Source organism: Panicum virgatum, chromosome 6N (assembly GCF_016808335.1).
Source record: "Panicum virgatum strain AP13 chromosome 6N, P.virgatum_v5, whole genome shotgun sequence".
Classification (NCBI taxonomy): Eukaryota; Viridiplantae; Streptophyta; class Magnoliopsida; order Poales; family Poaceae; genus Panicum; species Panicum virgatum.
Genome location: NC_053150.1, coordinates 7,533,838 through 7,601,179, shown reverse-complemented (window position 1 = coordinate 7,601,179; position 67,342 = coordinate 7,533,838). Strand labels below are relative to the sequence as shown.

Below are 67,342 nucleotides of genomic sequence, written 5' to 3'. Positions count from 1 at the left end.
GATCAGTAAGGCCTCGGAATAAGGTTCCTTCGACGGTGAAGAGCCCCCGAAGGGAATATTCCGTCACGGTTTGCAGACGGCGTGGAGTCGTAGGTCGTGCGCACGGGTCTTCTGCTGGTCGTGGGCGATGTGGCCCGGTACGTGCGGTGCAATGCGGGCACGCCTTTTCAGGAGGCTGCCTCGAGTAGGCGAAGAGGCGTGGGCTGTGGCTGACGGATGGAACAGTGCTACAGTTGCGCCGCGCCCGTTGGTTAACGTGCCGTAATTATTGCCAAGTGCGCGTGTGGGAGACTCCGCGGTCGTTGGGCCCAGCCGTCAGCGACAGCAAAATCTACCGCATTCAAAGCGGTGGATTCGGGCTGTGGCGGCAAATCCGCCCGTCTTGATGGATAAAAACAGGGAAGGGGGATTGTTTGGGCTCACCTGGCCACTTTGCCTTCGTCTCCCATGCCTTCTTCGCCGCCCCTGCATCCTGAGCCCATAGCCGAGAGCGAGAGGAGGAAGAAGGAGAGAGCGAGAGCGCACCTTAGCCACCGTAGAGCTTGCCTTCCCGCATCCCTCAGCGGTTCGAAGCGATGTCGGATGTCCTGGAACCATTGTCGTGGGGGAAGTCCACTGCCACCGCGGCGGTTTTGGAGCAGCTGGTCGCCGATAGGCTGCTGCCGGTGAACATCAACTCGGAGCGGCCGGCCGGAGGAGACCAAACCGAATCCCCCCGAGGGCTACGTCGTGAGCCTCGTGCGACTCCACGAGCGGGGATTCGGCGTCCCCGTCGGCAGATTCATGCGGGCGCTATGCGAGTACTATGGGGTGGAGCTGCACAACTTCGGCCCCAATTCCATCTCGCAGGCGGCGGTCTTCGTCGCTGTCTGCGAGGGGTATCTGGGGATCGAGCCGCACTGGGATCTATGGATCCATTTGTTCCGCGGCGAGCTCTTCATCGAGAACGTGCAGGGCCAGCCAAAGAGGTTCGCCCACACCGGCGGTCTGATGCTCCACTTGCGCCCAACCCAGAGGAATTTGTACATCCTCAACAAGATGACGACGAACAACGCCGGGTGGACCCGAGGGCGGTTTTACCTGCGCAACTTCGGCAACCGGCTCCTGGCATTCACCAACAAGGTGCTCCGAGAGAGGCCGGAGAAGTGGGACTGGGGGGTATCACCCCCACCGCATCAGGCCAGGTTCGAGGTGCTCACCAATGCGTTGTGACATCTGGCGAGGAGGGGGTTGACGGCGGCAGCCGTCATTGCGAACTTTCACCGGCAGAGGGAGATTCCTCTCACGGAGAGGAGCCTGCCGATTTTCGACCTCACCCCCGAGGCCTCGAGCGCGGGCTCGAGGATGTCGTACGTGCTGCTCCCCCATGACATCGCTACCCGGAGGGCGAAGAACGCAGTGGCGGAGTTCCCCAACAACCCGAACGATCTCTGGGAGATCAAGATGTGCCCCGAGACGGGGTACCTTTCTGTGGTAAGTTCCAGTTTCAATTCGTTGCCGATTTGTGCTTCTCCTCTCCCCACTCCTTGATTTTGACTTGGTTACGTTTCGAAGAGGGTGAGCCGCAGAGGCTACACCTCGAGGCCTCCGGTCCCGGAGGAACACGAAGTCAACTGCCTGCACGCAGAGGCGGTGAAGAAGCAGAAGGACGCGGCGGAGGCGGCCGCCGCCAGGAAGAGGAAGAGGAAGGAAAAGCACGATAAGGCGTGCAAAATTGCACACGCGGAGGGAAAGCCGCGGCCCGCCACGCCCGAGTCCACCGAGGAGGAGGAGGGCTCCTCGGATGCTGAGATCAACTTCTCAGACAACGACGAGCCGGCGACTGGCGCAGGTTCCCCACCGGCTTATCGAGGGGCTGGCAACGAGGATGTGCCCGTGACGCTGGGTGAGGCGAGGCTCACGTCGGGGTCGTTGGTGGATCCGCCCCTCATAGGGGCGGGGCGGAGGTCGCCCACGCCAGAGGCGGGACGAAGGTCTCCACGCTGGCAGCGGGCGGGAGATCGTCTACACCCGTGACAGGACAGAGGTCGTCTCCCGTGTCGACGGGTGGCGGCGGGTCCGCAGCGAGTGCGGAGACGCCCACGCAGACAGCTTCGAGGCTCCAGGCCAATCCGAGGATGACGCCCTCGGGTCAGTCGACGAGAGGCGTCAGTGTGCCACGGGCCCGAAGGAGCGGCTCGGGCAAGCATAGCATGAGCGCCCGGTCAGGGTAAGTGATTTTGATTTTATTCTTCGTGTTCGTTTAATCGACCCCCCCAATCCTGCTGACTTCAGCGCTTCTTCCCCGATTACCAGCTCCGGGGCCATCGCCAGGGATGCAGCCCAGCTTGCGCCGACCATGGCCCTCAAGACCGGGGCGCGCGCCACGCCGCACATGGCACCGCAGCCCCTACCCGTCGTGGACATTGTGGCGGAGGCCGCGAAGCTCCAGGAGGCGATGGATCGAGGGGCCCAGAAGGCCCAACAGGTTCGAGCGCCGGAGAATAGGGACGATGCCGGCCAGGGCGGCGCTGTAACGGCCGCTCAGGCTGACGCCGAGGGGGAGGTCGACCGGGGCGGCGCAAATGACGCCACCCAGCCGGACGTCGAAGTCGAGGCCGGTCGGAGCGACGCGGATAGCGCCGCCCGCCCGATCGCAGGAGAAGGAGCTAGTGGGGATGCCTCGGAGTGCCCCGGCAGCCAAATAGAGGTGGAGACCCTCGTCCTCGAGCCCCCGAGGGCTGGGGTCGAGGGCGTCACGGAGGAGGAGTCGGCGCCAAGGACGCCAGCAGTGGAGGAAACCTGCGTCCTGGAGCCTGCGGGGGCCCAGGACGACGGTGTTGTTGCAGCGGTGACGGCGCAAATCGTGCCGGAGAACGTGGTGCCGGTGGTGCAGCTGCCGGAGAGCAGCGAGGAGTTCGGGGACTTGAGGGAAATTGACCCTGCTGTTGTGGCCAGCGTCGCCGACCGGATTGCCGAGTTCACGTCGGCCTCCGAGGAGGTACTCAACGCGGGGACGTCCGAGGGACCTCGTCACGGGGCGATCATCCAGTCCGGGGTCCCCTTGGAGTTTCTCCGCGATGAGCAGGAGGAGGAAGCCGTCTGGAAGGCGCAGTTCGAGGCCGGCTCTCAGATTCTGGGCCACCTCGACCGCGCCTTAGAGCTCCATAGAATGATGAATTTCCAGATCAGCCAGGTAGGTGGCTCTCTCCTCGGAATCATTTGTATTTGGCCTTGATTTTGTGTGTTTCATTCACGCTCTTCCACTTGCAGCGGCTGAGGGACATTTCGCGCAAAAAGTGCGACGAGCTGACCCGGCTGTACTCCCAAATGCGCTGGCTTGGGCAGCACAATGCCGACTTGGTGCTCAAGAACATCGACGCCAACACCAAGATGACAGATCTGGGGGCACGTCAGCAGGTGCTCGAGGAAGAGCTGGCGCGGATCGCCGGCGAGTACGACGTCGAGAGGGCCGCGGCGGAGCAGAAGGCTCAGGAGGCCGAGGCGCAGACTGCCGAGCTGCAGCGTGTTAGGACGGCGCTCGAGCAGAAGGAGGCCGAGCTCCAAGGCAAGGAGGCCAAGCTCCTGTGCGAGAAGGCGACCGTCGCCACGCTCTCCGGGACCCTCGAGCAAAAGGGCAAAGCCCTCGAGGAAAAGGAGGTGGCCATCCGGAACGCAGAGGCCGCCCTCAAGAAGAAGGAGGACTTCTTGTCCTCGCTCGAAGAGGTCGCCCGAGTCCAGCAGGAGGAAGCGCAGAAGAATATCGTGGGTGAGTGCTCGAGATGTCGCTGTTGTTGGATTCTAATTTATCGCAGCTTATCTTGGTTCCTTTAATCAGAGCTGAGGCAGAGAATGGCGGATGAGACTGCGGCGAAGGAGGTGGTCAACACCGCGCTCATGGCGGCGCAGGCTGAATACACTGACCTAGAGCGGACCACTGTGAGCGTGTGCCAGGAGCTCGAGGGGGAGGGCGCCGTGTCTGATAGCTCGGTGATCAGCCGCCTGCGAGCGCTAGGTGGCCGGATCGCCGAGCACGCCAAGAGCACCTTCCGCCTTGGTGTCCTGCGAGCCCTCGCCGTGGCCTCGACGCACTACATCATGGACCTCCAGAGAGTGTCGTCGGGGTACGTGGTCCCCAACGATGCCAGCCCGGACAATGCGTCGGCCATCATGGACGATACCGACGCCACCGTCGAGGGGTTCGCCACCGTCCTGGCCGCGAAGCTGGAAGCTGACATCCCCCCATAGCCGAATTCGAAGCTGTAGAAGACCCGCAAGGGGGGATGATAACCTGTAGGTAGTCTGGGCCTCGGAGCACATGTAATAAGTTAGTACTTTATCGTAATAGTACTTGTGGATGTAAGAAATTGGTTGTTGTAAATCGACAGTGTGACCCATCGAGGCCTTGTGCGTTCGAGCCCTCGTTTTCTTTAGTCCATTTCCGTGTTCTCGTATGCGACTTTGGTAAACTTCTGTGAGGAATTTCGCATTCATAAGCGACTTAGGCATGAGGTGGTGAGGGGGTGCCGTATCCCGGAGGCGTAGGCGGCCCCACGGCTCGATCGGCCCCGTACCGTAGTTGCTCATACCTCGCGTCCATTTTTTCCAAGTATACGAGAAACTTAGATACGAAAATTTTTCAAAAAAACGTTGGCGATTTTTTGGGGACGTTCAGGGGTTCCCCCCATAGTAGCCCCTGAGGGAGGCTTGGCTTTTCCGAGGGTAAAGCCAGGCGTACCTCAGTGTTTGTGCGCCTCCGAGCCCCCGAGGGTCCATATAGTTCCCAAAAAAATAAACAAGTAAAGTATACTCCTTTATTGTTTCGGGAAATCGTAAATGCGAGTACAAACGATGTACAAACAGCTTGGAACTCTAAGGATAGAAGCGACGTAGATGCTGTATGTTCCCAGCATTGGTGAGGGCTTTGCCGTTTTCGTTCGCCATCTTGTATGTGCCGGGCTTGAGCACCTCAGCGATGATGTAAGGGCCTTCCAATGGTGGTGAGAACTTGTGGCGGCCCCTGTTGTCCTGTCGAAGCCTTAGCACCAAGTCCCCTTTGTTGAGGTCTCGGAGCCGAACTCTCTGCGCTTCACGGCGGGCAAGTGCTCGAGCCACGTTCGTGTGGCGTCAGCAAGGTGAAGGGGAAGGTTGCAGATGAGGACCGCGTCGTCCGTCGCACCGCCCAGCTGGCATGCTAGGCGGTAGTCGTTGAGCCAGACTGCGGGATCGGTCTCGCCCGAGCATTTGACGAGGGTGGTGGGCTGTCGAAAGCGTGGGGGAAAAGGAGCTGTATGAATCTCCCGGCTGAACACACGGGTGCCCGGAGGCTCCGGTGACTCGCCCCTGTCATGTTTGGGGTTGAAACATCCACCCCGTCGAGGGGTGTACTTCCTGCCATTGATGATGTTGCTGGCGTCACCGTTGCCTCATGTCCGCGTGTGTCGTGGAGGCGCTCCCTTGCAGGAGTCTTTCCGATGCGGTCGTGCACCGAGGGTGCCTTCGCACCGTGCGCTGCGGCTGCCTTTCCCTTCCCTCCTGGTGGAGTGGGCACCGAAACCTTGTGGTCCTACCGTGCAGTCCCACCGGGCTGCTTCGGGACTATCGAGCGCATGCGAGATGCAGAGCTCTCAGCCTGCTGCACAGCAGCTTGCTCGATGAGCGCCTGTGCCCCACGGCGCAGGTTGCGACCCGAAGTCGTCGACGGCTCAGGCATTGCTTGGAGTAGGTAGGCCGCAGCGACGAGTTTTTCGCTGGCCGTTTTCAGTTCCAGAGGTTTGTCGACGTTGTCATCAGTTAGGATCCGCTCCCGGGCAACGCGTGCCGCCGCCTGGGCATGTGTGCCACGCGCGGTGCGCTGCTGCTCGAGTGTAGTGCGCGGCTCTTATGTCTGCCGATGCTGCTCGTCGAGCTTGGCTTGAAGCTCCTTGAGATGCGCCAGCTGTGCCTGCCGCGCCGCCGAGCTTGACGAAGAAGAAGGGGTCGCGGCCGGCACCACTGGTTGGTTTGCCTGCGCGTCTGCCCCGCCGTTCCCGTCACTGCCCGGAGCATTGTCGTTCGCGAGCTCGGCCATGAAGCAGTCCCGAGTGGAATCGTAATCCCCCTAACTGGAGTCCTCGGAGCAGGTGAGGCAGTAAGCCGCCGCGAGCTGGAACGAGCGGAAAGCGTCGGGGTCGCGGACCCCAGAGTAGTCCTCGGCCTCCTCGGCCGTGAAGTTGTCCATGAAGAAGCTGATGTCGTCGGCGATTGAGCTCAACGTCTCGGGGTAGGAGTCTTCAGGGGATGATGCGATGAGGTTGCGGATCGACAGGAGGTGATGACCCGGCAGATCCTCATACTCGGCGAAGTTGGTGCTAGACGAAGAGGCGTAGGTGGCAACGTTGCGCATCCTGAAGGGAAAGGGCGACGGCGCAGTCGCGCCCCCTGGGAGGCACTGGGGCTGCAGTTGATGATTGTGCCGACGTAGATGACGCCGAGGCACGTGATGTCGAAGCGGTGGCAACGTCGGCCGCGACACTGAGCTGCGACATGGCAACCTCAACCCACGTGGGGGAGCTGAGGCGTGCCGCCTGGCGCCGCTCCATGCGTGCTTGTCGCGAGTGCTGGCCCGAGCGCCTGTTGCGCCGGGTTGGTAAAGTCGGAGTGTCAGGGTTGCGTCTGGGCGAGAGGAGCTCCATGAGGAAACCGTTGCCGGTAGCTCTGAACTCAAGACTCCTGAACCAAATCACGTATCCCGCTGGGAGCGGATCCGAGGCGCCCATAGGGAATGGGTTGGATCTGCTCGCCATCCCTGGAGATCAAATGGGAACAAAAGAGAAATGTCACGCAGCTTCCCCTACCTGGCGTGCCAACTATCGGTGTCCTGACCCGGCGGTCTGCACCCAACCAGTGATGATGCTGCGTGTTCCTCGTCCCAGATGTTGATGCAAGAGACAACGCAGTAACGCACGGGTTTATCCTGGTTCCGACCGTGGGGCCGTACGTCCAGCAAAGGGGCGTGCGAGAGCACTGTATTGTCTTGCACCGGGGGTGCCTGTAGTAGGGGGTACAAGCGAGGCGAGAAAGGGAGGGAAGCTCCCAAGTCTCTGCTAGAGGGGGAGTTGATTGAGGCGAGTGCCAATATCGAGGCTCAAAAGAGCATATGTGCTCTGTGAGTAGTGCTAAGCGTTGTGTTCTACCGAATGGGCCGACCCCCTTAAGGGAAAGCCCACCTCCTCCTTTTATAGACACAAGGAGGGACGGTGTACATGCACAGGGGATCGTGGAAGTCGTTGTCTTCTCCCCGAATCACGGGGGTGCAGTGGTCGAGCACTGCGGGAAGTACACTGTGGGGTATGGCGCCAGGCGTGGCAGTCGTCCTGGGCATCGTCTTTGGTCTTGCGGAGATCACGCTGGCGTCCTGGCGGCTCCAGCGCGCGGCGTGGTCGTTGCTGTGGGGGGGGGTACCGTCCTCCAGGCGTGGCGTGTCGGCGTTCCGAGGGTCCTACAGGCCAGGGTCTTGTCCTAGTCGAGGCCGGAGCCGCTTTCGAGGATCATGCCCATGCCGTTCGAGGGCTCCGCGGAAGGGAAAGTATGAAGGAGGTATGGGGAGTTGACAGTATAGTAGCCGGAGCAGTGCCGAGCACGTCTTGCACTGCGTCGTAGGTTCCCACAGTGTCGTCACAGCGTCCGGAATGGCGGAGCAGTGACCGGAGTTGGCGGACGAGACTCCGGTCCCAGCTACTGTGGGGAATGGCGGCCTGACGCTGTCTGACCCGGGCGCTGTGGAGGAGTGGTTGGCATTAATACCTCCGTACGGCGGGCGGGTGAGTGGAAGGGCCGTTTGTCCCTTCCATCGAGGGGTGGCCTCGAGTGAGGCGGAGACGTTCTGCTTTCTCGAGGGCAGGCTCGCTACACTCGAGCGAGGCAGAGACAATCCAGTACCAAGCTTTCCTGAATCTCTAAAGATTTGGCACAAGCTGTGTACTCGATAGAAAGAAAATCTTATAAACACTAAGTAGATCTACTAGTCAAGTGCATATTAAATGCCAAAGACTAACCTTTTTTAGATTGGGAAAGCTTCCTCAGCTTCCCCTCAAGAGCAGTCTTCTCAGACGAGAGTGTTTTAACCCTCTCTTTGAGAGCATTTATCTCTATCTCATCTGGAGACTGGACACTCATTCGTCCCAGTGCTTCCTGCAAAATAAAAAGATCAAAATACTACTCGATCTACTCCAAAAGTACTCGAAGTATTCGACTACTTACTTCTAGCAGCTTGACAGCTAGCTCCACATTCTCTCTTGGCAAATTGCTTCCCAATGTGACCTGGGAAACACTCGCCACCACCTCTGTAACAGCCCTCTTGGGCACTTCTTCAATTTTTCCTATAGTACTCCCTGTGACTTGGGAATCTAAAGGAAGAGCATGCTACTTAAATTACAATAAGGGCAAATAAAATGATACTTTTCCTACAAGGCACTACAAGCTTACCTGCAGGGGTCTCCGCAGGCTGTTTATAATCGCCTCCCTCAGGAAGCTTCTCGTCTTCTCCTTCTTTCGGAAGCTTGCCGCTTCCACCACCTTCCGGGGTCTCCTCGTTGGCCCTCTCAGAATGGGGTAAAGGAGAATCCAGAAGCATGGACTCGACCATAGCCTCCGCATCACGAGCACTCATATCGGGAGTACTCGGGGGGCTTCCCCAGCTCCAGCTGAGAAGCCGAGTGGCTCTCAGCCCACACGTCCTCTCCCAGAACCGCATCTCTACAAAGACAAAGTAGTTACAAACTACTAGATTCAAAACAAATCCTACATAAACAAGTTCTAAAGAACTTACGCAGGAGCTCTTATGAGGGCAAACCCCTTGACGCCAAATTTGCGGGCAGGCTTCGTGATCACGGCCAGCTTACCCGCATCGACGGTCTTATTTATATCGGAACTACTCGCTGAAGGAGTAGCCCCGATCCCACTTGATGGGTCCACTGTGGTGGAGGGGACAATTTGTACCACCGCAGTATCATCCCCAGATGATAAGGTCCGTGGCATCTTAGCCGCCGGACTTAGAAAAGCAAAAACACAAATCAAAACTTGCAAATCGACAACTAGAAAGTACTCGATTGCAAATATAACTAGCTATTCACCAGTCGCTAGTAGTTTTGGAGGAGCTTCTACGCTTCCTAGCCACTGACCGAGTACTCCTCAGGCGCTTGGTCTAGGCATCAGCACTTGGAGTGGGGCTGTGCTCCCCATCCGCACTTCGAGTGCATAGTAGCTGGAGCAGTGCCGAGCATGTCTTGCACTGCGTCGCAGGTTCCCACAGTGTCGTCACAGCGTCCGGAATGGCGGAGCAGTGACCGGAGTTGGTGGACGAGACTCCGGTCCCAGCCACTGCGGGGAATGGCGGCCTGATGCCATCTGACCCGGGCGCTGTGGAGGAGTGGTTGGCATTAATGCCTCCGTACGGCGGGCGGGTGAGTGGAAGGGCCGTTTGTCCCTTCCGTCGAGGGGTGGCCTCGAGCGAGGCGGAGACGTTCTGCTTTCTCGAGGGCAGGCTCGCCACCCTCGAGCGAGGCAGAGACGATCTGCCTCCCAGAGGGTGGGCTCGCTACCCTCGAGCGAGGCAGAGGCGCGGGGCGCGGTCGAGAGCTTCGGCGGGGAGCCCTCGAGCGAGGCGGAGATCACCCCGCGGGTCCGAGAGGGGTGCGGATGGGCCGCACTGCGTACGTGGGCCACGTGTTGGGCTTCTTTGAGTCCTTTCCTTTCTTCCAGATTGGAAGGAGGCTGTAGGCCTTCGAGGGCCCGGTTGCCCAGCATGTGTTTGCATTTTTATTGCGATTTTAGTCCCCTGATTAGGGTGCCCCTAATCATGGTACCCGACACCACGGATCTCGACGAGAAAAGAGTTCTACCCGAACTCGACTCAGGCAACCCAGGAAACGTGACAACTCAAAACCGAACTCTTGGTTTGGTCGAGTTCGACCCAAATTCTGACTCCGAAAAGCCTTACTTTTCAAAAACTCTTGGAAAATACCTGACTCGTCTGAAGACAATCAAGCGCCCCAAGATCAAAAGCTCAGAACTACTCGCTGGAGTAGATCGAGTTTCACGATCAATCGAGGCCTGCATTAAACTTGCAGAAACTGCTCTCAGTCCATCTGCACTATAGCAGAACCCTAATGCACCAAACCCGCCGCAGAAGAGGTCGGGCGACATGCTCTCAGGGATCGATCGGGTAAGTTCAAAGCTTGCTAACTGCATTAAGGTAGCTGAAAGCACTCTGCAAAACAAAGAGCAGAAATCAGGAGGAGGAATCTGCGGGAGAGCTGGTGAGACAAACCCCCGGCTTGTTCGGATGGGACCGTCTATCTCCAGGATACCTCAGAGCCCTTCACCGAAACCTGCTCACACTCGAACTCCGAAACCAGTCGAGTCCAAGTTCGATCAGGACTTTGACCGCTTCATGAACAGTCTCGAGAACTTTGAACCATTTGACGATCTTGAAGAGTGGTCAGACAATGTCGAGCTATTCATGGATGCCATGGCCAAACCAACCGAGCATGCCGACGCTCTTTGGGAACTGGCCAAGCTTAAAAAAGGAAAAGCCAAGGCCCCAGAACAATCCAGCGACTCAATCTATGACAAACCCTGGATTAAGGAGCCTGAAGGGCTAACTCCTACTCAATCATGGCTACAATGGATGAACGAGAACACTCTCCGTATAGAGATAGGCATACCGCTCCTCGCTCACCCAAAGCATACATACTCAAAAATCGGTGGGCTAACCGACTCCGAATCCGAGTACTCCTCCGACCCGGAGGAACAACTGGACGACCTAATCCAGTATAGTAAACAAGTCGAGTCCAACTCGGCTAAGAACCTCAAGTCCGATCAAGACTCCCTCCCTAACCTGATTATATATGCAACGCCGCAAGGACGGACAGTGCACCTCAGGAAGGCACAAGATCCCAGCACTTCTACCTCACAGCTAGCGGATCTGCCTTACCAACAGAGCACTCCTTTAGACCCGTCCTCAAGCAAATAAGATCAAGAAATTCAAGACCTCTGTCATGAAATCCTCATGGTTCGTATCGCAGAAGAACCTGAGGGTGATCCCACGGAGCATCTCAACCTCGATGACTACAATTCTGATGATTTCAACGAGTACCTTTCCGACAGCATGGAAACTACTCCTCCTACAATCACAGAAGCCCAAGCTACCACCAATAAGGATCCACCTGCTCCTCCTCTTCCTCCAGCGGTGACCGTCACCGTCCAAATGGACGAGCAGAATCCAGCAGAAGACCTCTACGAACATCGTCGCCAGCTCAACTAGAAGAGGGCGTTCAGGCATCAGCGCCTCGCTAACACCCTACAAGAACAGCAAGGCGACAACTACAACTACTCCAACTGCGACCTCCGCAGTGTGATCAACGTTGGGCGTGATGCGGGCAACATCATCATCTCAAGGAGAAAGGAACGGGAGGAAGTCGAGGCATACAACCCTTCTTCCAACTACTGCATTCCGCCAAGAGCTTCCGCTCCCTTCAAGAAGCACAAGCCGGCAACCATCAGTACCCGCCCTCAGGGTAAACCACGCACCCAGCATCAAGGTGAATCGTCTCAGAGCGGAAATAGGAACAACAAAGTACTGTTACGCAAGTGCTTTATCCACCCAAAGAGCTCTCACACAATCTTCCAGTGTGACTCACTCCGCAAGGCCCTTGGGGCACCTCCCCTGAAGGAGACACCACCAATAAATCTAGTCGACCTCTGCATCGACTAGTTCTACCTTGAATTTAGTCGACCATCATATCGATTAAGTTCCTTCTTCGAATAAATTTTATCCAGTCATGTAAACCATTGCTCATGTCTAATGAGCAAGGGGTAGGTCTTAAGAGTCAGAGTTTGTCACTTAACAGCTATCGTAATTTCGACAAATCCAAACAAAGTTGATTTTTCATATATTGACTACTTGGCTCTCGCTCACACGACCAGTACCCCATCTCGAAAGCCTTGCTCAGCTCGAGCAGCTATCGAGCGGTTTTTATGGTTCATACTTGAGTGCTTTTTGGGCATTTACGTCTTGGGCAACCCGACGGGGTTCGACCTAACAGTTCTGTCCTAAAAGACACTCTAGTCCTCTGGTAGGACACCCTATTCACCCTGCCCGAGTAGGTTTTGGATACTCTTTTAGCACCTTCATCTTGGGCAACCCGACGGGGTTAGTACCTAACAGACTTGCCCTAAGAGTTAATCCAGTCCTTGGTTAAAAGGACACCCTATTCGCCTCGCTCGAGTAGGTTTTGGATATCTTTCTGACATTTATGTCTTGGGCAACCCGATGGGGTTTGTACCTAATAGTTCTGTCTTAAAGATTACTCTAGTTCCTAGTTAAAGGGACACCTTACTCGCCTCGCTCGAGTAAGTTTTGGATATCTTTCTAACATTTACGTCTTGGGCAACCCGACAGGGTTTGTACCTAACAGTTCTGTCTTAAAGATTACTCCATTTCCTAGTTAAAGGGACACCTTACTCGCCTCGCTCGAGTAAGTTTTGGATATCCTTTCGACATTTACGTCTTGGGCAACCCAACAGGGTTCGTATCTAACAGTTCTGTCTTAAGGATTACTCTAGTCCTTGATTAAAGGACACCCTACACGCTGGCTCGAGTAGGTCTCGGATACTCTTTCGGCACCTTCGTCTTGGACAACTCGACGGGGTTAGTACCTAACAGACTTACCTAAGAGTTACTCCAGTCCTCAGGTAGGACACCTTACTCGCTTTGCTCGAGTAAGTTTGGGATGTTTTTAGAATATTCACATCTTGGTTAACTCGACGGAGTTCAATCCTAACAGTCCTATTCCATAAACCAATCCAGTCCATTAAAGGACATACTACTCGATACGATCGAGTAGTTTGGGCCATTTTCGTAAACAGCTGCATACTATCTGGGTAACCAAATAAGGTCTATCCTAAATGGTCAACTACGAAAATCTCTTAAGGAGCACGGGTAGGTTCATGATACTCTAAAATAAGATGACACAAGTTTCCCGCTTGCTTAGCTTACTATGGGAATCTCCGCTATGGAGTCTTTTTGCCTCGAGTACTTGACGGGTACTACTCGCTTGCTTGAGATACAAAAAGAACTCTTGTTTTCCCTTAGTACTCTGAGTAGTTGTCGAGAGTTGACTGTCCTCTTATCTATCAAGAAACCCCTTATACCTCCTAGATACTCTAAATGAGATCTCCCCCCGATTTGGACAACAAAGTCCATAATAGCTACGCGCTAATAAAACATTTCCTTTGAAAAAGAAACTCATACTAAGCTACGGCTTTGAACACCCCCATAGTGCTATTCCCACTTGGTTAATCTCGAGGGATTCAATCCTAACTGGTTAGCACCATGGTTTCGGAACCATACAGATTCGATTCTATTCGAGAATGCTTCCCGAGACACTTACGGATACAAGGCATCGTATCTACTGTTATAACTGAGTGGGCGCAATGCCGCCTACACTCAGGATCCTCGAGTGCAGCTACTCGACACAACAAAGGATTCCATAATCCTACCTCCAAGTACTTAACATTACACAAATATCCAACATTTGTTCAAAGTACTTCTGGCTCACATGCCAATTCAATTACAAGACAAGCTTAAGGAGACTCTGCCCTACTTAAGGCTTCTACAATCTGATCAGCCACCCCGGAGGTTTCCGCCAAATACTCACGGAACTGATCTTCCGTACAGTCAGCGTTGGCACCTTGTCCAAGGGCATCCAGACGAGTGGTTGGCCAATAAGACTTCACCAGCCCAAGCACGTGACCTACGTACTAACGGGTGATGTCGGAGACAAACCTATCGAAGGCTCCAGGAACCCTGCGAAGCCTCCCAGCCAGCGTGAGCGATCCGTCTCCATCTTCTTGTGGGATATCCATGGCCTCCGCCACCTCTAGGGCGGCATCTCTGACTTCTCTCAGCTCCACGAGTTCTCGCTGCATCGAGTCTCGAGACTCTGACAAAGTCTTGAGTTGTTGCAGCACCGTCGCTGCCTCACGGTCAGAGTCCTCCTTGATCTTCTTAAGCCTCTCTATTTCATCTGCGTTGCAGCACATAAGAATCTTTCAATCCAGTACCAAGCTTTCCTGAATCTCTAAAGATTTGGCACAAGCTGTGTACTCGATAGAAAGAAAATCTTATAAACACTAAGCAGATCTACTAGTCAAGTGCATATTAAATGCCAAAGACTAACCTTTTTTTAGATTGGGAAAGCTTCCTCAGCTTCCCCTCAAGAGCAGTCTTCTCAGACGAGAGTGTTTTAACCCTCTCTTTGAGAGCATTTATCTCTATCTCATCTGGAGACTGGACACTCATTCGTCCTAGTGCTTCCTGCAAAATAAAAAGATCAGAATACTACTCGATCTACTCCAAAAGTACTCGAAGTATTCGACTACTTACTTCTAGCAGCTTGACAGCTAGCTCCACATTCTCTCTTGGCAAATTGCTTCCCAATGTGACCTGGGAAGCACTCGCCACCACCTCTATAACAGCCCTCTTGGGCACTTCTTCAATTTTTCCTATAGTACTCCCTGTGACTTGGGAATCTAAAGGAAGAACATGCTACTTAAATTACAATAAGGGCAAATAAAATGATACTTTTCCTACAAGGCACTACAAGCTTACCTGCAAGGGTCTCCGCAGGCTGTTTATAATCGCCTCCCTCAGGAAGCTTCTCGTCTTCTCCTTCTTTCGGAAGCTTGCCGCTTCCACCACCTTCCGGGGTCTCCTCGTTGGCCCTCTCAGGATGGGGTAAAGGAGAATCCAGAAGCATGGACTCGACTCCCTCAGGAAGCTTCTCGTCTTCTCCTTCTTTCGGAAGCTTACCTGCTAGATTGGCCCGAGGCCATGACAGAGTACAAACTTGTTATTCCCATTAAGAGAATAAAGATATTCGTATTCAGGGAGATAAGCTACAAAAGTATGGAGGCAGATTACAATAATCACCTCGTAAGTCCTCTTGTAGCATCTTGCAGAGAAATTTCTCTTTCTCCCTAAACACTTTGTGGCAAGATCAAGCTTTCCCGCCAGAGATGTCAGTTCTTGGGCACCTAGAAACAGGCAACCCCAAGGATGTGACACAACAAGACTCAACCCAGCGACCCCAAAACTGCCTCATTGGAAGATGCAAAGACATGATGTCCAGTATGGATCCGACAAGGGCATTAGGGATGCAGGAGGAGGCAGTGGAGACTTCTCTTGTTACTCGCAAGTTCTCTTCTAGCATCTTTTGTTGGAAGGAACTACACAAATCTCAAGAGGGCGAGAGCAAGAACACCAAGAAAAAGTCATAGTCGCTTCACTTTGGTGCTTCTGGCAAATGCCTCTCCCCTGACTTTTATAGCCACAAAGGGGCTTACTGAGGAGAACCCGTGAACCAACAGTGCACATTTCACGGATGCATTCATGGCAGCATTCACGGACGCAGTCAAAGTTGTAATAATGCAGATTCTCCAAACAGTAACGTCCAAACGTGAGGACTGGATGAAGAGCCGTACATCCCGGGTTTTATTCTTGAAGTTATTTCAGGTGCAATTAGTGTGGCGGATCCAATGGTATCATTTTTCTGGGATTTTACCCGAAAAAGAGGTCTTTTCGGATTCCGGATCTGATGAATCCTGCAAATAATCTGAAGGATAAAATCTGATGCCACAACTTAAATCCTTAATTCCAAATCTACGCTCGGGGGCTACTCGCTGCAAGAGGGATTTTGATTTAAGGCTCGGGGCTGCTGGATATAGGCATCAGAGATTTATTTTTTAAATTTTTTGGAAAATAGAGAAGGAAAAAGACTGAAGTGACTCTCAACCTGATTCTGCGATTCAACCTAAGGCTCGGGGGCTACTCCATATGGAGCGCGAGTACTTCGCGCACCATATATGATCAAGATTTCGGGGCTTGAGCACCTCACAGCCTCGAAGCAAACGGAAGTACTTGAAGGACTACTCGACGTATTTGAAGGAAGGACCAGAAGCAACCAGGAGGAGGTTCTTATTACTTGAAGAACTCAAAGACGCCCTGCCAAGTACTCGACGCCTACAGAACTCGGCTACGAAGAGCTTGGGGGCTTGTCAGACCCGGGGCAGCGGGACTGGTTATAGACATAGAATGTTCTAGAGTAAGGGATAGCTCATGAATGTACCTTACCTCTTTTGTAACTACTCGAATAGGCGTAGAACTAGCTGCATTACAAAGGAAACTACCTGATTGTATTGTAGTAGGACTCCAACTGTACTCGGCTAGAACTTTCCATGTAACCCTGCCCCTCGGATATATAAGGGCGGGCAGGGACCCCCTCCAAATAATCATCAACACCTAAGGCAATACAAACCACACAGGACGTAAGGTATTACGCAAACTCGCGGCCCGAACCTGTCTAAATCTTTGTGTTCCTTGTACCATCGAGTTCTAGAGCAGTCGATCCCTACCTACAAACCCTACTACTAAGGGTATCCCTGAGCAGGCTTGGCGGTAAACACCGACAGGAGCATGCGCGCCCTTGCCGGCGTGTGCTCGCCCTGCATCCTCGCCGCTCCGCGCCGCCCCTCGCGGCTCCGAGCTCACCCAGCGCGCATTCGGGAGGGAGGGAGCCGCGGAGGGAGGGCACCGCCGTGGGAGGCCGCCGCTGAGAGGAGGCCGCCGGGGGTGCGGCGTATAGAGGATAGATGGGTGCAGGGAAACTGAATATGAAGTAGGGAATCTCGATGACCAGGCACTAATATTCTCTTTAGAGGATGAATATAGAGGAACACGAGTCCCCGACCCCCCCCCCCCCCCGACTCGGCCGCCACCTGCCCACCCCGACTCGGCGACTCCCACTCCCACTCGTCTGCCACCCGCCACCCCAGACGGCCAGACCGAGTCCCGCTCCGGCGCTCCCACCCATCTGCCGCCGCCCCGCCGCCCCAATCCCTCCCTCCCTCGGTCCCTCCTAGTGGACCGACCCGGCGACCCCCACCGACCTGGCGCCGTGCGGCCATCCCAGGTCTCCCAGCCACCGGCCCGCCGCCCGCCAGGAGCAAGACTGAAGCAGCCCTATCCCGCAGCCGCCGCCCGCGGAGTCGAGGGGAGTCATGCAAGAAGCCAGAGAGAGAAAGAGTCATGCTAGCAAGTAGCAAACCACAAGGAGCAACGTGTTAGCGCCTGCCACCGGAGATCACGCCTTGGACAGCAGCGAAAAGCGCAGCCGCGGCTCGTTTGCCTTGCGCTACGAAGCCGCCACTGCCGGGGCATAGAAGGGGTGAATTGATCCGGTTGAACAAATGGTTATCATGATTTTGATCCGTCGCACCGGCACCATTTTACTGGATGGATTAGGGGTCCATTAGATTCACCTTTATGGAGCGGTTCACCTTTATGGAGCGGTTCGATGAACCACCGGGTTGATCCGACCAATGCCCATCTTTACTATTTGTGTCGAGCTAAATGTTTTGAGTGGTTACATATGTTGTTCCCGATTTGAGTTACCAATTTTCGATCGTAATCGATATGTTCCCGACCGATATGTTCCGTTCCCGACATCCCGTAATACCGTTTCCGTTTTCACGTCTGCTTTTTCCGTTCATGTTCCCGAAAGGAAAAAATTATGAACAGTAATGGTTAGGGGATTTTCTCGATCGTTTTCAATCGTTTTCAACCCTAAGTACAGTCACATTAGAAAAATCACTGTCGGTGGAGAGAAAAAAAGGAGACAATGTAGAGCAGGCAGCTGGCGAGACGCCAGTTGAAGCAGGTGGATGCACGCGCATGCAATTTCTATTGGCTACGCTGTTGCTGCCCTCCCTGCTGATTCGCTGCATGTGATACGCCACTCATTGCTCTATGAAATACTCTTCATGGTGGCATTTATTCAGCCGGTAGTGGACTAAACCATAAGAGCAAGAGCAATGAATGCCCCGACAGTCGGGCGAAAAGAAAAACAGCCTGACATGCATATAATGCTGCTGCTGCTGCCACGAGCAGTGCAGCGGCAACGGCGAATGGGCAGCGAGCGGCGCAGCACTGCAGCAAATAGGAGCCTCCCCGCGTGCGCATCCACCGACTCTTCGTGCCTATAATACTTGTTCTTAGGCGTTGCAGTGGGCTACTCATTACTGCACATCTGTGTAAGCAGTGGTGAGGGGAAGCCTAGTTTCGCCTTCTCTGTGGCCTGTGGGGTTTCGCCATTGGAGAACAAGTTTGTCGCTAAGCTGTTTCATGTGCAGGAGGTAAAGGTGGCGATTGCTCGCTGCTGATGAGTGTCTTCTGCCACAACTATAATTACAACTTCGACGAAAAGTTCCATACGCCAACGGTGTTCCCGATCTTTTGTACTCGACCCATCTAGTGACCGGCGATATGGGACTGAAAAATATGGAAGAAGATGTCGCATGGGACCTGCATGTCAAAGAAAAGGGCGAGCTGTGTTGTGGAGACATTTGATCCATATTGGTGTACTAGTTTGTATGTGGACCAAATAGCATAAAAAATGTAGAAAATAGAGGGATTTATTAAAGTGCCACTAAAATTACAATGCTGGTGTTAATAGAGCTTTTTGCCAAATGTTTTACGAGTGCTACTATGCATTTATCATTTTATTGAAGATAAACAATGTATTCATTTTGCAAGGAGATATAGTCATACCAAATACCAAATAGATGTTGGTTGGTAACAAAATAATTTTGAATATATATTAGCTATACATGTGGGCACAACGTGTTGGCTATCACATTTTTATACTTTCCAATTTAACACCTGCCAAAATCATTTCTTTATAGATGCATCAAATCTTTTCGGGTCTAAAATAAATGATTTATATGCTATATATAATCAGCCTCCAGCCAGGTTTTTCTGAGACAACAAAAACGAGGGAGAAATAAAACCCAGCGCCAGCGGTTTTCCCCTGTTCCTCTCTTCCTCGTCTCCTCTTGCCCGCGGCCTCGCTGCTATCCAATCCATTCCGGCCGCTTCGAATAGTACCAGAAATCCCCAAACATAAATCGCCTCCCTTCCCGATTCCTCCTTCCATATGACTAAATCCCAGATTCAGTTTGGCATGCTCCTCCAGAGATTTCCCACCGCTATCACCGCGCCTCATGGTGACTGAAAAAAACCCCCATCCTCCTCGAAGATCCTAGCGGATCGCGTCCGGCGCCGTGAAATCCCTTGAAGTCTTTGTAGGTTCGTGCCAAAGATTCGATTTTGTTCGGGCCCTTTTGATCCTGCACAGATCCGTACGGTGTTCCGGCTGATTCCGCCTTTCCCGGGGGTCGAAGACTTGTTCTTACTGTTCTTGGATTGGTGTCTCGTTCCATGGGGAGTTCTGTAGGTGTAAGAGTGTGTATGTTGTTTGATTAATCGGCGGAAGCGTTTGCGCAGGCATGGCGGGCGAGGAGGCTGCGGAGGGCAGCCGGAGCAGGAGGCGCATGGATCTAAACCTGTACCTCGGCCTCCCTCCATTGCCGCGGCCTCCGGGCCGGCTCGACGCCGCGCTCGATTGCCCGTTGTTGATGCCCAACTCGACCGGTCCTGCGCCGGATGCCCCAACAACGGGCGAGCCTGAAGAATCGCTCGCCCCAGCGGCGGCCTACTCCCCGTCGAATGCGCTCTCTACCCCGGAGGAGCAGCCGATGCTTGATCCCATAGTTTATGCCTGGCTCGATGGCCACAGCACCGATGGTGAAGAGGACGCTGATGCTCGTGAGCTAGCACCAGTGGAAGGTGCCAATGTCGCAGGGCCGCTGGTGGCTGCCTCTGGGTTGGAAGGAGATGATCTTACACCATGGGTGGAAAGGTTTGTGCGCCCTGGTCGTGTGGCTGCTGCTGGTGCTAGTGCTGGTGGTGGAATGGAGATGGTCAGCACAGGCATACTGCGTCGGTCCGTTAGAGGGGCTGCTGCAATTGAAGCAGGGACTCCTGAGCTCCGCTTTCAGAGGGTGATCCAGATTAGCCAGCAGCACAGCATTGTGAGGCCAGGATCAGCTAACCGCAGCCAACGGGCCGCTAGTCCGGAAGCGGATAGGCTGGTCTGGGCAATCCAACGCACCCATAACTCTTTAGAAGCAGCAAGGCGGCAAAAGCTGGATGGCGACAATAAGGTGGGTCGAAGTGGTGCTGCTAAGAGGGATGGGTGCTGCGAATGCAGCTCCAGCTTTGAGTGCAATATCTGTCTTGACCCGGCTAAAGAGCCCGTGGTTACACCTTGCGGTCATCTCTTCTGCTGGCCATGCTTGTACCAGTGGCTTCATTCTCATTCAGCACACTCTGAGTGCCCTGTCTGCAAGGGCGAGGTGCTTGAAGTGAATGTCACTCCGATTTATGGAAGAGGCGGTGAAGAAGGAGATTCTGCTACCCTTGACATGCCACCCAGGCCGCGAGCAAACAGAAGGGAGAGCCTGAGGCAGCAGCTGCAAATGACAGACACAAGAGGAATAGCAACAGTAGTGAGGCAGTTGATAGAAAACCAGGGCATAGTGAGAGGCCTCCCGAGCCCAGCAGAGATTGAGATGACCGTGGTTCCTGGAGGCCGGCAAAGGGCTAGGGCTCGGAGACAGCAAAGGCAAGATAATAATGCATCGTCTATCATACCTGCAACTGCAATAATGCTGAATATGGGCAATGCTGCCTCTGAGAGCAGAAATCAAATACCGTTGCCACCTTCTAATTCTGACAATATTGCACCGGCAGCTCCTCAGCAGTCATCATCTGTGGAGCAAATGTCGAATTCTAGCACCGCAGCTGTTATCATGGGAGGGCCTGGGTCAAGTAGGCGGTCAAGACCTTCGGAGTCCACAATCACAAGAAGAACAAGGAGGCGGCAACAGTAGGTACCAGAGTGCTGTCACTCTCTTCAATAAAACCTACATACCATGCCCCATTGGTGGTTAATTAACATTTCAAGGTTAATAACATTAGGAATGTATAGCCATCGCTTGTTCCCGCCTTTCTTTTACATACCATGTATGTAGCTTCATCATGGAAAATGAGTCGAAATGTCAGTTCCAACATCACCGATGAATATTGTTCTTTTGTATGATTGGAATATATATTCTGATTTCGGCTCTGTTTTTGGTATATCGTTATAACTTCCCTGACACATATCTGTAGCCTTGTGGTCATTCCTGATTTGAACTACAGTTTTTGTTTATTACAAGCATGCCCAATTAAGAAGTTATTCTATTTCTAGCATAAGAAACATCGAGTCTGCTTGGGTCTCTCTGTTTTCTGCTCCAAATTGCCAGTGTTGCTGTGACCGGGGCAGCATAAAATAGCATTGTGACCCAAATCAGAGTGCAAGCACAAACAGATTTGTTGGGACTATTGTTCAAGTCTATAATCTCGTTTACAGCAAGCCATATTGAGAGTTAAGATATCTCTTATGCCACTGGGAATTAGCGTATAAATTTATACTTATATGATGTGCAAAATGAGTACTCCTTTCTATAAGATATATGTCTGTGTTGACATCTTAACTGCATAGAACACGGCTAGGTTGTCGCATATAATAAAGAGAACTGGTAACATCCTCAAACAGAGATAGGATTTTCTTAGTTCTAGCATAATCTTTCATGTGACATTGACCTATAATCAGCAACTGCACATCACAGAACAGCTCTATACATGGAAAATGGAGATGATAAAATCAGTGCACATTTTGTGTCAGCCATTTACATTTCGGCATTGTAATTTGACTGCCTGAACATTTGTAAAGGTTAGAACACCCATTCTATTGATAAAATTGATGACATTTTCCCAAGACATCTAAACCGTCCACCTTTGACCTTCGTTGATGGAGAAGCAGCTCATTTCTGGAGATCAAGAAAGCCCAATGTAGAATTGTCGGGCACTCGGGCTCCTTTTCTTTTGCCTTTTCTGGAGGCAGCAGTAGGGTACTTCCCTATACATATAAAATAATAAAATGTACGAAATGCACAAGACCCAGAACTTCAGTTCTAAAAGAGTTGCAAAAACCACAGAGTTCCTCAGGCTTACAGGACCACTTGACCAATATGTATACTTCTAACCTGAAAACCTATATAATCAATTCGGAATCCATATTAACAGATTATATGGATTCCACTTTCCATAGCAATCATTGATTCTTCTTGTAGTCATCTCCAAGGACATTGTCAGGCTCCTTAGCATCAGAAGTGGACTGTATCTGAACCGACGAGATCAAGAGCAAACCATTTGGAAATGGGTGCTAACTTCACATACTTGGTGAAACTGCGTTGTGCATCCATCAGTACCTTGCCATATGGAGTGCATGACTGCAAGAGCATGGTTGACTTGTATATGGGGAAAAAATGCTAGACTGGAGTTGGATGTGCACAGGTCTGTGGGACAGAATAGCACTTTCAGCTTGGGAAGAGCTTCTACTGTTTTCTCATGCGTGCAGACATAACCCCTATACAGCAGAATGTGAGGGTCTGCAAAGACTGTTACAAGTAGTACAATAAATCAATGATGCTCATAGTACGTGTAACATGTCCTGCGTCATGATAAAGACACAATCCATCCTTTCTCGCTGGAGAGTATATGTGTTCCATCTAATGCAATTTTGCCCTTGCTCTTCTTTTCTACTTGAAATGAAATGCAGCTCTCCTATAATATTCACCAAGGGGAAAACATTGGATCACAATTATGATTCCAACATGACATTCAATTGAACCAGTTGATCATTTTGTATAGCTTGTTCATGGAGGGAAAGGAAATTTCCAGAGCTTGGAACGCACAGGTTTCTGGTAAAACTGTTTATGATACAAAAGACAGCTGTGCCTCTCCAATCGGATTGTGCAGATGTTGGGATCAATGTGCAATAAATCAACCACCAAAAAGGCAATTTGCTCATCATGTTCTCCAAATAGTTTCTACGAATTCATTACTGTTTTTTTATGGCTATACTCACCACCTGTTTTCGTTCTAATCCTTGATCTCCTTGAAAGCTACAGCAAACAGATGCCTTCATATCTTGAACTGTTCGATCAGTCTGAGAAGGCTATATGTCTCAGCATCAGGCATTGCCCCTCTCAGAATCATTGTCCTCAACAAATCTGGCTCATAAACTTTTGCCTTCACATAAGCTTTAAGGAGGGTGTTGTACACAAAGGAATTCCTACAATATTTTGATTCACTCAGTTCTCCATATACTCTCTTTGCATTTTCCAAGTCACCAATTTCTGCAAAGTTCTCAAGCAACATATGGGTAGTCTCCAACCACGGTGTTGAACTTCTCACCTTCTTAGTTACAACTTCTTTCTTCCCCATATCCATTGTGTTCAAAGCTTCTTTAACAAGACCCGATTTCAAGCAACCTAAAGCTAAGTGGCGATAAGTAATAGCATTCGGCTGGCATCCACTTGCTCTCATTTCTTTGAACACAGCTGATGCTTTATCCACAATACCATGCCTGCAGTAAACTGATAAAATGGAATTGAATTGTTCTGTAAGGCTTAACTTCTTTGTTGAATTTATATTGACCCATATCTTCTCTGCCTGTTCAATGGACCCAACCTTCCCAAATGCTTCAATTGCTAGTATGAAGCTTTTTGATCGAATATGAGGGAGACCTTGCATGATCTCCCATGTTCTCTTTAGCTCCTTTTCCTTCCCAAGGTATCCATATAAGATTAAAAGAATTTCGAGTGTAGACCAATTAGTGCCTGTCATGGAATTCTCAATGGCTTCTACATATGTCTGGCAAACAGTATACAGCCTTGCTACAGCATGCGCAATAGCAAGAATGCCATAAGTGATCTCACTGGGCTCAATCTTTGCTCTCTTCATATCATTGAACACCCTCGCTACCCCATCAATGTTGTGCTCATTGGCCTGTATCTTCAACAAGATGTTGTAGGTTGACGTGTGAGGGGTTACACGATCAGCTTTCATCTGAGAAAGGATCTTGGATATAGTTTTCCTGCGCCCAAGTGAAGAATGGAGGATGATCAGGCCGTTGTAAACATATGGCGAAATTGGCAGGGACAATTCCCTCATTTTCCTCATGTATGCGTAGGAATGCTTGATCAGACCCAGATCCAAAGCAGCGATGACAAGGTTGTTGTAGAGCAGCTCTTTCTGGTATTCCTGAGGCACGCGAAGGAAAAGGCTTTCAGCTTCAGAAATGCCATGGACTTTAGCCGTGAACTCTAGGAGATATGAGTAATCAAGCTCACTCAGCTTGTAGGGCCTCTCTCTCATGATCCATTCCATGACCTGCAGTAAGAAAACAATTGCAGAAATGAGGTGTCAGTTCTTGAATAAATAAAAGGTAAGGAAAATCTTGCCAAGAGCGACCACTATCCGTATATCAGAAGTAATTTTTGGTATAACTGAATCATAATATGAGCATAGGAACATGCCTTTTTCTCACAGCAGCTAAACTGCAGGGATCACAAGGAAGATCTTATTGAAGGCGATGGAATCCCAGCCAGGAAGACCGGGAATGCGAGAAAGGGAAAGAAGAAATTGGGGCCAGAACAAGAGTACCTGGAGGGCGGTGCGGTGTTGGCGGTGGCGTCGGAGGCGGTTGACGGCGTGGAAGACGTGTCCGCGGTGCACGGCGCGGCCGTCGGCCATCCACCCCCGCATGGCCGCGCACACCGACGCCGCCCGCTCCACCCGCCGCGCCAGCGAGCCCTCCTGCCCCGGCTCATCGCGGGGCCCCTCCGCCGCAGGAGGAGGCTGCGGCGGCGAAGGAGGAGAAGGGACGAGGGCGTCGCAGCCGGAGCTGGTGAAGAATCCTGCGGCGGGGACGTGGGCGGGGAGCGGCGGCCGCCGGCGCCGGAGCAGCGCCCGTAGCAGCAGCATGGCGGCGGAGCTGAGCCGGGGAGCACCGGAGCACTGGACACTTCCCGCGTCTGCGGCCGTCGGATCGGAAATCAACGCTCCGGAAGGCACCCAAGAAGTTTTATCATGGGCGATGGCAAAGATGAATCAACGCTCCTGACGAATCGATCCTCTGAAAAGATGAAAAGACTGACAAATTTATGGAAACATTCGAATTCACATCGTTTTTAAGGTGTTGATTCTTTTCTTTCTTTTTTTTTGAAAGCAAGGTGTCGATTCTTGAATGAACATGACAAAAGAAATACCATCATCAGATCATAAACATTTGCCAGAGTGCTTGAATTGATTCTATCGTCATTTATAGGTTACAGAAAGCGTCACTGCATCGTCTGCTATAAACAGCTGCCCCAAAGGACAAAATGAGATACATCTAGCGTGGTCAAAAGATTTGCAGAAACGATCCAAGCTTCACCGTGGAGTCCAGCATAAGGGATCACTTTGCATTTTTGGATTTTTGGAAATGAATCTTCAACATTTGAAATATTAAATGTAGACTAATCGCAAAACTAATTACAGATCTCGTCTATAAACTACGATACGAATCTAATGAGCCTAATTAATCCATCATTAGAGCATGTTTACTGTAGCAATTTTTGTGTCTTATCACGTCCTGATTAGGCTCATTAGATTCGTCTCGCGATTTACAGTCCATTTGTGTAATGCGATTTATTTTTCGACTACATTTAGTACACTATGCAAACGATTTACAAAAATTTTGCATTTTGGCTTTATGGATCTAAACAGCTCCTAAATCAAAAAGGCGAATGAGAAGCTAGGAGCGTCTTTTGGGGGGACTGCAATATCAAGGATCAAACGCAGAAAAAAAAAGTCAAACAGGGTGATCCCAACAGCCAGCGCCACAACACAAAGGAGAATCATAAGTAATAATTGCAGGTTGGAAGGGAAAGCGAATAGGGCACAATGCAAATATGGTAAGTAACACACCTGATGATATGGCATATTTATTACTGCGAAAATGTTACTTCAATGATCCATTTTGTAATGGCTCTTGTACTTACTTTCAACCTGATGCAATTTGATGAAAATACATAAACATTGTCCCTCAGTAGAAAGCAAAAAAAATATGGCCAGAAGAAAGAGCAATAATTTACCAGCCAAGTATTGTAGCTGATTGTGGTATGTACACCGCTCTGTCCAGCAGAATGGAGATATGATGGTTAAAAGCTTTGCAGCAAATACCTTCAGGGCCGTACCGGCAAATCCAGAGGCCGTGTGCGAAACTATGAACTCGGGCCCTAGTGGTCTAGTAAAAATAATCAAATGTCTGATTAAGAGGAGGAGAAACTTGCGGTTCCTTTCTAATCAAATGTCATCTATCCTATGTTTCTTTTGACACTTTTGATAACCAGATGCATATTTTCTAGAAGACACAACTAACAATAGAAACAACAAAATTAATAGATGTATTTGGAACTAGTAATCATCGATATAATAAACAACATCGTGTGAGACTCAGAGATTGAGATTACCTTCGACAGCTTCAATCCAACGGCAGGGCGTCTTGCTGCATTCTTGGCTTCTCAATCCAAGTCCAAACTAGCAGACAGTACACACAGGAGCACACAGCCACCACCGTCCGAACTATGCCTGGACCCGTGGCAGGTCTGCAGCGGCCAGGGCGGCAGCCGGCCGGGCCAAGCCACACGAGCGCCGAGCGGGAGGGGCCAGGGGATGCCTGGGCGGCGGGCGCTGCTGGCTGCTGCCTGCTTTGCTATTCGCTCCATGCCTCGATCGCCTGGACGGCAGAGGTCGCTCGATCGTGGTGACGGCAGAAGCGGGAGGCTGCTTGGAGTTGGACTGGGTTACACAGTTTTCACTTCTATGATATATTTGGGCCACAATTTACATTGTATTGGGCCAAAATATAGCCAAAATAAAGCTCATTATATAAATATAGCTAATACACTCATTGTATCTTGGGGGCCATTGAAACTTGGGGGCCCTGTGCGGTCGCAAGGGCCGCACGGGCCTAAAAACGAGCCTGATACCTTCTTCAACTATGATTCCTGAAAATTCAACAAGATATTATAAGCAAACCTCTAAAGAACTTTATATTAATATATTATAAGCAAACCTCTAAAGGACTTTATATTATAAGCAAATCTCTAAAGGACTTTATATTTCCTCACTTCATAAGCGAACCTGTAATAGAGAACAAACAGTTCACTGCTACATTTATGCAATAGTATATAGTACTGTTTGTTCCATGGCATTAAAACTCTTCCAGAAATAAGAGAAGTCATTAGTGTTGGAGTATATTGAGTCCATGTGTATAGAAGCCCATCTAGAGGCCCATGTGTAGGTATTATATATACCCACCCTTCTAGGGTTGGAGGAATACAGAAAATATTCTCTCAAATATGGTATCAGCCTAGGGTTAGGTTTAGCCTCTCCTCTCCTCTCCCGTCCATCCCGCAGTAGCAGCAGCCGCCGCCGGCGCCACCGGCCCCCTCCCTTCCCCTCTCTTCCTTCCCTCCTCTCCCTCCCTCCTCCTCTGCTCCGGGCGCAGGAGGCCCTGCGCCGCGCGTGCTGGGCGCCGCCACCACCGCCTGGCCTCCTTCCTCCCCTGCTGCTGCCGCGCTCGGGGCTCGGGGAGGCCCGTGGACGTCCTACGCCGCCGTCGCGGGTCCTGGAGCCACCGGCGTGGGTCATCTCGGCGCGGGCGCAGCAGCGGGAGGCCCTGCGGCCGCCGGCGCGGGCAATCCCGGCCCGATACACCCTGGGGCTGCCGCCCTGGCCGCCCCGGTGGGTCCTGGCGCCGCCGCAGCCGTGGGTGGGGCCACCGCCGCCGCCCAGGCAGGGCCTGCAGCCGCCACAGCCGCCCAGACCGCCGCTGCCGCCGCCCAAGATGTTCCTGGTGCGGGCGCGGGCGCGGATGGGCCCTCTGACGCCACTCAAGACGACGACGTCGCCGCCGCTGCCGCCGTCACCGCCCTCCGAGCCGCGATCGCTGCCGGCAAGCAGCCCGCAGTCACCGCGGCCGCGGTCGATCCCATGTGGTCCGAGATCGGGATGCCTCCCATGGATGCGCCACTCTCCGCCGCCGCCTTCCGTGGTCAGCAGGCCGACGCCGCTCTCGCTACAGCACTCCTCACCGCCAAATCGGAAGCTTCGGTGGCCCACGAGCGGGTCCGCGTGGCTGCCCTCGCCTGGGAGCGCGAGCGCGCCACGGCCGACGCCCTCGCCCTCTGGGTTGCCGAGGCGGAGCGCTTCCTCCGCGTCTCCTCCGGCCAGCACGTCGACCCCGAGCACGGCACCTCCTCCCACCACGCCCCGCTCACTGGATCTGGAGCTCGGTACGACCCGACTGACCCCATGGTCGCCCAGCTCCACCTCCAGGCGGCCGGCGTCCAGAACATCAGGTCTCTGGTCTCCGTCCTCCTCGACCCCGCGTCCTCCTCCTACGGCCGCTGGCGGGACCAGGTCCTCCTCACCCTCCGCCGCTACGCCCTCTGACGACCACGTCCTCGTCGACTCGCCGATCGCGGCGCGTGACGTGACGTGGCTGCGCCTCGACAGCGTCGCCCTGTCCTGGATCTTCGGGACCATCTCCCTGGATCTTCAGGACCTCGTCAGGACACACGGCGGCACCGCGCGGCAGGCCTGGGTGGCGCTCGAGGGGCAGTTCCTCGGCAACGCCGAGTACCACGCCCTCCAGCTCGACGCCACCTTTCGCACCTTCGTGCAGGGGGACCTCTCCGTCGGTGAGTACTACCGGCAGATGAAGAGCATGGCCGATGCTCTTCACGACCTCGGGGATCCAGTGTCCGATCGGGTCTTGGTGCTCAATGTCCTACGGGGACTGAGCAGCACCTATGACCACCTGAAGGGCTGGATCGCCCGCCAGAGGACCCTTCCCCACCTTCCTGCAGGTCCGGGACGACCTCGCCCTCGAGGAGATCACCAGGGGTCTCGCGCCCGGATCGTCCTCGCCCACCCCCGCCGCGCTCGTTGCTACTCCACCGGCCTCCTCCACTGCTCCTGCCACCTCCCTCCTTGGTGATACTCCCGCCGGGCAGACCGGAGGAGGGGAGGAGGGGGGCCGTGGACGTCGCCGGCGACGGGGTGGTGGTGGTGGCACTGGTGGCCCTGCTTCTGGGAACCCCGCTACCGGTGGGGGCCGTCGGGGCGGCGCGCCGACACCGGCTCCCGCTCCCGCCCCTGCCGCTGGGGGTACGCCCCGGTCATCCTTCAGCAACCCATGGTCAGGGCGCATCTCGATGTGGCCGTTCCAGGGTCCGGGAGGGGGGGCCTCGTCCTCAGCTCCAGCCGGCGGCCATGTTCACTGGCGCTGCTCCACTCTTCGCGCCTTCCTGGACCCCGCCCGCTCAGCCCAGCCAGCAGCCGACCTGGCCTGGGGGGTGGGACCAGGCCGCTCTGACGTAGTCCTTCAGCACCATGGGACTGACGCCGCCGACCAGCACCGAGTGGATTGCCGACTCGGGCGCCTAGTTCCACACCACTCCCGATGCTGGTATCATCTCTTCTGTCCAACCCCCACACCCCTCTTGTCCTTCTTCTATCATGGTTGGTGATGGGTCTTGTCTTCCTGTCACCGCCGTGGGTTCTGCTCCTCGTCTTCCTCATGTTCTTGTTGCTCCTCAAATGGTTCACAACCTTCTTTCTATTCGCCAGTTTACTGCTGACAACTCCTGTTCTATCGAATTTGACTCCTCTGGTCTTACTGTGAAGGATTCGGCTTCCCGGCGTCCACTTCTCCGATGTGACAGCCCGGGGCCCCTTTACACTCTTCGGCTTCCTGCTTCTGCTGCCTCGCCTTCGGCTTCTTCGTCTTCTACTTTTGCCGTGACGCCTTCTTCCACCACCTGGCACCGCCGGCTTGGTCACCCCGGCCGCGACGTTTTGGCTCAGCTCCGCCGTAGTACCGATGTTCCATGTACTAGGGCTCCTGCTGAGCACCTCTGTCATGCGTGCCAGTTAGGTCGTCATGTTAGACTTCCGTTTTCTTTTTCTTCTTCGCATGCTGCGCATGCTTTTGATCTCATTCACTGTGATCTGTGGACATCTCCTGTACTCAGCATGTCTGGCTATAAATATTATCTGGTCATTGTTGATGATTTTTCTCATTACTCTTGGACTTTCCCTTTGCGCGCTAAGTCTGAGACCTTCCCCACCCTCCTCCACTTCTTTGCCTGGGTGTCCACTCAGTTCGGCCTCACCGTTAAGGCCGTCCAGTGTGACAACGGGCGGGAGTTCGATAACTCCACCTCCCGGTCTTTCTTCATGTCTCGGGGTGTTTAGCTGCGTATGTCTTGTCCGTATACCTCTCCTCAGAACGGCAAGGCTGAGCGGATGATTCGCACGACGAACGACGTCGTGCGCACCCTTCTGATCCAGGCTTCTCTCCCCCCGCGCTTCTGGGCTGAGAGCCTCCACACCGCCACCTACCTGCTCAACCGCCTTTCGTCCACTGCTTCTCCTACTCCCGCTCCACACCACGCTCTTTTCGGTACCCCTCCTCGCTACGACCACCTTCGGGTCTTCGGGTGTGCGTGTTACCCTAACACCTCCGCCACCGCTTCTCACAAGCTGGCGCCCCGCTCGTCACGTTGTGTGTTCCTTGGGTACTCCCCTGACCACAAGGGATACCGATGCTTTGACCTCATCTCTCGCCGCGTTCTGATCTCCCGACACGTCGTCTTCGACGAGTCGGATTTCCCCTACTCCACCTCCTCCACACCTTCTTCTGATCCCGAGCTCGCGTCTCTGTTTCCGACTGACCCGGTGGTTCAGCCACCGTTACCTGTCTGTCCTTTTCCTGCAGGTTTTCCCGGCGCACCGGCACCACTTCCGGTGATCCCTGCTGCGCCGAGCGCAGCCCCGGTGCCCGCGGTCGCGCCACGCGCGGCCCCCGGACCTCTGGTCGTGCCACGCACGGACCCGGTGTCTCCCGTTGCGCCACGCGCGGCCCCGGTGCCTTCCACTGCACCTGAGCGGTACGCTCAACCGGTGCAGGTGTACCGGCGTCGCTTGGCGCCGAACCCGGCGCCACAGCGGTACGCTGAGCCGGTGCAGGTGTACCGGCGTCGTTCGGCGTCGGCACCGGCGTCGCCTCCTGCTCCGGAGGCTTCTGCGACGCCGACACCGGAGCCGTCGCCGCCAGCTCCGGCTCCCTCTCGAGCCGAGCCGGAGGTGTACCACCCACCGGTCCTCCATCGGGATCCTCGGCATATCCATCCCATGGTGACTCGGCGGATGGCGTCCCAGGCCGCGACTCTCTCCGCCACCGAGGGAGAGCCGCGGGTCTCTCCGGTACCCTCCTCTGTCCACGACGCCTTGGCGGATCCTCACTGGCGTCGCGCAATGGAAGAGGAGTACGCGGCTCTTCTTGCCAACCAGACGTGGGACCTCGTGCCGCGTCCGTCTGGTTGCAATGTGGTGATTGGCAAGTGGATCTGGACGCATAAGCGTCGGGCTGACGGCACACTGGAGCGCTACAAGGCTCGCTGGGTTCTCCGGGGGTTCACTCAGCGGCCTGGTGTGGACTATGATGAGACTTTCAGCCCGGTCGTGAAGCCCGCTACGGTGCGCACGGTCCTCTCGCGCACTTGGCCTGTGCACCAGCTGGACGTGAAGAATGCGTTTCTTCACGGCACCTTGTCAGAGACTATCTACTGCTCTCAGCCAGCGGGATTTGTGGACTCGAGTCGTCCGGTTATGGTCTGCCGGCTCAACAAGTCTCTCTATGGACTGAAGCAGGCTCCTCGGACTTGGTACTCTCGGTTCGCCACGTTCTTGATGACACTGGGATTCACCGAGGCCAAGTCTGACACGTCTCTCTTCATCTACCGCCGTGGGGATGAGACTGCCTATCTGCTGCTATATGTCGACGACATTGTGCTCACAGCTTCCAGTCAGCAGTTGCTTCAGAGTGTCATCTCCTCTCTGCAGCGGGAGTTTGCTATGAAGGATCCCGGTCAGCTCCACCACTTCTTGGGCGTCACTGTTGAGCCTCGCCCGTCTGGTCTTCTCCTTCACCAGCGGCAGTATGCCCTCAATATTCTGGAGCGGGCTGGAATGACTGATTGCAAGCCCTGCTCCACTCCAGTCGACACTCAGGCGAAGCTGTCTGCTGATCTGGGTGCTCCGGTGGATGATCCTACTGCCTACCGGAGTCTGGCCGGCGCTTTGCAGTACCTCACCTTCACCAGGCCGGATCTCACCTACGCTGTTCAGCAGGTCTGTCTCCATATGCATGATCCCCGGGAGTCACACCTTGCTGCGCTGAAGCGTCTCCTCCGGTACGTCCGTGGCACTGTGGACCTCGGCCTGGTACTTCACCGCTCGTCCTCTGCTGAGCTGGTGGTCTACACCGACGCTGACTGGGCTGGCTGCCCGGACACTCGTCGCTCCACCTCCGGCTACGCCGTCTTCCTGGGCGGGAACCTGGTCTCCTGGTCGTCCAAGCGGCAGCCGGTTGTCTCCCGCTCCAGTGCCGAGGCGGAGTACCGGGCTGTCGCTAACGGCGTGGCGGAGGCGTCCTGGCTACGACAGCTCTTGGCGGAGCTCCACAGCCCGCTCGCCAAGAGCACGCTCGTCTACTGCGACAACGTCAGCGCCGTGTATCTCTCCACCAACCCCGTCCAGCATCAGCGGACGAAGCACGTGGAGATCGACCTACACTTCGTGCGCGACAGAGTCGCCATCGGCGATGTTCGGGTACTCCATGTCCCGACTACCTCCCAGTTTGCTGACATCTTCACCAAGGGGCTGCCCTCGTCGACCTTCTCGGAGTTTCGATCCAGCCTCAACGTAGCCGGTGGCTAGTTGTGGCTGCGGGGGTATTAGCCCTTTTGTGCTCTACTTGTACTCTCATCTTGTCCAGTCTTGAACACCGCTGCGTCGGTTGTTCAGACTGCGAGGGGGGGGTGTTAGCTTTCTTGTTGTCCAGTCTTGAACACCGCTGCGCCGGTAGTTCAGACTGCGGGGGGGTGTTGGAGTATATTGAGCCCATGTGTATAGAGGCTCATCTAGAGGCTCATGTGTAGGTATTATATATACCCACCCTTCTAGGGTTGGAGGAATACAGAAAATATTCTCTCAAATAATTAGAAAGCCATATCCAGGATGAATTTAAAATGAAAAGATAACCTCATGCAGTTTACACAGTGGCAACACTAATTATGAATTTGGAAAATACTTTAGCAAGCAGCCCTATGGACAGCAATTAAGATCAAATATGCAAGGCATAAGGCAACACTTCGGTAACGCGCGACTGCAAAGTAAATTGTGTTGCAGATAACTCTGTGTGCGGAGCAATGACCATCAATTGCAGAACAAAATATTACATAACTAATGCACATATGCAAAGACAATTGTGATAAATACAGGTACAATCAATGCACACACCAGTTAGCATGGATTATGAGGTGTAAGGCAATGAGTAACTAATGTACAATGGCAAAGTATATATATACTAAAATAAACATATACTTGAGTAAAAGTTGATGGCAACAGACCTATTATGAATTTCCTGAGTGCTTGAATGTTTCAAGGTGGCCAGGTGACATAAGGGCATCTCCAGTGGTGCATCCACATCACCTAGGAGACAACATAAGAGGTAGTCATAGTTTCTCAGCCCCTTCAGCACTCTCATCAAAACATGTGCTTGACAATGTTGCACTCTTTTCCTATTGAGCCCAAACCTTCATTCTCTTCTTCTCTTCTCTATATAATGAAATCCAGGGGCGGCAACGATTGAAGATAGCTGGCAAAATGCCATTACACATGCTCCAAAGCTCTAGCGCAATAGCAAAAGGAACAACTGGACCCATGTAGAGAAGTCACGAAGCATGAAGAATGGAAATTCTGTGAAGATAAGCAACTAAATAACCGGTGTTATTGACTCCCCATCCTCTCACTGGTGCCCAAAAACCTGAGTTGTATGTTAATTTGTCAACTAACTAGCCCAATTTATCCGAATGAAATATGTGAGACCCAAAGAATGGATTTACGCAACATGCACCCAGCTACTCCCGGGCATTTTACTCAAACCTCTTTCCACCATTAACTTCCTTAACCTCTTAACCTTTTCCCACTTTTTTGCTTGTGCATAAATGTTACCCAAGAGAATGTAATATCCAGTCTCTTCAGGCTCCAGTTCAAAGCACTTTGAAGCAACAACCTCCCCAAGCTCAACATTATTGTGCAACCTGCAAGCAAGAAGCAAGGCACCCCAAACACTAGCATGTGGCCGCAATGGCATCTGCATGATCAGCTGGAATGCTTCGTCCAACTTTCCGCTACGCCCAAGAAGATCCACCATAATAGTGTAATGCTCCACTGTGGGATTAATTCTATATTTGCTTGACATGGAAGTGAAGCAAACACGGGCTTCTTCAATCAGTCCTGCATGACTGTATGCAGACAACAACCCCACAAAGGTCACCGCGTTAGGATCAATCTTAGCATCAGACATTTCCTTGAACAAGCCAACAGCTTCACTTAATTTTCCATGCATCCCACAGCCCACTATCATTGCGCTGTAAGACACCAGGTCTCTCATCCGCAAGCCTCTGAACAAGTCGAAAGCTCTATCCATCTGCCCGCTCTTGGTGTACAAATCAACCAGAGCGGTGCGCAGGTGATCATCCAGCTCAACCCCCACAGACTCCATGAAACTCTCGACCCAAAGGCCGAACCTCAAGTCCCCCAGCTGCCAGCAAGCAGAGATGACAGATGAGAAAGTCTTCTCATTGGGCAGCACCCAAACATGGGGCTTCAGCATCCGGTTAAAAATACCAAGTGCCTCCCGGGCACAGCCATTCTGTGCATAGCATGCTATCATAGCGTTCCATGCGTAAAGGTCCTTACTTTCCATACTCTCGAACAGGTCAGCAGCAGCTTGGACGTCCCCAACCTTGGCGTACCCTGAGATCATCGTGATCCAGGAAACATTGTTCCTGACGGGCATTCGCTCAAACAGCTCCCTCGCTCGAGCAAGTTGGCCCTGTGCGATGAACCCGCACACAAGGGCGTTCCAGGACGCGGCGTTTCTCTCGGGCATTTGGTCGAACAGCTCGATGGCCTCGTCGAGGTGGCCGGCCTTGGCGAGGCCGGCGACCATGGAGTTCCACGACACGACGTCCCGCGCGGGCATCGTATCGAACAGAGCGCGCGCGGCGGGGATGTCCCCCGCGCGGAGGCGGGAAGCGAGGAGCGAGTTGGACGCGACGAGGAGGGAGTGTCGGCGCAGCGCGGGCGCGCCATCGAGCAGGCCCGGTGCGTGCGCGGGAAGGAGGCGGGAGTAGAGGTGGGCGAGCGCGGCGTGCGGGTACGGGTGGGAGAGGAGGCCGAGGCGGAGGAGGTGCGCGTGGAGGGAGGCCGCCGCGGGGAGCGCGGCGTGGGCCGGGAGGCAGGGCACGGACTTGAGGACGGCGGCGAGGGCGAAGGGGCAGGGGCGGTGCGACGCGCGGAGCGACGAGAGGTAGAGCGCGACGGCGCGGCGGGGCCGGCCCTGGTCCGCCGCGGCGCGGATGGCGAGCGTCCACGGCGAGTTGAAGCCGGATGCGGCGGCGGCGGGAGGGGCGCGCATGCCCAGCGAGACGGGTGTGAACTGGCAACGAGTCCATTTCCAGAAGCAGCCCGGCTTCACTTGTTTCAACTGCACTTTTCGCAAATTCTCTGTATGACATGAAAAATATGATCATCTCATAAACCGAAGGCAAATTTTGCTGCCGGGCATCGTTAAAAGTTGGCTTTTGCTATAAACCATTAAAAAAGAGTCTTAGCTAGAAGACAATATAAAATGGTGTACATTGTGACCGTAGAATTTACCAATTCGCGTCGCATCATGTACAACAACGCACCGGACGCCGATCGTTTCTCAAATACAGCACATCCAGAAACTGGTACGTAGGTCGACGGAACACCAGCAAAGCTCAAGATGATCACGTCATAGACGCAAGATAAATCAAACGATCCAGAGCCATGATCAGCAAATACCCACCAAATTGACCCTCAACTTGCTGGAACCCATCATCACAGGACACGCAAAATATCACCATCCAACATACCACCACATTTGTACACTACAAATAGCTGCCGCAACAACAGGGCAGAAAATCAACAATCTAAGGTACCACTAAGCTCAGAGCAGGAAAAGCTTTACAAAAGAGGAAGATGATGCCAGCAGGCCATCTCCACGGATGCGCGCGGCAGCACCAGCCGCGGTCAGGAATTTCAGGGGCGGAGAACCAAAAAGACCTAACTTAGCAATGTCATCATCAATCAACTACCTGCGCTGCCGCCACGAGCAAGGAGATGCTGTGGACTTGATGAATATGACCTCTCATAATCTAACTGTTTGTCTTTTCTCCCTATCTCCTACAGGTCCTACCATTCTTTGCGCTAACAAATCTCAGTGCTGCGGGCGAGTCACCTTGTCGGCTGATCAGATGCCTGGTTGCTAGCAGCTGACGGCGCGGCTGATATCGCTGGGTGCGCTCCGTTGTCCTGAGGCGGTGCTGTCCCCCACTTTGGGTCCGCGTCTAATGGCTCGACCACATGGACTTTACCGTCGCTCATACCAAGTGCAATCTGGTTAGGCTCCACGGGATGAGCAGCAACCACCAATGGGTACACACGTCCAGGACTGTTGGATAAGATAGTACGTGTGAGAAACAGCAAGCAGAACATTAGTCCCTTGCAAAGCTCTGGTAGACTACACAGACTGAATACAGTAGTGCAAGTGATATATTACCCAGGTAGCATTGAAGGTGGAATGTATGCAGAAGGTGCAATTCTGCAGCGCAATCGAAGAGATTCCGCTTCAAAGACTCCAATAGCACCATCACAGAAAGCAGCATAGACTAAGAGACCATCACACGAGTATATTGCACTCGAGATTGGAGCTGGGAGTGCATCTCTTGGGGACCACTGCATATATTCAAATATCAATAGAAATTCGAAGGCAGTATGACAAGACCCAATATCCCAATTCATGGAACACAAAAAATAATTAACCATCTTTTGAAAAAAAATAGAGTTAAGATGAGTAGTAGCATAGCATTATTAAGCCACAAACAGTGCAGCCTACGATGCATTACTTTGATGTATGATTATGGAATACATGCAAAGGGATCATGCATTAGGTGATAAAGCTCAGTTTTGAAATCATTTTCAGTAGTTGATGTCAGTAAACATTAATGGAAAATGTATCCACAGTACAAAAAATGAAATGGCTGGATGGAAATGAGGAAAATCAATGAATCATGTCATTCATAGGAAAAACAGAAGTCAGAACAATACTAGATTTACAGAAGTTGAAAGAAACTAACCGAGCGCAAACATTCAAGATTTCCATCATAGATCGCCAAATGACTCTCATGAACTACCAAAACATGTGTCTGGTCATTGTGGAACTGCACCCTTGTATCGCCAACCAAAGTGCCAGACCGGTTTGCTGGGGGTTGGATATATCTTGATTTCTTTTTCTCCCAACCATCAATGCTCCATACACATAACTGCAACATTTTAAATCAACTACTAATCAGAAACAGATAAGTGATCCTTTAGAAATAGCAAAGTATATAGAAGAGGAACAAATAAGCAGGCAGATTTCTAGCATTTAATATATATCTGTTAGAAATTGATAGAGCAAAATCCATATTATCATACCTGAGCATCAGCGCCTGACGATACTAGCACATTCATAGATTGAGAAAAGGCCAGTCCAGTAATCTTTTTCTGATGGCCCTTGAGCTTACTTTTGACCTGATGTGATTCGATTAAGGAACATTAATACTAAGACTAACAATAAACATGCACTAAAGGATCACAAATACATTACAAAGTGTAAGATTCAACGTAACATGAATCAACAGTTAATGAGAACAAATTCCCAAACCTAAACTCTGAAAGTTAGCTAGATGAATATTGCTGGAAGCACGTACTTGATTGAAATATAAGTATGAAAAATATTATTTACAAGGGTCTATCAAGCTCCATTACAGAACACCAGAAATACTTATTATGTCTTTTTAGTTGACTCACTCAACAGTTTCCGATAAATAGGTTTGACTAGAAATCTCCACAGTAATATACTAATATGTTAGCAACAAAATGTAAATGCACATAATTCATAGCAAATTTTGTAGTTCCATTTTCACAAATCAAATTATCAAAGAAGCTTTCAAAGTATTAGCAATCAAATATGTCTTGTCGCTGAACTAAAATCTTATAATTTTCAAATGGAATAACAATGAGCAAAAGGAGAAAATAGCATACATCATCAATGCGGACATTGTAGATTTGAATGGTAGAGTCCTCCATTCCAATAGCGATGATATTATTGTCTTGTGGGTGGAATGCAAGGAAAGTTGCAGCAGGTGGAGGAGCCATGAAAGTAGTCATGACCTGTAAGGGATCCCAGATTCAAGCCGAAGAGTCAGAAATCAGTAATGGTGCGATCAAGGAATTACACTTTTCACTTTTCACCTTAAGTTATCAGCAAAAATATGATGTGTTATAATTCGTACTCATGGACATCTGTGGAACTAACAAAATTGGTAAATGGACAATCAAGGAAGAACTTTTTTCTTTGAAGTTATCAGCACAAAATTACATATAACCCATGGACATCTATGGAGCTAACAAAATTGTTGTGATAGGCACTGAAAAGGACATCTACCTTGAACGTCATCATATTGAACAAAGACACTTTGCCACCAGATGCAGACATAACGTAGGAGTCATTTTTGGATAATGCAATGCAAGCAGTTGCTTCTTCCGGGTTGCCATCATTAGTGTCATTTGTCATCAGAATCCCATTTGCAGGTTGCCACAATTGAGGTGCAACAGATGCAGTAGACTAAAAGGACATAAAACAACAAACTCAGAAAACAAGCAAACAAGATTGCAGTTAAATTGAAATGAAGTTCTCCAATCAAACCTTGCCATTAGGATTTCTGTCACTCCTTTGCCATTTCCACAACTTATGAACAGCATTGGAGCCAAGAGCCAACAGTGCAATTCCATTATTTGTATATAACAAACGGACAACCTGAAATAAGCACATCCATTATCAGAAATTTCCATAACTCAGAACATCAACATACTTGATTACACTATCTATCATAACGCATAACATCAAATCACACCAAAGACAACTTTGTGCAACAGTACTTATTCCTATTTTTAAAATAAAGAACACCAGATGTGTCAGATCAATTGTCTGATCAAACTATATAAAGTAATCACAATACTGTGATACAAGAAGAGATATTAACATACCTTGCTTGGGTTCGTGTCCGTGTCTGACAAATGCAGGGCTCGAAGATGTCCATTATCCACAATGTCAGCCAACTTCCAAGTTTTGACTTTTTCAGATTCATCTGTTATTCTCGGTTTAACATCTGGAGTTCTGCTTGCGTCCATAGGTGCCTGTAGTTTCTTTAACTTTAGCAAACCAACATAATGAACAGCAAGAGAGGACAGCATGGCAGAAAGAACTTACCAAGCCGCTCGTTGACACTGCAGGCAACATCCGGTCAGGCCGCTCGGCATTCACTGCTATAGGACTAGACACATTTGAAACAGGACCGAGGGCAACAATTGGAGGCTGCATTAAAATCAAACAAGAGTAAGATAATAACATACCTTGTCAATATTCACTAAAATCCCAGCAAAAGTTAAAAGAAAAGAAGGCAGCTAAGTGGTGAAGCTTCTAGGCAAACGAATCAGCTGACTACTTAACTCAAAACCCTTTCTAGTGTATCTTCTCAATGAACCAGAAGCAAGAAAGAAACAATTAGCTTTTGCCTGCCACAAATGTGGCAACAATTGCTAAGTTATTATGCCCATCGGGTAGCTCATCACAACTCTAGAAGCAGAAAGCAAGATACTAGCATCTGATAGGCGTGTGTTTGCCTGAGATCTGGCAAATGCAGCGCTGAACTAAGTAGGTCTCATAGGGTCTAACAAAATATTTTCAGCATGACACAGAAGTAAATAGAGCCAAATTATGTAATATTCGATGAGAGGTTAAGGCATCACTATCACTACCTTGGTATTTATTTGTTGAGGAGGTCCTCTAGAGCCCCCAAATGCTCTACTCTCGAGCATCCTAAGCAACCGCTGCCCATCAGTGTTGGCAAGTATTTTTATTCCATTATCACTTGTTGTAACAGCGAGTAGTGAGCCTTCTCTATTGAATCTCAAACGAGGGCTTGCCTGCAAATTATCAGTAAAAGATTGTTAAGCAGATCTTCAGTATGGGCAAGTCAAGATAATAGAGGAGGGGTGGGGGCTACTAACAGGAAGTCCACCATCACAATCTACTGTTGTTAGTATGTTGGTGCTATCCATGTCCCAGAATTTAACAAGAAATTCATCTCCAGCAGCCAAGAAGCGGTTTCTGGTTATGTCGAACTGAACAACACCGAGCGAACGTTTTCTGAAGCCATTGTATGTCCTCTTAATAGCCCCTTCAGTTTCATTCCACTCAACCAAGTGAGAATCGCCTTCTTTACTAGTACCACAAGAGAAGAGCCTGCAAGAAAAAGTCATAAGTGGACAGCTAAAATGTGTGAAACTGAAGATGAATCAAGATGCTCAGATATTTTGTTACTCTTCAACAGCTATTAAACTCTATTTAGCAATTTTTATGTCTCACCTTGTCCCATCAGCACTGTAAGCCATAGTAGTACACCAATGTCCAGGAGCATCATAGTCAACTCTTGAGCCCAAGCAATCATATAACCATGCCTTGATTTTTCCATCAATGGCAGTAGAGAAGATAAACTACAGAACAATCCAGAAAGCAAAATAAGAAATCCATTCAACAGATTGCAACTGGAAATGACAATGCAGAACCTTTGCTCATCAAACATTATAGCTAATGGAAATGAAGTAGTTGGTGATAAACACGAATGCAAATGTCTATTATAAAAAAATGGAAGAGTTAGCACTTAGCACAATGGCCAGAATATTAATAAATACGATCTGCAACGGCAGTGCAAAATAAATATAAGAATTCAAGAACATCAGCATTGAAGTCATTCCAATAATACCTGAATGGACTCCTTGTAGTGCGGGCATACAGAATAAACTGGAGCTTCATGACCTTCAAACGTGTATTGCTTTTGTCCTGTTTGAGCATCCCACACCTGCCAAATCCAATGTGCAAATATACTTAAGATCTAGTTCGTTTTGAGAAAAAGAATAGATCACACAATATGCTCACCTTAATGAGTTTGTCATCCCCACATGTAATGATAGATAGAGTCTTGTTGGGGTGAGAGAAGGCTATGTCATTAACCCCACCAATGTGTGCGTCAATCTGTTACATTTGCAAAAGAGTTAAGAGACCTTAAAGGCGGTCATTATTTATTCCCTAATCAGTATCAGATATGCACACACCTCTGCTTGCTGCCGTAAATCTCCATTAGGTACGAATGTGTATGTCTGAACAATATGCTTCGAGAAAGCAACTCCTGGAAATCAAATCACACTTATATGAGACAGGAGGACCTCAATATCTCCATTAGTAAGATCCAAGCGAAAATAGAACACCCCTAAGTATGCCATAACGACCGGTGTCATATTGAAACAATTGCTGAATTGCATGCCCAAATGTGTATAGTAGCACTGAAATGAACCACTCAGTACCTAGAATATTTCCGTCAGGGCTCCACAGACATCTATTGACAGATATTGCAGCATCTTTCATCAGTGCAGCCTGCACATAGAACACAAATTGTGCATGAGAACCACCACTTGAAGACACCAAGCTGCTAGTTCCAGCAGCATAAACCATGGTAATAACAGTAACTTAAGTAGTCACCTGCAAAGGCAATGTGCAGGAACCAATATCCCAAACTTTGAAAGTCTTGTGAGCTATCCTTTCGCGTGAACCAACTTCCCATACCGCAATGTCGCCCACATTTGTTCCAACTGCGTAGATCAGGAAGCTAAATATAACGGACAGTTACAAAAGTAACAATTCAACGGTCAAGAGGCGTGTTTCCAGCAAGTACCTAAAAGGATGGTTTGTTGGACAGGATGGAAATCCAGGCTCATAACATTAGAACCCTGATTAAGGGTACGAACCACTTGTTTCGGAAGGTCTTCTTGTGTGTACATATTGGCAGGATGGCTTGCACCAGAGAACGAAACCTGTCGTAGTTTTCGTGAATCATAACTTATCCGGTTATGGAAAATACAGAAAAACAAGTGAGGCTAAACACAAATATGTCTTTGAGTTCATCCATTACCTCATCTGGCTGCCCTACACACATCCTTTTCATGAGATGTTCTGAATCTGCAGACTGGTAATCAATGCCAGGTGCACTTGTAGGGGTTCTTGGATGCTTCAGAAATGCCGCTGCAAACAGATAGAAAGTTCAGGAAGGGCCAAACACTGCCACTGGTGACAACCTATCATTTAGCTCAATCGCTTTCAACTTACCTGTGTTTGGAGCCTGAACAAGACCAGGCGGTCCTTGTGCAACAGCAGCGTGAGGCAAAGAGGGATTGGCATTTGTCATCCAACCTGCAATTGCGTTCGGAGATGGCGACACCACAGGTTGAAATGGCTGCAAGATTGAAGCATGAAAGCATCATAAGGTAAATGATGTTTAGGGTAAATAAAATGGCCTACATCTGACAATACTTACAGCATGAGCACCCATTGGTGGAAATCCAGCTGACTTAGGGATGGATCCAACAAGGGGCCCATTGGCAGGCGGAGGAGCTCTTGCTCCATTGGTAGGAGCAGCACAAGAGTGATCAGTGAAGAGTGTCTTAATGTCTGGGTTTGGTCTGGGGTTCTTGCAAAGCTGATGTTGCCAGTTCAGACTGGAAAAAGAAAAAAACAAACCATGGTTAGCATCACCTTTTAGGAGCATGCAATGTGTTTCTGGAAGCATTTTTAGACTCGAACTGCATAACAGACAGATATATCCCAATTATGGCATGTATGGATACGACCTTAGGATAAGAAAAGGATGGTGTCTGCTATATACATCTAAAGCTAGAACCCCTATAAAAAGACAAAAAAATGTTTGTGTATTGGCTTATTTGATAAAAAGATATTAGGATAAACAGGTGGAGATATCCAAACCACACAGAACAATCTCAAAAGAAAGAACTATATCGAAAGGATTCAGTCTGGAACAACCAGAAGTAAAATTATAGCAAGTCAAAGAGACAAGTAAGCATTGATTGCAATAACCACTCCCTCCATTAATAAAACTCAATTTCACAGTGTCAGGGAATGCTTATTTATTATGTAGCCTGTGCGACCATCACTCTTTATTCCAGGTGTTGGCCGGGGCATGAGCAATGAAAATCAACCATCTGCTCCGTCAAATATCCTTTAATGGTTCAGTGCTAAGACTTAACATTCTGATCCCTAATACCCTACTCAGCCATCATAACTAAGGGAAGCCACATAAACATATTATTTAGCATTGGAATAACCAGAAAGAAGATAAAGAATAAAAATAGTAAACTCCCACATGTAGCAGTACCGTGAGAGAGCTCTTCGATTTACCTTTTTGCACACGTGAAAATTAAATGCTACCATACAATCTAATTAAATTGATACCAAAGAATACAATATCACTTTTATTCACAAATTGCAACCATGGTATACTAAAGAAGTGCAATATGTGTGACTAAGTATATCAAAATTAAATCAACCAAGCACCTTTGATTGATCAGTGTGCGAAGTCTCGAAGCTTTGAATGGTGGGAAATTCAGCTTGTCCCGGAACAGTGGGTTCGCCTCAATGAGCTTCTTGAGCTCCAAGAGCATGATATTCCGAGCAGACTTTGTGTCCCCATACTTGGATAGCTGCTCATTTTGCCTGTTTTCATCATCAATAAAACAATCACAACCGCATCAACCAAATGCACTAGACATTTTGCTTCCGAAAGGAACATTGCCATACCTAAAATTCTCCAAGGTCAGCAGCTGTGTTATCTCCTTGAACAGCTCCTCATTGAAGGAGGCGAACACCTTGAGATCCTTCACGAGAATCTCCACAGCTTTGGCCCTATCATGCCTGTGAAACCGACAGCAAATTCAGCTCAGCACAGATCAACCTTGACAATGACCAAGTACCTAGAGTAGCTTAATAACGAGTCAGACACCTATCAAGGGCCTCGAGGTACTTCTGCTTGCGGATCTCAAAGAAGATCTTCATGGAGTAGCGGTTGTCCTCCACCTTGGTGAAGCCGCTGAGGTATTTCTCCACCTCGTCCCACTCGCCGCCCTGCACAAGGTCCTCAAAGTGCTTCATGTTGAAGTAGAACCCAGACTCCTGCTCCAACCTGCACGAGGAACCGAAAAAGCGTCAGGAATCTCAGACCACACAGCACGCCAAGGCTCCAAAAGCCCCATTCACGATCGTGGCGGATACTCACTTGTGCACCGTCTCCTTGAACTTCTCCTCATCGAGGAACTGCAGGATGAGGAACACCAGCTCCCTGCTCAGAGACGACATGGCTCCCCCGATCCCACCCGGAGCCTCCAGCTCTCAAAAACCCGCCTAAACCTCCGGCCTTCCCGGCAGATCCCCTCCCAAATCCCCCCCCCCCCCCCCCCACAAAACCCGCTCCAAACCACGGCCCAAAGACCACAGCAAACACGCACCGCGAGCTCAGAACCTAGCTCGCGAGCCCAGAGCCAGACCCCACGGGCCAAGCAAGCTCACAACCTAAGCACGGGCGTCGCCAAGCCCATGCCGCCGGGATTCCCGGCCGATTCCGTCGGCGCGACCGCCGATCTGTAGGTGCCGACGCCGGCGGCTCGAATCCGGCCGCCAGGCGGCGCCTCCAGGAGCTCCCTGCTCAACAGCGCAGCCACCGCCTAGGGTTTGGCCGCGCCGCCGCCTCCGTCTCCACCCCTCAGCTCCAGCCGCCGCGTTTCCCTTTCTTATCTCTCTCTCTCTCTCTCTTGCTTTCCCTCTCCGAAAACTTCTCTCACTCTATTTTTTCCCCTCTCTCTCTCTCCTTTGAGTTTTTTTTGGACCGCATTTTATAGCCACTTCGACCAGTCTCCCCATTTATAGCAACCCAGACAACCCGAGATATGACGGTAACACCATCGGGCACCACTCTATTCACGCAACTGCCACTTCGGAGGCAGGGGTATCAGGGGTAGTCTTGGTAAATTTCTCGGTGAGGGCAGAAGCGGAAATGGGACGGTCGCGTGGTCGCTTGCAAGCCAGGGAGGGGCGTTTAGGTCATTCGGCGCGGGGGGTTATGGGAGCATCTGGGGGTGGTGCGGGGCCCACAAAGATCGTGGGGTCGAAGAGGGGTGGGATGGTCATTTGGGAGCCAAGCTACTGTAAGTTTCCCCTGCTGCCACGTCATCCTTCCTCGTACCCATTAACTCCTTTTTCTTGCCAGTTTTTTCCTCCCTCTCTCCGGCTGTGTTTAGTTCCCCTGGAATTTACTGTAGCGCAAGGGAAAAACACTGTAGCGCACTGTAGCACTTTTCGTTTGTTTGTGGTAGATATTATCCTATCATGACCTAATTAGGCTCAAAAGATTCGTCTCGCAACGTACATCAAAACTATGCAATTAGTTTTTTATTTACCTACATTTAGTACTCCATGCATGAGTCATTTGGTACATTTAATGTTTCGATGTGATGGAGATGTGATGAAAAGTGATGTTTTTGTGTGGGTTTTTGGTGTATCTAAACACAGCCTCTATCGCTTTCTGGCGCAACGCCGGTTTCGAATTTTGAACGGTACACGTTGGTGGTAGACGCACCCAGTACACCAACCCAACTTTTCAGGCGTGTACCCAGTTTGATAATGACAGGAGATAGAATAGAGCTATCGAGGAGTGTGCTTTCGTGCATATGCTACATATTTTGTTCAACATCAACATCAACATAGCCTTTTTTCCCAAGCAAGTTGGGGTGGGCTAGAGATGAAACCCGAAAGAAATAAGTTCAAGGTTCAGGCACATTGATAGCTAGTCTCCAAGCGCTCCTATCCAAAGCTATCTCTTTAGAGATATTCCAGTCCATAAGGTCTCTCTTAACCGACTCATCCCACGTCAGTTTAGGTCTACCTCTACCCCTCTTTACATTATCGACCCGCTCAAGAACCCCATTACGCACCGGCGCTTCAGGAGGCCTTCGTTGGACATGTCCAAACCATCTCAGCCGATGCTGGGTAAGTTTCTCCTCAATTGGTGCTACTCCGACCATATCCCGAATAACTTCGTTCCGGACTCTATCCCTCCTTGTGTGCCCGCAAAACCACCGCAACATCCGCATCTCTGCTACACTCAGTTGCTGGACATGTCGCCTTTTTGTAGGCCAACATTCAGCACCGTATAGCATCGCCGGACGAATTGCTGTCCTATAGAATTTGCCTTTTAGCTTTTGTGGCACCCTCTTGTCACAAAGGATGCCAGAAGCTTGCCGCCATTTCAACCAGCCAGCTGAAATTCTATGCCTAACATCTTCATCAATGTCGCCATCCTTTTGTAGCATCGATCCTAAATACCGAAAAGTATCCTTCTGAACCACCACTTGTCCATCTAGACTAACGTCTCCCCCCTCATGCCTAGTCGCGCTGAAATCGCACATCATGTACTCGGTCTTGGTCCTACTAAGTCTGAACCCTTTCGACTCTAACGTGCGTCTCCACAGCTCTAACTTCCTATTAACCTCTGCCCTACTCTCGTCAACTAGCACCACATCATCAGCAAAGAGCATACACCAAGGGATCTCACCTTGTATATCCCTTGTGACCTCATCCATCACTAAAGCAAATAAATAAGGGCTCAATGTTGACCCCTGGTGTAGGCCTATGTTAATAGGAAAGTCAGTGGTGTTGCCATCACATGTCCGGACAAACGTCGTCGTATCCTTGTACATATCCTTAATGAGGGTAATGTACTTAGTTGGGACTTTGTGCTTCTCCAAGGCCCACCACATGAAATTATAAAATTTTAATGATATAAATTCATATCTTGTGTATCAACCCATTATATGTACGGAGTATTTTGGGTTAAATGTCTCTGGTTTTCACTCAAGTCCTCCAATCCTGTGGAAAATACTCTTCTTTACTGACAAAAAATGACTATTCTTTGTATAGTGTACACACCATAAATACCGTTTTGCAAAATATATGACATACATACGTGTGTTCTCTTATCACTAATAGATATTTTCAATAAAAAGATGGTGATGTTTTTTATCTCTAAAGCAACCTTTCCCAACCACTACTGATTTCTCACAATAGCATGTTAAAAGGACGAGTAAGACAATTTGTGTCATTGCCACAAATACATGCATGTGTATCTGGAATGAACTAAAATGGCTATGATTGTGAGACCAAAGTCGCGTACAATGAATAGAGTAAGAACACATTTATGATATTCCTTGTGTTAATATGCATGTATAACAAGAGAACATCTTTGTTACTTCTTTAATATGGTGCATTGCCAAAAATATCTATGTGTCATCTTGATTTACACCCACAACAACGCTTGCAAAATACTGATTGTTGACCATATGCATGGGGAAAGTGTTTCAATGCAATCCCAGTATTACCTTTCTTGCACACCTACACCTCTCACCTAGTGGATTTATGTGCCACCCTAAGTGTAAAACTACGCCATGTGCAAAAAAAACCATGACAACCAGTTGGTATGCGCTGACGAGTAGATGAAACTCCAGCGACCAGCCAGCTAGTTTGCACCAACATGTGAACAAAACCGTAGCAGCCAGCCAACTAGTCTGCACCGGCATGCGAACAAAGCTGCACTGGCTAACTGATCTACGTCAACGTGCGGACAAAACCATGGCACACAACCAAGTCGCCTGCACTAACGTGCAAACAAAACCACATCGAACAACTAGCTAGTCTGCACCCACGTGTGGGACAAAACTGCGGTGCCAATTGGTTTGCTCCGACATGTAGACAAAACAGCGGCGGCCGATTTATCTACCCTAACGGGTGACATGACTGTGGGTTTATCTGCAGCTTGTTTGCGCTGATGTAGGGAGAAAACCACGTGACTAGCATGTCAGGGTTGACATGATGATGATACTGTGTCAGCTAGCTTGTTTATGTTGATTTAGGGATGAAATCGCGACAGCTGGTGTGCCTGCGCAAATTCTAAGGATGAGATTGCGACATCCAGATGGTCTACATTGACTTACGGACAACATGTGCCCGCAACCGTACTCTTCGGTTTTGGTGGGCTACTACGGGAGCATCCAACTGTACTCTTCAATTTTGGTTTTATCACATTGACATGATTTAATATACAAACTTTTATTTGCACGTAACCATGCATAGTTATTCAAAATGTGATATAAATGTGTGCAAAGTATAATTGCGCCGTTTTAGGTTGTGCAATGATCAAGCTTCATCACAAACTTGTCACATCTTGGAACAAAAATATGTCATTTTAAATGTGTCCTTCACACTTGAAAATTAAGTAGCACAATACACACATTCTACACATGTAAGAGCAGCTGCAGCAACAGTCCCTAAATCAAACCCTCTACATACTAAATGGGGGTTGCTTCTATTTTTTAAGGACTTTTCAAATTTATTTAACTCCAGCAATAGCCTTCAGTTCTAACTTATAATAGAGAGCTCTCTAGAGACCATATAGAAATAGAGAGAGGAAAAGGAGGTTTGGAGGTTTTCCCAAAATAGAGGGTCTAGTAGAAGGTCTATTTGGAGTGCCTCTTTTTTGTTTAACCCTCTAAACTTGAGATAGGGGCTGTTAGAAGGTCTACTGGAGCTGCACTACCATATGAATGCTGGGTTTGCTGGAATATAAAAGTTATGCTCTACATGGTCCGTGGGGTTAAAAAACTTAAGACGGAATAACATGAATCAAAATTAAGTGCCTGTTTGGCAGGGTTCCAAAACTGGCTCCAGCTAGAGCCTGCCAAACGGTCCAAAATGGAGCAGCTCCAGGCAAGGAGCCGCACGTGGAGCCCCTTCCGGCTATCCACTAGGGAGGTGAAGCCACGAAATGAGGCTCCAAACGGCTCCACGAGCAAGCCCCGTCCTCTTGTCTCACTTTACCCTCTCTTGTCCACTGCGGGAGCACGATTAGGCAGAGCTCGCGACCTTGACACTTTGTCCCTGGCGAGCAGCACACCGCCATCGGCGGGAGGAAGGAAGAGGGGCGCTCGGCTAGCCGATGGTGGGAGGGAGAAAGGGCGCGGCCGGCCGACGGCGGGAGGAGGAAGAGGAGCAGCCGGCTAGCGGCGAAGGGAGGAAGAGGGGTGCGCGATTGGCCGGCCGCGGGAGGGAGGGTGAGGGGCGCGCGGCCAGCCGCCAGCGATCAGTGGCCGCAGTGTGAAGGAGTGGGCTACGAGAGAGCGTCATGTGCAGAGCGAGGTAGGGGATAAGAAGGAGAGAGTGTGTGAGGAAAAATAAGAAGGGAGAAAAATAAGAATGTGATAAGGGAAATTTGGACATTTCATCTTTTACCAATACTAAGAAGCTATTTTGCCAAATGTTTTTTCCAAAATAGTTCTAGCTCCATTAGAGAAGCCGTTCCACTAGAGGAGCCAGAGCCGGAGCTATTTTTTGAAGGAACCTGAGCCCTGCCAAATTGACCCTAGAAACTAATGGAATCTCAAGTTGACAAGTATCCTCACAAACGATCCAAAGGTTCTCAAAAGGCTGAACGGCAGCGCGAAAAAGGCATGCGGAGGTCCCGGGTACGCATAGCGTTGTGAGATTCGGTCCCAATAATTCTCGATTTCCAGACCTGTCGCGTTCCCTCTGCGCCCTAGTGCGCGAGTAGCTGTCGAGCCATTAATAAGATAAGCACACATGATTATCAGCTCGACCTATATAAGCCACTGCACGTATCAGCCAACTGGCAGCGCAACTGGGTCCGGATTTAGGCCCGTTCACTTCCCAAAAAGTTAGCTACAGTAATCATCACATCAAATTTTCGGACATATACATGGAGCCCGTTTAGTTCCAAAAACAAAAAATTTTAGATGTCAAATCGACACTTTGACCAGATGTCGGGAGAGTTTTTCGGACAATAATTAAAAAAACTAATTTTAGAACTCACTTGGAAACCGCGAGACGAATCTTTTGAGGCCTTTGACAGCATCATTAGCACATGTGGGTTACTGTAGCATTTATGGCTAATCATGCACTAATTATGCTCGAAAGATTCGTCTCGTCGTGTACATCCTAACTGTGTAATTAGTTTTATTATTTAATTACATTTAGTAGTTCATACATGTGTTTCAAAGTGGAGGTGAAAATTTTTGGGTGAAAATTTTTGGGAACTAAACGGCCCGTGATGTATTAATTGTAGTTGAAAAAAATAACTAATTACACAGTCTAACTGATTAGCACGAGATGAATCTTTTAAATCTAATTAGTTCATGATTAGATATTATTTATCAAGTAACAACGAATTGTACTACAGTAATTTTTCATCCCAAATTCGCAAACTGATCGGGGCCTTATTATTTCACGGTCTTTTTGGGCGGCAAAAAAAAGGAAAACGCCCAGATCCTCCCTCCACGTCGCGCGTGCCACTCGGTATCCGACACGTGGCACGTCTGCGGACCGGCCCTGGTCATGTGCCGCCCCTGCTTTGACGCGCCGCGGGGGTGGGGGCGGGGGCGGGGGTTGGCGGATAATTACGGTGCCTGCCACCGAAGCGCGTGTGCGGGGCCGAGACGGTGGATGGGCAGCGTCGGGAGCCGCGGCCCACGTCCGGCCTGTCTTGGGTTCCGCGCGAACGCGGCCGTCCCGTCCGTATCGCGGCGGCAGTGGCGATCACATGCGGCGGGGCCGCTGGATCTTCTGCGGGTGCACCGCGGACTGGTCGCGTGCGTGGCTCCGCCTGGCTGCCTGGGTGTGTGTCGCTCCGTACCCGCGCGGGATGGTGCTTCAAAAAAAAAAGCGTGGGATGGGTAAAGATTCCTGCTCACAACCCCTTAGAAAGAAAGAAAAAGTATTATTTAATAGAGGGTTATTTCACATTTGCTTTTATTTGGAACTAGCATGCGTCGTCGTTTGATCTGTGCACGTGATGTGCCATGTATGGATCGTAGTGCATGAACATTTCCATTCACACTACTACAGATCAGGCCATTTGTCCCGGTTCCAAAGGGCTATTTGTCCCGGTTTTGGAACCGGGACAAGGCCGCCGGGACAAAAGCGCTGGAGGCTTTTGTCCCGGGTGGTAGAACCGGGACAAAATGTCCCTCGCACTAAAAAATATTTGCGCTCTGCGGGATTGGAACCCAAGACCTATTGCCTAGCGCATGGCTTCCTTACCAACTCAACTAAGTAGTACATGTGACTCAGTAAAGAATAACTCCCTTTTAAACTATCACGTGGAGGGGCCTTTTGTCCGGGTTGGTAACACCAACCGGGACAAAAGGGTCCTTTTATCCCGGTTGGTACCACCAACCGGGATAAAAGGGTCACCCTTTTGTCCCGGTTGGTGTTACCAACCGGGATAAAAGGGGTTGGACCTTTTGTCCCGGGTGGAGCCACCAACCGGGACAAAAGGGGGGCCTTTTGTCCGGGTTGGTGGCTCCACCCGGGACAAAAGGCCCAAGTCCCCCCCGCTGGCCCGGCTAACCTTTGGACCCGGGATAAAAGCCACCTTTTGTCCCGGGCCCAAAGGTAGCCGGGATAAATGACCTGGAACAAAGGCCTATTTTGTAGTAGTGTCATGTGAGGGTAAAAAAATTCATCTTACAAAGAATGATATTATTCTATATAAGTCCTCATGATATTGCTTTGCGCTCCAACGTAGCTCAAGGAACGCCCAGATTTGCCAAGTGTTGTGTATTGATGTTCATTGACATTACGACATGATGAGCGGTTCATTTTGGAAGAAACCGGTGCGGAACCATGCTTAGTGTTTTTTTTTTGAAATACCGGAACCATCCCTAGTGTTGCACGAGCATTTTGAAATAAAGGTTGGAAAAAGTATCGTGAAACCTTGTTTTTGTAGAAAAAAAATATGGGCTTGCTTGCTTCTTGTAGGATGTAGCTAGTGTTATGCATGGGACACACACACTCCACCTCACGGCGTCACACAAGAGGAGCAAAAATGAAAGATGTCATGACACGGAGAAAATTGGGGATGATCATTTCAAAAAAAAAACAAATTGGGGATGATGAATATTTTTTTATTTTTAACCTATTTTTCAATTTTATTTTAAAAATAACTCGCCCGGATATATATTTGCAGACCTAACCCTTTTGGTCGCGCCGGTCTGCGTGGCGTGACAAAACACGCTGTCGCGCCACATGCATTGGCGTGACAAGATGTGCCACGTTGGCACGCTTCGGAGCGCTCGGAAGGGGTCTGCCAGCTCATATTCCACGTGTCAACCTTATCACGCCACTCCCACCGGTGTGACAGTATAGCCTTGTCACGCCACCCCCGCTGGCGTGACAAAGTCTGACTTTAGAAAAATTATATCTTTTTCATACGAACTCGGATGGAGATGATTTTTATACAAAAATTGTAGCTCTCAACGAGATCTACAACTTTGTAGTTTTGAGTTTTTTCATTTGAAGTCATTAAGATGGTTAAATAATTGATTTAAATTTTTGACAGCATATTAAGCACTTTACCTCTATCGGATCATCTCTAACTTGACATGTTTTTCATGGTTCTACAAATTAAGTTCTATATAATGTTTGATATATGAAATAATATGGACTAAATAATAATAGTTCGATAAGAGATACAATGAGAAATCAAACTATATCATCATTGAGTACGGAATATAATGCAACACTCTAGGTATTATTAATTATAGCTTTAACTTATGAGTTGGTCCATGCTAATAGAGTGGCCAGTTTTGATATGTTTTGTTTTTTTATTATAAATAATTTGTTGTAGCAGGCTATTTTGTTTGTTCCTTGGAGTTTGTTCTTCAACCACTATACATCACTAAGTCTTATTATACATATTTTCACATTGCCTATCAAATTACGTGCATATACATTATATCTATTTTGTACAAATCAACTCCGAAGTTACATGTCCATATGTACAACCGTTTTGCCACCACCACCTGTATGGAGACTTCTCTACTACCGTTGTGCCGAATTTCTTACGGTCCCTGACGTTGTTGGAAGCCCATATACAGATAAGCATATAAAACAATCAATAATTGTGTCATTCTTTTGCATCCATATATTATGTTGTTTTGACTCCATCATCATGCCTCATCATTTTACTTCCATCTATCAGGATCAACCTGTTTTATCCCCATTAGACGTGCCATACGGCGTAGTCTTGATTGGGTGGGAAAGTCTGACGAATTTTTGTATTCGGCATGGACTCTATAATTATATTCTAATTTTTTTAATTCTTTAATTCTTTAATTAGATATTTTTCAATTGTATATGATATGGCCTCTTGAGTCAGTTTAGATCATTAGTTCTTCGTAAAATCCAATGGTGTAAATCCTTCTCCTTTTTAGATTAATGTATAAATTTCTAGACCCTCTCGACGAATGTGGTCTGTCTCTTTTTTTTCTATAACAACACTTGCTTATTAATATAATATATATCTAGAGTGGTGGGACCATGGAGGCACCTTGAGCGATGATATTGGATAGCCAAACCAAGCAGTGCAAATCGATAAGCGTTGCGCTGACCAAAGGAGATACAATGAAAAGAAGGCCATAAGATGGAGAACAACAAAATACTCATTTCATCTAAACCACTTTATTACTAGTATAAAACTTACACATTTGTATCTTTTTCAAACTGTTATCATATTTTAAGATCTTAATCTTTCAAAAAAAAAATACTTGATCTAGTTTATAACTATAATTAATAATACCTAGAGTGTTGCATTATATTCCGTACTCAATGATGATATAGTTTGATTTCTCTTTGTATCTCTTATCGAACTATTATTATTTAGTCCATATTATTTCATATATCAAATATTATATAGAACTTAATTTGTAGAACCATGAAAACATGTCAAGTTAGAGATGATCCGATAGAGGTAAAGTGCTTAATATGCTGTCAAAAGTTTAAATCAATTATTTAACCATCTCAATGACTTCAAATGAAAAAAATTCAAAACTACAAAGTTGTAGATCTCGTTGAGAGCTACAATTTTCGTATAAAAATCATCTCCATCCGAGTTCGTATGAAAAAGATATAATTTTTCTAAAGTCAGACCTTTTCACGCCAGCGGGGGTGGCGTGACAAGGCTGTACTGTCACGCCGGTGGGAGTGGCGTGATAAGGTTGGCACGTGGAATATGAGCTGGAAGACCCCTTCCGAGCGCTCCAAAGCATGGCAACGTGGCACATCTTGTCACGCCAATATATGTGGCGCGACAGTGTGTTTTTGTCACGCCGCGCAGACCGGCGTGATCAAAAGGGTTAGATCTGCAAATATATGTCCGTGCGGGTAATTTTTAAAATAAAATTGAAAAATATGTTAAAAATAAAAAAAATCGGAGAGGAGGGGAGCACGAGTGGTCACACTCACACCGGAGAAGTCAGAGAAAGTGCACGTAGAGAGAGGAGGAGATGAGCTAGTCTAGGGAAGCAGGAGTACTAGTAGGGAGGTGTGGTGAATGTGATGGGTAAGTTTTCAAAAATGAATGTGATGGGTGGTACTGTAGCTGTAGCTAGTGTTATAAAAATAAATTTATTTTTATATAAATTTGATCAAATTTTAAATTATTTAACTCCGAAAACGTGAGTCGCATTATTTTAGGAGAGTGAGTGCAATATAATTGGTGTACGTCTAGATAGGCACAGCTGGTGGGGGCACCGTCATCATGTGCGTGCTAGTACTAGGGCCGAGATCTTTACATGTAAACCCCGTAAAAAAAAACATCACATCAAATATTTTGACACATACATGGAGTAGGAAATGAAGTCTATTTACAAAACTTTTTATATGGATGGGCTGTAAATCGCGAGACGAATCTAATAAGCCTACTTAATCTATGATTTGCAACAGTGATGCTACAGTAACCATCCGCTGATTATGGATTAATCATGAATTAATTAGCATCATTAGATTCGTCTCGCGATTTACAACCCATCTGTGCAAAAAATTTTGTAAATAGACTTTATTTAGTACTTCAAATTAGTAAGATTCCTTTGCAAAAATTTTACAGGTAAAAAACTAAACACGGCCAACGGAGGATAGGAATTGCTACGCCACACAAAAATGGAGACAGCTTCACTTAACTTCATGGTATACAACAGAGTAGCATGGAGTTCTGTATTTTTGTGCCTGCAAACCTAACTTCCTTTTACCAAACATTTCGAGAATTAACATATAGTCTTAAATTGGACGTTTATTATGCGAGACTATCCACCCCAAATAATATTTCCCGATCCATCAACAACAAAATCATCTTAGATGTGTGGTGAGTTTAGGGTTTGGGCTAAGGTCAATTTCAGTGGGAGTGTTATAGGAGTGTCATAGACATTAAATTTGCAAACATGTACCAATAGTATGAGGAGAGAGAAGAGGAGAGTGTCATGAAATGTGAGAGGAGTGTCATCACCATGACACTCCACTGGCACAGTTCTCATGTTTCCAGTCTTGGTAACTATGTCGATGACACTTCCACTGAAACTGACATAAGGCAAATTTTGTGGGATCATGATTCTTAGGACAAGGTTTAGTTGAGACATATTCATGCGGCTATGGAACCACTTCTTTGTTGCTGGCTCAAAGTAGGCAGCAGATTTGATAAGAAAAGGAGAGCCTAGAACACGGCTGAGTCACTTAGCTTTTGTTGTGACTAGAAATGTGAAGGGGTCCAAAAAAAGTGTGTGATTTGGAGCGTGTTTTGGTCATCATTTCAGACTAGGCAACGCCAATGACTCTAACTGCACGAATGGACAAAACGTGCCACACCACATTTTTGGCGAAAAATACAATTGTAAAGCAGTACAGAGATGTCTAAGCGCTTGTGCCATGTCAAAGGTTTGTCCACCGAGCAAACGACAACCTTAGTGAGTGTTTTGGTTTGGTAGTATTGGAAAGATTCTTATTCACAATTTAATGACTAGCTGGTTTTCAACAGTTGGAAAGGGTAAAGTAACCCGTTGGTGTATATATATATATATAGCGCGATTTAGCACGCAGTGTGCTGAATTAGTATTCAGCAACCCCCCTCCACGTCCAGAGAGGTAGCAATAGACCGAAACCGGAAAAGGTATTTCCGAAACCGGAAAATCAGTCTTGATAGAAAACCAAAATCGGAAAAAGGTATTCCAAACTGGAAAATTTTTATTTCAACCGAAAATTCAGGCTTCATAGAAAACCAAAACCAGAAAAATATTCCTAAATCGGAAAAAAATTATTTCAACAGGAAAGTCACGCTTGATAGAAAACCCAAACCGGAAAAAGGTATTCCCAAACCGAAAAATTGCTATTTCGACCAAAAAATCACGCTTGATAGAAAGCCCAAATCAGAAAAGGTATTTTCGTAACCAGAAAAAGTATCCCTGAAACCGAAATATTGTTTTTTCTCATGCTGAAACAAGAATACAAAGATTCTAAAATAGAAAAACGTGTTATTGTAATCGGAAAATCAAAATTTGTAACTAGAAAATTATGAGTATATCAAGCACGTTGGACTATATAAGAAATCCATTTGTTTGGGCAAGAGTATTAGCTGTGATCGAAAAATCAAAATTTCTAACAAGAAAATTGATTTCCGATTTGAACCTCTTAATTTTCATGTTAGGACCTCTTAATTTTCCGGTTGCAGGATGGTAGCCATGACTAAGCTTAATTTTTTAGTCACGTAGACCAATTTCCGGTTTGAACCTCTTAATTTTCCGGTTACGGGATGAATAGCCATGACTAATCTTAATTTTCCGGTCACATAGACCTATTCCCGGTTTGAACCTCTTAATTTTCCGGTTGCGGGATGAATACTAGATGGGCTTGGGTCTGTGCGTGTGTTTCGATGGCGCGGATGGGTCAGCGTGTTAAATAACTTATTCAGGGGTGTTATATATATATATATATATATATATATATATATATATTAGCTTAACTAAACATCGACAACTCTAGTACCTGATAATGCAGCAACGAATTGCATGGAGAACCATAGGATGGCATGAAACCATCATGTAATTATAGCCATATACTCCTACTGTATATAGGATGGAGCCGCAGAGAAGGCCCCACCTTCCCATAATGCAGGCCGTATACGAGCTAGTGGAGTACCAGTGCATAAAAATAGCCAAGGCCCAAGGCCCTAAAGACCTTTCTCTCCCCGTCCCGCCGTCTCCGTCTCGGTACTAGCATGCACAAAATAGCTGACGCGTTACCCCTTCACAGCAAAAAAACACAGGAACCGAACAAGGAAACCATAAAGAATGGTCGAGCTCCAAGCAACTTCTCACCGGTTTCAAAGGGCCTGCAGGCATCCACGTGTACCCACCAGTCCACCACTACACTTGGTTGCTCTCTCCGACTCTCCTAGCTAGGGATGGGCACGCTCAGGTTGGAGCAGATAGGGACATGCACCCCAGCATGCCTCCATGCAACGGCGGAACCAGGGGGGGCTAGCAGGGGCCACGGCCCCCCCTAAGGCTGAAAAAAAAATTGAACCTCCCTCTTTTTTCAGTATATAACAAATAATTAGATAAGTGATTCTACAATAAATTCAATATCTAAGTAGCTCACGTTGTATTTTCAATTGAAATCAAGTACATAGTCTAAGAGACAATAATTACAAGCAAAAAGTAGTCTGTTTTGCATAGCTTCCTCACCGACTTTTGATGAAAGCTCTGTCAAAGTATCATTTTCAAAATGATTTTATCATGGGAGTCGTGAATAAAGCCATAAAACGGCTTTGCCTGCGAGCAAAAAATTGTGGCTTCTCGCGGCTACCATGATCCTAGGCGACTGAAGCCGTTTTACGAAACAATTTTTTAACACAACTTCAATTTCTACTTTATCAAAAAACTGTACCAGAGCTATTTTAGGAGGAGCCGCAGCCAGGGTTAATGCTACGTACAGTTTGCCTGGTACCGATGCACCAGGGTAATGAAAAATTTAGCACTAGCTAGACTTGCATTTACCATGTATTGTTAATTTTTTTATGGTCTTTAACGGTTGCACCATGATAATTTTAGAGGTAGCTTCGCCCCTAGCCGCAGACATGGCACATAGACTCTGAATCGTTTTTACAATGGTATAACAAACTAACGGACGCCTCAGCCGAACTGCAGACGTACATACGTCGCAGTAACGCCGCCGGCCGCCGCCATGGCCATATGTTGGCTTAGCCTCTTGGCCCCCCTTCAAAAATTTTCTGGTTCCGCCGCTGCCTCCATGGAATTGGAAAGGGGGATAGTAGCTCATGTTAAGTATACTCCTGCAAAAATTAGTGGCGCAGGTTAGCTAAATCTTTTTTATATTAAATGTATTCTCATTGCTTTCAACAACAGCGACACCATTTGATATCTTCTGTCGCAACATGTGAAAAATATTGAATTCTTGGCATGTTATTGAGAGGCGAAAGTTGATTTTGCTGTTCAAATGAAATACGCTATTATGTGTTTTTTTCGAGGAGACATGCCTATTTGTTTAGTACTTCTTCCTTCCATATTTATAAGGCATAGTATAAGAGGGCACAATCTTTCAAATAACACTTTGACAATTCATGTACCATCTATTATATCATTTATGGTAATAAACTTATAATCATGATAAAGTATATTTTATTACGAATCCAACCATATAAAATTTGTATTATAAAAATAAAAAATAAATAGTCAAATTATTGGTCAAATATTGCAAAATTTGAATCTTGATATGCATGTATGCTTTATAAAAGTATATTGAGGGAGTATCTCTTTTGAGGGGTATCTTGCTTGGGATGAGCAAGGAGCCGAGCGAAGCTTTTTGAGAAAAATATTACTAATCAAAGAGCTAATCGCCTGCTTAACAAAAAGGTGCCTAGTGAGCTAAACAATGAGGCTGTTCGGCTGGTCGAATGAATAGTGCACGACTGGTCGAATGAATAGTATTGTGTGAGAGGAAATAAGCCGAATTAAGTCAAATTGCACTGTTGATCAGATCAGCCGATCAGGCTCAATAGATCCAACAAGGAGAGTTCTCGAGCTATTCCACTCCTAATCATTTAATAGCTGAATAAGCCCATCAACTGTTCACCAATTATTGGAAGTGATAGAGTGGCGAAATGGATGTCCGTCAATTATTGGCACGACAGAGACCACCATGCCATGCGCAAAATAAATCCCACGTTTTCTCCTAAAAAAATCTCGCGATATCTAAAATTATCGGCGTCCTGACCCGGGGTCCGGATCCCAACTAGTAAATGCTGCGTTTTTTCTCGTCCCAGATGTTGATGAAAGACGCAACACAGTAACGCACGGGTTTATCCTGGTTCCGGCCGCGGGGCCGTACGTCTAGCAAGGGGTGTGCGAGGGCACTGTATTATCTTGCACCGGAGGTGCCTGTAGTAGGGGGATACAGGCGTGGCGAGAGAGGGAGGGAAGCTCCCAGGTCTCTGCTAGGGGAGAAACTGATTGAGGCGAGTGCCAATATCGAGTGCTGAGCGTTGTGCTCGTGTGATGATGATTGCGGATGTAGGTGACGGTCCCGAACGTCCCCTTTAAAGGAAGCTCGCCTCCTCCTTTTATAGTCACAAGGAGGGGCGGTGTACATGCGCAGGGGAACGTAGAAGTCGTCGTTTTCCCCCGAATAGCGGGGGTGCAGGGGTCGAATATTGTAGGAAGTACACTGTGGGACATGGCGTCGGGCGTGGCAGTTGTCTTGGATATCGTCCTTGGTCTCGCGGAGATCACGCCGGCGTCCTGCCAGCCCCAGCAGGCGGCGTGGTCGTCGCTGTAGGGTGTACAGTCCTCCAGATGTGGCATGGTGGCGTTCTGTGGGCCCTGCAGGTCAGGATCTTGCATATAGACGTGCGCCAGCGGTAGCAGGGCGCGTGGCGGTCCCGGACCCCCCTGAACAAAGTGCCGGCGCGCGCACTAAGGAGGTCCGAGGGTCGCGTGGAGGTCCCGGACCCCTCGAGGGGGGAGGTCCGGGCCTCCGGCTGCTAGTGCTGTGTGCCCCTCCTTGAGGGGCACGTGGCGACACCGGATCCCTTCCCGAGCAGGAGGCGGGCCCGGGGCCATACGTGTGGTGAGGTGGAGTTCGGACAGCCGGAGTTGGCGGAACAGTAACTGGAGCAGTGCCGAGCCTGTCTTGTCCTGCGTCGCAGGTTCCACAGTGCTGCCACAGCGTCCGGGATGGCGGAGCAGTGTCCGGAGTTGGCGGACGGGACTCCGGTCACAGCCACTGTGAGGAATGGCGGCCTGACGCCGTCTGTCCTGGGCGCTGTGGAGGAGTGGTTGGCATTTAACTCCTCTGTACGACGGGTGGGTGAGCGGCAGGGCCGTTTGTCCTTTACGCCGAGGGGTGGCCTCGAGCGAGGCGGAGATGAGTTGCCTGCACGAGGGTACATTCGCTACCCTCGAGCGAGGCGGAGATGTTTCGCCCGCTCGAGGGTAGATTCGCTACCCTCGAGCTAGGCGGAAACGCGGGGCGCAGTCGAGGGTCTCGGTGGGACCCCTCGAGCGAGGCGGAGATTGCCCCGCGGGTCCGAGAGGGGTGCGAATGGGCCGCATGCTGGGCTTCTTTGAGTCCTTTCCTTTCTTCCAGATTGGAAGGAGGTCGTAGGCCTTCATGGGCCCAGTCGCCTAACATATATTTGCGTTTTTTAGGGTGATCTTAGTACCCCGATTAGGGTGTCCTTAATGGTGGTACCCGACAGTAGCCCCCGAGGCTTTGGTCGAGTCAGGGGATTCGGCCAAAGGGTATTTCGGCGATTTCACCCCTTGACGTGATCGATCGGTGCTGTGCACCCGCCAGGCGCACCTGGGTGCCGGCCCAGCGGATGTGACAACTCGTCGGTCGGGGTAGTGCGCCTGCGGGGTGAGTACTTCGAGGCGTGCGCCCCCTTTTGTTTTGTTCCGGGGACAAGACGTGTCAGCGTGCTGAGCGGGCCAGGGCCACGATGGCACCCGCTGCTCTGCAGCTGATGCGTTTGCCTCGCTGTCCCGCGCTCAGGGTCTTGGCCTTGCTTCCCCCGGCTGCCTCGCGGCGTGCCGGTCGAGGGCAGTCGGCCAGTGCCGATGCCGCACCGCTCAGCGTCCAAGGGCTCAGCTTTGCTTTGTCGCGTCGCGTCTTGGGCGGTCCAAGCCTTCGCCCTTCGACAGGCTTGAAGCTTGGCGCCCGTCACAGCTATAAATAGGGGTCGTGAGACTCCCTTTCCTCTCCAACTTCCCTGCTCCTACTTCTAACATCGCCTAAGTCTCGTAATGTTTTCCTTTGCCTTTCGTGACCGGCCGCCAGATGGGGCGGCCTGGCTTTTTTAGGCTCTGGTGCTAGAAGAATGCTTGCGAGCGGCGGGGGAAAGCCGAAGAGGGCGTGCGCACCATCCCTCAGCTTCAGTGGGACTAGTAGAAGAGCACTGGGCCCTTGGGGTCCTGCTTCTGCGATGTCCCCTAGCCTGAAGGGGGATGGAGATGCCTGACCATGGCGTTGGTGCCAGGTTTGGTGGCTGTTCTTCGCATCGTCCCCCTGGTGACAAGGTCGCTCTCGGGGAGACGGTGTGGAGGGTGCTGTCCGCCAGCTCGACCCCCCTCATGGTCTTCGGTGGAGGAGATGCTAGAAGAAAACTTGCGAGGAGAGCATCCCGCTGGACCCGTGCGGTCTGGGGGCTGTTCCTCACATCCCTAGCAGCCTGGCCGTCGCTCCAGCCAGGGGCTCGGTGCTCTTCTTCGTCGCTCGCTCCTCCCCAAGACAGGAAAAATTGCCACGCAGATGGCAATCCATTTGTACTTTTCGATGGTTTTAAGCCTGTAGCCCTTTGTAATCTTTGTTTGTAAAGAGCAATGAAGTCTCCTTCTCCTTCGCGGAGAGGACGACCGAAAGTGTATGGGTGGGTGCCACCCTTGCAGGAGATTTCGGTCCTCGAATGTGTGAAGTTTCCTCCGTGGGGGCGTGTCAGCGCACCAGCGGGTGTAGCCCCCGAGGCCTTGGAGGAGTGTTTGTACTCGTCCAAGGGCTATAAACGTCGCCCCGCTTGGTTGCTTCACTGGGGTGGCCGTCCAGCGTCTTTTTCAGCCGGCATCGGCACTCTTTCAGCCGCCATCGGCATTCTCAGTGCTGGCACAGCGACCCAGTATCCAGCTTAACCATTAGGCAGGCGTGCGTCAATGGTAGGGGTTTTGGTTAGACACACAGAACCTCACAATCGACGGTCATCGACCTATTCGAGGGTGTGGCCTGAGCCGCGGTGTGCGAGGAGCACCCGAGCCCCGGCCTATGTAAAGGCGTTCAGGGAACCCTCGACTTTGGTTACGGCCCTCGTCGCCCTTCCGCAGGGAGGAGGGGTGAAGCGCACCATGCTACCCATGCCCAGGCCGCGAGCTATGGTTGCTTTAGTGAGCTGTTATATGGTAGTTCAAGTGGACGTCCGTGCCCCGTTCGATAAGGGTCGGCTCGTGGTCCGTGGACACGTCACATAAAGCACTCGCAAAGGTTCGCTAGGCGGGGCTCGGACCCATTCGATAGGGTCCGAGGGCTCGATGCTCTCCCTCGATGGGATCCCCTGCTAGGCACCCTCGACTGGCCTTGAACACTGCGTAGGATGTCTCGAACTCCGCGTTCGAGGGTAGCTTGTACGACACGTCCATGCAGTCCCTGACTCTGGCGATCTGGGGAGCCTGTCGAACCCTCGACGGGCCAGGCTTCGAACCCCTGATCAGTAAGGCCTCGGAATAAGATTCCCTCGAGGGTGAAGAGCCCCCGAAAGGAATATTCCGTCACGGTTTGCAAGCGGCGCAGAGTCGCTTGGTCGTACGCGCGGGTCTTCCGCTGGTCGTGGGCGACGTGGCCCAGTTCGTGCGGTGCGGTGCGGGCTTGCCTTTTCAGGCGACCACCTCGAGTAGACGAAACGGCGTCGGCGGCGGTCGATTACCGCGCCATAATTATTGCCGAATGCGCGCGTGGGAGACTCCGCGGTCGTGGGACCCATCCGTCAGCGACGACTAAATCTACCGCCTTGAATGCGGCGGATTCGGGCCGTGGCGGCGTATCCGCGCGCCATGGTGAAATAAAAGCGAGAGAAGGGGGGACTGCTTGGGCTCACCTGGCCATTTGCCTTCATCTCTTCTTGCCTTCTTCGCCTCCCCGGCAACCTGAGCCCATAGCCAAGAGCGAGAGGAAGAAGAAGGAGAGAGCGAGAGCGTACCTTAGGCACCTCAAAGCTTGTCTTCCCACACCTCCCCGTAGTTCGAAGCCATGTTGGATATCCGGGAGCCAGTGCCGTGGGGGAAGTCCACCGCCACGGAGGCGGTTCTGGAGCAGCTGGCGGCCGACCGGCTGCTACCAATAAACATCAGCCCAGGGCGGCCGGCGTGGATTGCCCCGCGGCCGGAGGAGACCAAGCCAAACTCCCCCGAAGGCTACGTCGTGAGCACCATGCGCCTGCACGAGCGGGGATTCAGCGTCCCCGTCAGCAGGTTCATGCGGGCCTTGTGCGAGTACTATGGAGCGGAGCTGCACAACTTCGGCCCCAATTCCATCTCGCAGGCGGCGGTCTTCGTTGCCGTCTGCGAGGGATACTTGGGGATCGAAGCCCACTGGGATCTGTGGATCTGCCTCTTCCACAGTGAGCTCTTCGTCGAGAACGTGAGGGGCATCCGAAGAGGTTCGCGCGCGCCGGAGGCTTGATGCTCCATCTGCGCCCGAGCCAGAAGAACTTGTATATCTCGAACAAGATGACCACCAACAACGCCGGGTGGACTCATGGGTGGTTCTACCTGCGCAATTTCCGCAACAAGCTCCTGGCCTTCACCAAAAAGGTGCTTCGGGAGAGACCAGCCCAGTGGGACTAGGGGGTGTCGCCCCCAGCGCCAAGCCAAGCTCGAGATCCTCATCGAGGCGCTGGTGCACCTGGCGAGGAAGGGGTTGACGGCGGCTGCCGTCATCGCGAACTTCCACCGGTAGAGGGTGATTCCTCTGACGGAGAGAAGCCTACCGATCTTCAGCCTCACCCCCGGGGTTCTGGCCTCGGGGTTGAGGACGTCGATGGTACTGCTCCCTTGAGGCATCGCTGCCCGGAGGGCAAGGAATGCGGTGGCGGAGTTCCCCAACGACACAAACGATCTCTAGGAGATCAAGATGTGCCCCGAGCCGGGGTTCCTTCCTTGGTAAGTCTCGATTTTGATCCGTTGTTGATTCGTGTTGTTCCTTTCTCCTTCCTGCTTCCTGACTCCGATTTGATTGCGTCTTGCAGGGGGTGAGCCGTAGGTGCCACCCCTCGAGGCCTCCGATCCCGAAGGAACGTGAGGTCAACCGCCTTCATGCAGAGGTGGTGAAGAAGCGGAAGGAGGCGGCGGAGACTGCCGCTGAGAGGAAGAGGAAGAGGAAGGTGAAGCACGACAAGGCGTGCAAAATTGCTCACGCGGAGAGGAAGCCACGGCCTGCCACACCCGAGTCCTCGGACGAGGAGGAGGACGCCTCGGATGCCGAGGCCCACCTTCCGGGTAGTGGCGTGGCGGCAACAGGTGCGGATTCCCCACCGGTCTATCAAGAGACCGGCGACGAGGACGCGCCAGCGACACTGCATGAGGCGAGGCCCGCACCAGAGTCGTTGGCGGACCCGCCCCTCACGGGGACGGAGCAAAGGTCACCCACGCCGACGGCGGGACGAGGGTCACCCATGCCGGCAGTGGGGGAAGGATCGTCTGTGCCCGCGGCAGAGCAGGGGTCGCCCCTGCTGGCGACGAGCGAGGGGGTCCCCGCGCACACGGTGTCGACGGGCGCGATGGGTCTGCGGCGAGCGCGGAGACGTCCGCGCAGATGGCCTCGAGGCCTCAGCCTGCCCCGAGGGTGACACCCTCGGGTCAGGCGTCGAGGGGCGTCGGTGTGCCTCGGGCCCGAAGGAGCGGCACGGGCAAACATAGCATGAGTGCCCGGTCTGGGTAAGTGTCTCTAGTTTTATTTGTTGTGTTCATTTGATCACTCCCCCAATCCTGCTAACCTTGGCTTTCCTTCCCCGATTTCCAGCTCCGAGGACGTCGCCAAGGACACAGCCCCGCTCGCGCCGACCAAAGCCCTCAAGACCGGGGCGCGAGCCACACCGCACTCGGCGCCGCAGGCCCCGCCCATCGTGGACATCGTGGCGGAGGCCGCAAAGCTGCGGGAGGTCATGGATCGAGGGGCCCAGGTGGCCCAACAGTCTCGAGCACTGGGGAACGGGGGCGATGCCGGCCAGAGTGGCATTGTGGTAGCCACTCCGGATGACGCGGCGGGGGAGGTTGGCCGGGGCGGCGCAGATGACACTGCCCGGCCGGACGTCGAAGCCGAGGTCGGTCAGAGCGGCGCGGATAGCACCGCCTGGCCGGTCGCAGAGGAAGGATCTGGTGGGGGTGCGCAGGAGCGCCCCGCCAGCCAGGCGGAGGCGGAGACCCTCATCCCCGGGCCCCCGGGGGCTGGGGTCGAGGGAGTCGCGGAGGGGTCGGCGCAGAGGGCGCCGATGGTGGAGGAAGCCCACGTCACAGTGCCTGCAGAGGGCCAGGACGAGGGTGTCGTTGCGGTGATGATGGTGCCGACGGTGACGGCGCAAGCGGCGACGGACAGCGTGATCCCGGTGGTGCAGCTGCCGGACAACAGCGAGGAATACAGGGATTCGAGAGACATCGACCCCGCTGCTGCGGCGAGCACCGCCGACAAGATCGCTGAGTTCACGTCGGCCTGCGCAGAGGTGCTTGACGAGGGGACATCCGAGGGGCCCCAGCATGGGGCGATCATCCAGTCCGTGGTCCCCCCCGGAGTTTCTCCGTGATGAGCAAGAGGAGGAGGCCGTCTGGCAGGCACAGTTCGAGGCAGGTTCTCTGATTCAAAACCACCTCGAACGCGCCCTGGAGCTCCATCGAACGACAGATTACCAGATTAGCCAGGTAAGCGGCTCCTCCCGAGAATCGTTCGTATTTTGGCCCAGGGATATCTCGCGCAAGAAAAGCGCCGAGATGACCCAGCTGTACTCCCAGGTGCGCTGGCTTGTGTAGCACAACGCTCCAGAGTGTCGACGTCAACACGAAGATGATAGATCTGGAGGCGCGTCGGCAGGCGCTGGAGGAGGAGTTGGCGCGGACCACCGGTGAGCGCGACGTCCAGAGGGCTGCAGCAGAGCAGAAGGCTCAGGAAGCCGAGGCGCAATCCGCCGAGCTGTAGCGCATTAGGACGGCGTTCGAGCTGAAGGAAGCCAAACTCCAGCGCAAGGAGGCCGAGCTCCAAGACAAGGAGGCTGAGCTCCAGCGCGAGAAGGCAACCGTCACCACGCTCACCGGGACCCTCAAGAAGGGCAAAGCCCTCGAGGAAAGGGATGAGACCCTCCGGAATACGGAGGCCGCCCTCCAGGAGAAGAACTCCTTGTCTTCCCTCGAGGAGGCCGCCCGAGTCCAGCGAGAAGAGGCGCAGAAGAACATCACAGGTGAGTGCTCGAAATTTCGATGTTGTTGGGTTCTAGTTTTTTGTAGCTTATCCTCGTTTCTTTGATCAGAGCTGAGGCAGCAAGTGGCAGACGAGACTGCGGCAAAGGAGGCGGTCAACACTGCTCTCATGGCGGCGCAAGCGGAGTACGCTAACCTGGAGTGAACCGCCGTGAGCGTGTGCCAGGAGCTCGAGGGGGAGGGCACCGTTTCTGGTAGCTCGGTGATCAGCCGCCTGCGAGCGCTAGGTGGCCGAATCGCCGAGCATGCCAAGAGCACCTTCCGTCTCGGTGTCCTACGGGCCCTCGCCGTGGCCTCGACACATTATATCATGGATCTCCAGAAGGTGTCGTCGGGGTACGTTGTTCCCAATGATGCCGATGCGGACGCCGCATCAGCTATCATGGACGACGCCGATGCAGCCGTGGAGGAGTTCGCCACTGCCTTAGCCGAAAAGCTCGAAGCTGACATCCCCCCGATAGCCGAGTTCGATGTTGTTGTAGATCCACAGAGGGGGGATGATAGCCTGTAAATAGACTGGGCCTCGAAGCCCATGTAATGAATTAGTACTCATTGTAATCGCACTTTGACATCCCATCGAGGCCTTGTGCGTTCGAGCCCGCGTTTTCTTTACTCTACCTCCGTGTTCTCGTACGCGACTTAGATAAACTTCTGCAAGGAATTTCACGTTCATAAGCAACGTAGGCGTGGGGTGGTGAGGGGGTGCCATATCCCGGAGGTGTAGGCGGCCCCACGACTCGGCCGGCCCCGTACCGTAGTTGCTTATGCCTCGCGTCTGTTTTTTCCAAGTGTACGAGAAACTTAGAGACGGGACGGAAGTTTTTCGAAAAAACGTTGGCGATTTTTGGGGACGCTCGGGGGTTCGCCCCGTAGCAGCCCCCGAAGGAGGCTTGGCTTTGCCGAGGGTAAAGCCAAGCATACCTCAGTGTTCGTGCACATCCGAGCCCTCGAGGGTCCGGAAGGTTC

General features: G+C 50.6%; 3 protein-coding genes across 11 annotated transcripts; 1 reads left to right on the top strand and 2 right to left on the bottom strand.

Moving 5' to 3' along the window:
* Positions 1 to 18,838: 18,838 nt before the first annotated feature.
* Positions 18,839 to 21,058, top strand: LOC120678359. The gene is made up of 2 exons (XM_039959503.1): positions 18,839 to 19,165; positions 19,364 to 21,058. The coding sequence occupies exon 2, from the start codon at positions 19,366 to 19,368 to the stop codon at positions 20,809 to 20,811; it is 1,446 nt and encodes a 481-aa protein (XP_039815437.1). The 5' UTR covers positions 18,839 to 19,165; positions 19,364 to 19,365; the 3' UTR covers positions 20,812 to 21,058.
* A 510-nt stretch (positions 21,059 to 21,568) lies between these two features.
* On the bottom strand, positions 21,569 to 35,440 carry LOC120678357 (pentatricopeptide repeat-containing protein At1g07590, mitochondrial-like). Of its 9 annotated transcripts, XM_039959502.1 has the most exons (8): positions 33,334 to 33,827; positions 26,323 to 26,859; positions 25,945 to 26,096; positions 25,778 to 25,858; positions 24,473 to 24,944; positions 24,160 to 24,199; positions 24,016 to 24,070; positions 21,569 to 23,903 (listed from the first exon to the last, which is right to left on the bottom strand). In XM_039959502.1, exons 5-8 carry the CDS (start codon positions 24,791 to 24,793, stop codon positions 22,949 to 22,951), a joined length of 1,371 nt encoding a protein of 456 aa, XP_039815436.1. In that variant the 5' UTR covers positions 24,794 to 24,944; positions 25,778 to 25,858; positions 25,945 to 26,096; positions 26,323 to 26,859; positions 33,334 to 33,827; the 3' UTR covers positions 21,569 to 22,948. The 9 variants fall into 9 exon arrangements, with proteins under 9 accessions (XP_039815436.1, XP_039815434.1, XP_039815435.1 ...); XM_039959500.1 differs by having other exon boundaries at positions 21,569 to 24,199; XM_039959494.1 differs by lacking the exons at positions 21,569 to 23,903; positions 24,016 to 24,070; positions 24,160 to 24,199 and having other exon boundaries at positions 24,802 to 24,944; positions 33,334 to 35,440.
* A 364-nt stretch (positions 35,441 to 35,804) lies between these two features.
* Positions 35,805 to 44,825, bottom strand: LOC120678356 (protein TOPLESS-RELATED PROTEIN 2-like). The gene is made up of 25 exons (XM_039959493.1): positions 44,242 to 44,825; positions 43,969 to 44,148; positions 43,767 to 43,880; positions 43,524 to 43,682; positions 42,490 to 42,670; positions 42,282 to 42,408; positions 42,088 to 42,197; positions 41,851 to 41,989; positions 41,658 to 41,767; positions 41,483 to 41,552; positions 41,234 to 41,307; positions 41,058 to 41,153; positions 40,885 to 40,980; positions 40,488 to 40,615; positions 40,130 to 40,364; positions 39,878 to 40,045; positions 39,330 to 39,434; positions 39,107 to 39,256; positions 38,766 to 38,876; positions 38,505 to 38,684; positions 38,102 to 38,230; positions 37,493 to 37,588; positions 37,153 to 37,338; positions 36,576 to 36,751; positions 35,805 to 36,467 (listed from the first exon to the last, which is right to left on the bottom strand). Exons 1-25 carry the CDS (start codon positions 44,319 to 44,321, stop codon positions 36,251 to 36,253), a joined length of 3,417 nt encoding a protein of 1,138 aa, XP_039815427.1. The 5' UTR covers positions 44,322 to 44,825; the 3' UTR covers positions 35,805 to 36,250.
* Between the last annotated feature and the right edge of the window lie 22,517 nt (positions 44,826 to 67,342).

Coding starts and splice junctions, on each gene's coding strand:
- LOC120678359 (XM_039959503.1), top strand. CDS start 19,366: ATGGCGGGCGAGGAGGCTGCGGAGGGCAGCCGGAGCAGGAGGCGCATG.
- LOC120678357 (XM_039959494.1), bottom strand. CDS start 35,408: ATGCGCGCCCCTCCCGCCGCCGCCGCATCCGGCTTCAACTCGCCGTGG.
- LOC120678356 (XM_039959493.1), bottom strand. CDS start 44,321: ATGTCGTCTCTGAGCAGGGAGCTGGTGTTCCTCATCCTGCAGTTCCTC. Junction 43,881..43,968: donor TACCTCGAGGCCCTTGATAG/GTGTCTGACTCG, acceptor TCGGTTTCACAG/GCATGATAGGGCCAAAGCTG. Junction 40,046..40,129: donor ATTGTGATGGTGGACTTCCT/GTTAGTAGCCCC, acceptor GATAATTTGCAG/GCAAGCCCTCGTTTGAGATT.